Source organism: Helianthus annuus, chromosome 5, assembly GCF_002127325.2.
Source record: "Helianthus annuus cultivar XRQ/B chromosome 5, HanXRQr2.0-SUNRISE, whole genome shotgun sequence".
Lineage (NCBI taxonomy): Eukaryota > Viridiplantae > Streptophyta > Magnoliopsida > Asterales > Asteraceae > Helianthus > Helianthus annuus.
In genome coordinates, this window is record NC_035437.2 from 109,042,435 (window position 1) to 109,114,523 (window position 72,089).

General features: G+C 37.6%; 2 protein-coding genes across 3 annotated transcripts; both read right to left on the reverse strand.

The window, feature by feature from the left end:
- Positions 1–21,933: 21,933 nt before the first annotated feature.
- On the reverse strand, positions 21,934–22,815 carry LOC110941030 (plastocyanin). The gene has a single exon (XM_022182634.2). It carries the CDS (start codon positions 22,543–22,545, stop codon positions 22,045–22,047), a length of 501 nt encoding a protein of 166 aa, XP_022038326.1. The 5' UTR covers positions 22,546–22,815; the 3' UTR covers positions 21,934–22,044.
- A 1,113-nt stretch (positions 22,816–23,928) lies between these two features.
- LOC110941031 (hippocampus abundant transcript-like protein 1) lies at positions 23,929–36,342 on the reverse strand. 2 transcript variants are annotated; one of them, XM_022182635.2, is made up of 14 exons: positions 36,097–36,342; positions 35,384–35,495; positions 28,006–28,118; positions 27,080–27,205; positions 26,802–26,989; positions 26,114–26,189; positions 25,884–25,970; positions 25,708–25,788; positions 25,582–25,614; positions 25,396–25,449; positions 24,743–24,784; positions 24,562–24,640; positions 24,408–24,478; positions 23,929–24,280 (listed from the first exon to the last, which is right to left on the reverse strand). In XM_022182635.2, the coding sequence occupies exons 1-14, from the start codon at positions 36,271–36,273 to the stop codon at positions 24,176–24,178; spliced, it is 1,344 nt and encodes a 447-aa protein (XP_022038327.1). In that variant the 5' UTR covers positions 36,274–36,342; the 3' UTR covers positions 23,929–24,175. The 2 variants fall into 2 exon arrangements, with proteins under 2 accessions (XP_022038327.1, XP_022038328.1); XM_022182636.2 differs by lacking the exons at positions 28,006–28,118; positions 35,384–35,495 and having other exon boundaries at positions 36,097–36,341.
- Positions 36,343–72,089: the final 35,747 nt, after the last annotated feature.

Below are 72,089 nucleotides of genomic sequence, written 5' to 3' on the forward strand. Positions count from 1 at the left end.
ACCAAGTTCAATGTATCTGCCAGAAATTTCAAAAATGCTCCCTACACTTGTAAAACTTGATTTTTGGCACTTTTAAGCTTCGTTAACCCCATTTCTGTGACACCTCGGATTTTCCCGGATAACCTTTCGATGTAACTTACGTGTATATGTGTTTATTAAATGAAAATTTGAACTATTGTGTTACATGGTACGTGTACTTATGTATATGTGTGTGTTATTGTGAGCCGAAACCATGACCCATCTCGAGACCCCTTGGTCTCGAGTGAACAGTGACAGTTGGGCCGGTTAGGGCCTTGTGACCGAGAGGCCCAAAGTCGGAACCCCTAAGCCCACTCGGAACACTATATAACCCAACCCTCACACCCCTTTTGCCTCTTTTACTACACTCATCTCACTCACCCTCATCATTCTTCTCCAAAACCCTTACAAACACCAACATCCACCATCACCTTCTTCCTTCTACTCGGAACCAAGCTCTCGGATCAACCGACAACAAGAACACCTCGGCTCTAGCTCGGAATCACCACCCGGAAGCTCACTCATCGATCCATCATACCCACACACCTTGAATCTCTATTGGTTAGTGTTTTTATGATGTTTGTGTGTATGCTTATTGATGCTTCATTGTGTGAATCAAAAAGGTGTAATATGGGTAAACGATTAGTGTTGCTTCGATATCTTGTTTGTGTGCTTTAAATGCAAGAATGGTTGTGATGTTGAATGGTTTGGTTATCCGGGTAATGATAAGGGTTTGGTTAGAGGACTTATGCATGATTTAGGGTAGAATGTTCATGAATTGTGTGTTCACCGGCCTGTTATGATTGATTGGTTAAGCCCTCATGATAATGTTGTAAAATATATGTTTCGGATGTTTGAATAAATGAAGAACATGTATGAAGATTTTATGAACATTCAAATATGCTAAGTTTGATCCAAATTGTGCACAAAATAGACAAGAAAACATGTTTAGTGGGGATAGTACACTGTTACATGAAAATGCAATTCTATTGGTCAGTACATTGCAGGTTCTAGAAGAATTGTTGTGCACGTAATCACGGTTGCGAGTCGTAACCTTTGGTTGCGACTCGAGACCACATCAAGTCTTGTCGAGATCTCCCGGTTGCGAGTCGCAATCAACGCGTGTCGAATCCGGTTGCGAGTCGTAACCACTGCTGCTAAGTCGGAACCGCTAGTTGCGAGTCGTAACCTCTGGTTGCGAGTCGTAACCAAAACGTGATGAACCGAGACCTCGGTTGCGAGTCGTAACCTCGGTTGCGAGTCGCAACCACCCTTATCTCGACTGGGCTATTTTGGTGTTATTGGGCTTTGACTGTTGGGCTTACTGTTGACTGGGCTGCATGGTTGTCACTGCTGATTATATGTTAGGGCTGACCCAATAACCCAACTGTTTGTGTTTACGCATGTTATACGTGTTTGCTATATGTATTGCCATACGTGTTCGCTATGTGTTTACTTGTACCCGACTTGACCCATATTTGGTAACCATGTTAGGACGTGGTGACCAACATACTTGACCGGGTAAAAATATCTACCGAGCAACCCAAGGTGAGTTCACAACTTAAAAGCATGCGTCCCGGTGGTTTGGGACACGAGACTAAAACAACCCTATCCCCTTGTAAAGGGGATACCATTTACAATCCTTCCCTAGTTATTGGGAACAAACTTACTTTTCCTTCCCTTGTCATTGGGAAACCTTTTAGTTAATTACTGTTTATACGGAATGCAACCAAACGGCACTAAACGCAACTCTATCACTCAAGTCCCTACTACATAATACCGATTAGTCGCCGGGGCCAGGCGAACGGGTTATTAGTTGATAGCGCTATTTAGGTTTTACCAACCTCACACCGTGCCATGGTATGGGATCGGTCGTGAACTAATGTACTCAGGCATCCGTCAATGATGATAGAACATTGACATCGGGGCATCCTGCGGAAACGCAAACGGTTACCTAGTGTTCGGTATTGGAAAAACAGTTTAGTCGATAACTTTTGGGGTAGCTCCCCATGGCATGTATAAACGGATAAATTAACTGGTGAAACAAGTTTTTGGTAATTAAAACTGGACAACTAGTGAACTCACTCAGCATTATTGTTGACCCCCCCCCCTTACTGCATGCTTTGCAGGTGGCCAGTGACTGGAGCAGCTGCTTGGGATGTGTAGTGGTCGTCTGCCCGTGTGTTGGGCATTTATCATGCTTACCTTATGAACATTGTTTAAAACTATTTATTTATGCTTCCGCTACTTATTACTGTTTGAACTTGAAACCTTAAACTCTGAACTTGATATTTGCTAATCTTATGGTTAGTAAGTATTACTTTTTATTATCAACTTAATTAGTCAGTATAATTGGTGGCTGGATCCTGGTCAGTCACGCCCTCGAAGCGGGTGTTATCCGCAGGTGGATTTTGGGGGTGTGACAGATTGGTATCAGAGCCATTGGTTATAGTGAACTTGGTTTTAAAAAGGGGAAAAATCTTTTTGAGAAAAACCAGACTATAACCCGTGACTCGTGACGACACTACACTCCAAGTGCAAGGCTCGACTTATCTAACCTCATAGCTCGGACCCATATTTGCTTGCTTGTTTGTCTTATGCTTTCTGCCTTACTATACGTACTAGTTTGCCTGATTAGATAGATACGCCTCCTCTCTTCTATCTTATTCTCGCTATGTTACGACACCACACTCATACTATGTTTTCTGGTTATGAAGACAATGAGTGGACGCGGACGAGGAAACGTCAACATGACTCAGGCTCAGTTCACTAACCTGCTCAACACAGTGGCTGCAGCTTTCGCAGCTCACCCTATAGGTCAGCCTACGCCTGTGCAACCACGTGTCTGTACCTTCAAGACCTTCATGGATTGCAAGCCTCTTCCGTTCAGTGGCACTGAGGGTGCCATAGGTCTTCTACACTGGATCGAGAAGGTCGAAGCTGTCTTCGCTGTCTGCGAGTGTCCCCCTGCTAATTGGGTGAAGTTTGCTACTGGTACTCTTGAGGGGAGCGCACTTTCATGGTGGAAGGCGCAAATTCAAATGCTTGGTTTGGAGACTGCAAATGCTACTGCATGGGAAGATTTTAAGGATATGATCAAGGAAGAGTACTGTCACAGGGATGACATCCACAAACTTGAGGACGAGTACTATGAACTCAAGATGGTTGGGTCAGAGATTGAGACCTACACCAAGCTGTCCAACGACTATGCTGCTCTTTGTCCAAACATGTCCCGACCCATGTACCGAAGGATTGAATTGTACATCAAGGGTTTAGTCCCGGAAATCAGGAGCCACGTAACCTCGGCCAACCTCACTGCCATACAGCCCGTGGTTCGTCTTGCCCACAAACTCACTAACCAGGCTGTGGAGGAGGGCAGATTGCCCAAAAGGATCAGTGCTGCGGAAGGAACTTCTAGTGATGGTAAGCGAAAGTGGGATGGAAATCAGGGCAAGGATGCTAACTCTACTCAAGCCCCAGCTCAGCAAAGGAAAACTGACAACAACAAAGGCACTCAGCAACAGGGTGGCTACCGGGGAAGCTACCCTAAGTGCAACAAGTGTAACAGGCACCACAATGGGGCATGTAACAAGGGTCAGTGTCAGCGATTCCACAAGATGGGGCACGAAGCCAAGGATTGCAGAAGTCAGTTCCCAGCAAGGCAGAATCAGCAACAACCCCAACAGCAACAGCAGCAGGGAAACAATCGAGCATGTTTTAAGTGTGGGGCGACAGGGCACATGCGAAAGGATTGCCCTGAACTGAATCAGAATCACAACAACAATCAGGGAGCTGGGAACAATGAGCCAAACAACAATGCTGGGAATGCAAGGGGAAGAGCTTTTGTGATTGGAGTTGGAGAAGCGAGGAACGACCCCAACGTCGTGGCGGGTAAGTTCCTACTTGATGATCGTTATGTTTCTGTGTTATTTGATTCTGGTGCCGATGCCAGTTATGTATCCCTTCGCATTAGTAAGAAACTTAAGCACTCGCCTGCATTATTAAGTTCTAAGCACATCGTCGAGATAGCTAATGGTAAGAACATCGAGGCCACGCACATGATCCACGACTGCACACTAGAATTGTCTGGCCACACGTTTAGTATCGATCTTTTCCCTGTCAAACTTGGAAGCTTCGATGTCGTCATTGGTATGGATTGGTTATCCAAACATCGCGCTGAGATCCTCTGTCAAGAGAAAGCAGTTCGTATACCTCGTCGTTCTGGACAACCCCTCATCGTTCAAGGCAACAAAGGTGGAGAAGTCACAGGCATTATCTCGCTTTTAAAAGCCCAGAAGTGTTTGCAGAAAGGGCACACCGCAATCCTAGCACTTGTCACCAACACCCACGAAAAGGAGAAGAGGATTGAAGATTTTCCTGTAGTACGTGACTACCCCGAGGTATTTCCTGAGGAACTACCTGGACTCCCTCCCCACCGTCAGGTCGAATTCCAAATCGAGCTAGCTCCTGGAGCAGCACCCATAGCTCGTGCACCGTACCGTCTAGCCCCTGCAGAACTGAAGGAACTCTCTACGCAACTGCAGGAACTTTTGGATAAAGGATTTATCCGTCCTAGTTCATCACCCTGGGGAGCACCAGTACTCTTTGTCAAGAAGAAGGATGGCACATTCCGAATGTGCATCGACTATCGTGAGCTGAACAAGGTTACCATCAAGAATCGTTACCCTCTCCCGCGCATCGACGACCTATTCGATCAGCTGCAAGGATCGAGCTACTATTCTAAGATTGACCTGCGGTCAGGTTATCATCAGTTGAGAGTACGTAACGAAGATATTTCCAAGACTGCGTTCAGGACTCGTTATGGTCACTATGAATTTCTCGTTATGCCTTTCGGAATGACCAACGCGCCAGCAGTGTTCATGGATCTTATGAACCGCGTATGTAAGCCTTACCTCGACAAATTCGTGATTGTGTTTATCGACGACATCTTGATTTATTCGAAAAGTCAAGAAGAGCATGAACAACACCTACGCCTTATTCTGGAACTCCTTCGCAACGAGCAGCTGTACGCCAAATTCTCTAAATGTGACTTCTGGCTTCGAGAAGTCCACTTCCTCGGCCATGTTGTTAATAAGAACGGAATTCACGTCGACCCCGCTAAGATCGACTCAATAAAGAACTGGCCTACACCTAAGACTCCCACTGAAGTTCGCCAATTCTTGGGATTGGCAGGCTACTACCGCAGATTCATTCAGGGATTCTCGAAGATTGCACAACCCCTCACTATACTCACTCAGAAAGGCATCGCCTACAAGTGGAATGAAGCACAGGAATCTGCCTTTCAAAGGCTAAAGGATAACCTCTGTAGCGCTCCTATTCTCTCGTTACCTGAAGGCACTGACGACTTTGTGGTTTACTGCGATGCGTCTATCCATGGGCTCGGTTGCGTGTTAATGCAACGCGAGAAAGTTATTGCCTACGCCTCACGACAACTCAAGACGCATGACTTGGAACTGGGAGCAGTGGTTTTTGCTCTTAAGATATGGAGACATTACCTGTACGGTACCAAGTGCACTATTAACACCGATCACAGGAGTCTCGAGCATATCTTTAGGCAAAAGGAATTGAACATGCGACAACGTCGATGGGTCGAACTCTTGAATGACTACGAATGCGCCATCAAATACCATCCGGGCAAGGCCAATGTCGTGGCAGACGCCCTCAGCCGAAAGGACACTATACCAAAACGCGTGCGAGCATTGCAACTTACCATCCAGTCTAACCTCCCTACCCAGATCCGAAATGCTCAAGTTGAAGCATTGAGACCGGAAAACATCAGGGCTGAGTCTCTGCGAGGGTCGAGACAGCGACTAGAACAGAAAGAAGATGGTGCTTACTATGTAACAGGGCGCATTTGGGTCCCTCTCTATGGAGATTTACGTGAACTCGTGATGGACGAAGCCCACAAGTCCCGCTACTCAGTACATCCTGGTTCGACAAGATGTACCACGACTTGAAGACTACATATTGGTGGCCTGGCATGAAGGCCCACATAGCAGCATACGTCAGCAAATGTTTGACTTGCGCCAGAGTCAAGACAGAGTACCAGAAGCCAGCAGGTCTACTCCAACAACCAGAAATCCCGAAATGGAAATGGGAGCAAATTTCCATGGATTTTGTTACAGGGCTACCTAGGTCTCAACGCGGAAATGATACTATTTGGGTAATAGTAGATCGATTGACCAAGTCCGCGCACTTTCTGGCTATTAAGGAAACAGACAAGTTTTCTACCTTGGCGGAGATTTACTTAAAGGAAGTAGTTTCGAGGCACGGGGTGCCAACCTCAATTATTTCCGACCGAGACGCTCGTTTTACTTCGGAATTGTGGCAAGCTATGCACAAATCCTTTGGCTCACGTTTGGACATGAGCACCGCTTATCACCCGCAAACGGATGGACAGTCCGAACGCACCATCCAAACCCTAGAAGACATGCTTAGAGTGTGTGTGATCGATTTTGGCAAGAACTGGGAGAAGCATCTACCGCTAGTAGAGTTCTCCTACAACAACAGCTACCACACTAGTATTCAGGCAGCACCTTTTGAGGCATTGTACGGTCGTAAATGCCGGCCACCTCTCTGCTGGGCGGAAATCGGTGATAGTCAAATCACGGGCCCAGAGATGGTGGTAGATACAACGGAAAAGATTGCCCAGATCAGACAACGCATGGCGGCAGCTCGTGACCGTCAGAAGAGTTACGCTGATAAGCGTAGGAAACCATTGGAATTCCAGGTCGGTGACCGGGTTCTACTTAAAGTCTCACCCTGGAAGGGTGTGGTTCGCTTTGGTAAACGGGGCAAGCTTAATCCGCGTTATATCGGACCATTCGAAATTACCGAGAAGATCGGTAAGGTCGCTTATAGATTGAACCTGCCTGAAGAACTGAGTGCGGTACACAACGTTTTCCACGTATCTAACCTGAAGAAGTGTTTGTCGGATGAAACACTTGTGATTCCTTTTAAGGAATTGACTATTGACGAACAGCTACACTTTACTGAGGAACCGATTGAAATCACTGATCGAGAGATCAAAATCCTCAAACGTAGCCAGATACCTCTTGTACGAGTCCGTTGGAACTCGCGACGTGGCCCAGAGTATACCTGGGAGCGGGAAGACCAGATGAAGCACAAGTATCCCCAGTTGTTCCCAAACGAAAACCCCAGCACTGAAGCTACAGCCGAATTTCGGGACGAAATTCCAAACTAACGGGGGGATGATGTGACACCCCGTTGAAACGCTTTCACTTACGCTAGCTTGACAGTGGCTGCCTTAACTTTCGGGACGAAAGTTCCTAAAACTTGGGGATAATGTGACACCTCGGATTTTCCCGGATAACCTTTCGATGTAACTTACGTGTATATGTGTTTATTAAATGAAAATTTGAACTATTGTGTTACATGGTACGTGTACTTATGTATATGTGTGTGTTATTGTGAGCCGAAACCATGACCCATCTCGAGACCCCTTGGTCTCGAGTGAACAGTGACAGTTGGGCCGGTTAGGGCCTTGTGACCGAGAGGCCCAAAGTCGGAACCCCTAAGCCCACTCGGAACACTATATAACCCAACCCTCACACCCCTTTTGCCTCTTTTACTACACTCATCTCACTCACCCTCATCATTCTTCTCCAAAACCCTTACAAACACCAACATCCACCATCACCTTCTTCCTTCTACTCGGAACCAAGCTCTCGGATCAACCGACAACAAGAACACCTCGGCTCTAGCTCGGAATCACCACCCGGAAGCTCACTCATCGATCCATCATACCCACACACCTTGAATCTCTATTGGTTAGTGTTTTTATGATGTTTGTGTGTATGCTTATTGATGCTTCATTGTGTGAATCAAAAAGGTGTAATATGGGTAAACGATTAGTGTTGCTTCGATATCTTGTTTGTGTGCTTTAAATGCAAGAATGGTTGTGATGTTGAATGGTTTGGTTATCCGGGTAATGATAAGGGTTTGGTTAGAGGACTTATGCATGATTTAGGGTAGAATGTTCATGAATTGTGTGTTCACCGGCCTGTTATGATTGATTGGTTAAGCCCTCATGATAATGTTGTAAAATATATGTTTCGGATGTTTGAATAAATGAAGAACATGTATGAAGATTTTATGAACATTCAAATATGCTAAGTTTGATCCAAATTGTGCACAAAATAGACAAGAAAACATGTTTAGTGGGGATAGTACACTGTTACATGAAAATGCAATTCTATTGGTCAGTACATTGCAGGTTCTAGAAGAATTGTTGTGCACGTAATCACGGTTGCGAGTCGTAACCTTTGGTTGCGACTCGAGACCACATCAAGTCTTGTCGAGATCTCCCGGTTGCGAGTCGCAATCAACGCGTGTCGAATCCGGTTGCGAGTCGTAACCACTGCTGCTAAGTCGGAACCGCTAGTTGCGAGTCGTAACCTCTGGTTGCGAGTCGTAACCAAAACGTGATGAACCGAGACCTCGGTTGCGAGTCGTAACCTCGGTTGCGAGTCGCAACCACCCTTATCTCGACTGGGCTATTTTGGTGTTATTGGGCTTTGACTGTTGGGCTTACTGTTGACTGGGCTGCATGGTTGTCACTGCTGATTATATGTTAGGGCTGACCCAATAACCCAACTGTTTGTGTTTACGCATGTTATACGTGTTTGCTATATGTATTGCCATACGTGTTCGCTATGTGTTTACTTGTACCCGACTTGACCCATATTTGGTAACCATGTTAGGACGTGGTGACCAACATACTTGACCGGGTAAAAATATCTACCGAGCAACCCAAGGTGAGTTCACAACTTAAAAGCATGCGTCCCGGTGGTTTGGGACACGAGACTAAAACAACCCTATCCCCTTGTAAAGGGGATACCATTTACAATCCTTCCCTAGTTATTGGGAACAAACTTACTTTTCCTTCCCTTGTCATTGGGAAACCTTTTAGTTAATTACTGTTTATACGGAATGCAACCAAACGGCACTAAACGCAACTCTATCACTCAAGTCCCTACTACATAATACCGATTAGTCGCCGGGGCCAGGCGAACGGGTTATTAGTTGATAGCGCTATTTAGGTTTTACCAACCTCACACCGTGCCATGGTATGGGATCGGTCGTGAACTAATGTACTCAGGCATCCGTCAATGATGATAGAACATTGACATCGGGGCATCCTGCGGAAACGCAAACGGTTACCTAGTGTTCGGTATTGGAAAAACAGTTTAGTCGCTAACTTTTGGGGTAGCTCCCCATGGCATGTATAAACGGATAAATTAACTGGTGAAACAAGTTTTTGGTAATTAAAACTGGACAACTAGTGAACTCACTCAGCATTATTGTTGACCCCCCCCCCTACTGCATGCTTTGCAGGTGGCCAGTGACTGGAGCAGCTGCTTGGGATGTGTAGTGGTCGTCTGCCCGTGTGTTGGGCATTTATCATGCTTACCTTATGAACATTGTTTAAAACTATTTATTTATGCTTCCGCTACTTATTACTGTTTGAACTTGAAACCTTAAACTCTGAACTTGATATTTGCTAATCTTATGGTTAGTAAGTATTACTTTTTATTATCAACTTAATTAGTCAGTATAATTGGTGGCTGGATCCTGGTCAGTCACGCCCTCGAAGCGGGTGTTATCCGCAGGTGGATTTTGGGGGTGTGACAATTTCAAAGCTCTAAAATAAAGTTAAAATATAGGGAACTTAATATATGCTCAAAAATATCTCGGATGTCGGTTCGTTTGGTCGTACGGTTGCGTTATTTGGTTAATTACGACGGAAGTCGTAACGAACGCAAAAACGATCCAAATTAAGCGACAAATGGAATTTTATCATGCCAATCACTAAAATAAAATATTTTAATGATTACATAAATTTTTAGAAGTCTGGATATATTCAGAACGTAAGATATGCGCGAAAATGCAAACTTATGCACTTTTTGACGCCTTTAGTCCCTATTGATCAAGAAAGTTTATTTTTGCGCACCAAACACCTCAAAGCCTATTTCTAAGCTATGTAAAGGATATTTAAGGCATATTTAACTTATGATCAAGTTCCGGAATGTGTGATACTATGTGAAGCAGTAGACTTTCGCAGTTTGACGTAAATAGTCCCTGAGTGTGAATAAACTTGTTTTGACACACCAAAGCTTTCAAAACTTATTTCTAAGTTATATAAAAGTTTTTTAAGGTATGTTATGTCACAGTTCCAGAGTGTTTGCCGCATTAAACTGATTACGTTTACGCATCAGTTCGCGTTTAACTTTCCAGAAAGTGATTTAAAGCTTGAAAATGAACTAGAATCAAAATGTGAATTTGTAAAACCAAAATAAATAAATTTTTGTGACCAAAACACATTGTTTCTTTGATAAAAGATAGTGTCCTACATTGTGTGTGTTTACGGAGCATAAGTGTCACACCAAAACTCCGTCAGAGCAGGAGATTGGTTGCAAGGACTGAAGATACAAGATACAAGCATATTCAAGCAAATCAGATCCAAATCAGAGAAAAAATGATCTGATTTCATCATTTCTTACTCATTCTTCTTCTACACTTCTTTTTCAAGCTTAAAACACAGATTTAACGTCGAATCTACAGATAAAATTGACTAATTTTTGAATATGTTGTGCGAAATCATAACATAATCAAACCTTGTCTTTACTTCCACTGCTAGAACCAACCTTAACCTAATCACTAACTTTTTCACTTTGGTTCTTTGCCTTTCCTCCCACTACTAGAACAAGCATTAAGTTAGCTTTGAGTTGAGTGTGGGCTCCACTTTTACTAACATCAAATGTTGGTATACCACCCCAACACACGACCTTGATCCTCTTTTGATCATCCTTCATAATTCTAAGTTGCCTTGTTGTTTCCAAAACATGTGCATAGTAATTAGCACAAAACATTTGCATCACTATCAAAAGATTGAAAACCAAAATCTAAACTAACATTTGGTACGAGATAGTGGTAATGCACAATCATTTCCATTTAATAACCTTGGTTTCTCATAACACAATCTAACTTATGTACAGAGAACATTTCAACATTAAGCAAATCAATGTAGTTTTTCTTATCTTCAACATACTTACGGTCTAGAAATCTAATAAAAATACCCCAATGATGTAACTTATTTAGAAAAAAAAATGCGGACTATCCACTGCTTTTTGAAAAAAAAATACAAAATATTATTCGAATGAAGAAACTATTCCAATTAAAATCAAACCTTTTAATCATACAAAATTAACAATCATGAAATATTACCGAAAAACTTATCCCCTACGTCTTGATCAAGGTGCTCTCGAAAGCAAAATAGACATGCTAGTGTAGTATCCTTGCGTGAAATTGGGGTTTTGAGGTGAGATAATGAAAGGGGTAGAGAGGGTATAAGTCTGGGAAAAAAACAAAGGTAAACCGACAGTAATTCACCTCACGTGATAAGCACATGACCTAACTACACGTCTCAATTGGATGACGTTAATAAATATGACAGAAAACATGTGTAACAAGTTTTCAAATTAATAATACTCAATATCTATACTATATTATAATGCATGAGGGAGGGGTATTTTATGATACCCAAAAAATAAGAACTTTTCCCCCACTTTATTTATAGAAAGACCCCTAAAATGAGGGTAGTTTAGTCTTTTAAACACTATTTTACTTTTTAGCCCCTAAACTTAGTACACTTAAATCCCTAAGTTTTTAACAAAATTATAGATAATTAGTTGCAATTCACCCATCCACAACAAACTTATAATTTTTTTACGTATTCTTGACATATTTTATAAACTATACTGTTTAAAAAAAAATCCAAAGATAGCATGACGACCTACACATTTTTGTCAACGGTTCGGTAGTTGTCTTGTTCAATATCGACGCACAGATTAAAGGGTACAAGTCGATAATGTTTTAATGTACAAGTAATTAATACTTATGATCTAATGCGCATAATCTACAAAGATGGGTTCCATCTATGCAAACAAAAACAAAAAGAATTAAAAGTACCGTAACATAAAATGAAGATATTATGTGTCACATTTTATTTTATTAAAACTGCCTAATATCTATACTTAGATATATATATATCTTATAAAAACTTAAAACTAACTACAACTAACTTCCTAAATAAAGGATTGTCAAATCTAAAATTAAACCCTAATGCACTTCTATAGTTACTACTATAAATACGTAGCAGGACACCCCTATATCTATTGCTAAACAAAGTTAAAATATGGATCCAATTCTGAATTCAATTTTTGCGAAAAACCAAGCATGCGAGATTCAAAATTCTATGGTCAGTTCTGTTATATCGCAACAGTGACTAATTGTTTTCTTTTATTTACTTTTATATGAATGTTAACTTATTTGATTTTTCAGATTCAGTTCCATGATGAACATGCCAATTTAAACAACCCATTTGTCGAATATCTTTCATATTAACATATTCGTTATGGTATTATATGTGTGTTTTATTACAGAACGATGGTGATAAAAGTGTTTCTATTATTTTCTTATGTTACAATGTTTAGTCCATACAAGGCTAATCTTTAACTTACTATGATATAAAGTTAATAAAGATATAAACTCTTAACATCCTATTTTTTACAAAAACTGTTTTTAAAATTTTATAAAAATATAATTTTTTATATATAAAAAAAAGAAATTTAACAATTAAAGGTAAATGTGTAAAACGTACTTACGAGTCAACTATTATTTTATTTTTTTAAACAAAAAATTTTAAACTTAAAGTTTATTGGATGAGTACCATGTGGATATTTAAAAGAAGTTATGAACTTTAAAGAATTAAATTATAAACTTTAACATTTAACCAACAAAATAAACTTACTTTACAATTATAAAAACTTATCTTTTATTTTTTTGTCAGTTGATTATCATCTTTTAAAAAAAACGAAACTTTACATGTGTAAAACAATTTGTTTACTTTATTTATAGACAAAACATTTTGTTTTTATAAAAAAATAATTCTTTTATAAACATTTTTTTGTAACAAGTAATATAAACAAAATATTTCAGAAATTTACAATCTTTACTTGATAAATACTAAATTGTGTTGCAAATTTTTAGGAATTATAAGTTCAACTATATTTTTCTAGATAATATTAGTTAGATTCAAAAAAATTCTTTACTAGCTTGACTAGATATTGTGTTGCATATTTTTAGGGATTATAAGTTAAAAGTGGACTCATATAGATAAGACTACTTAGGAACTAAAAATCTGAACTTAGTATGATATAAAGTAAATAAATATAAACTCTTAACATCCTATTTTTTATAAAAATAGTTCTTGAAATTTTATAAAAATATAATTTTTTTATATCTATTAAAAACTGAAATTTAACAATTTAAGTTAAAGCTCTAAAACGTAGTTACGAGTCAAATACTATTTTTTACTTTTATAAAAACGAAAATTTTAAACTTAAAGTTTATTGGATGAGTACTATGTGGATATTTAAAAAAAGTTATGAACTTTAAAGAATAAAATTATACTTTATAATTTAACCAATAAAATAAACATATTTTACAATTATAACAACTTATCTTTTATTTTTTGTCTTTTGATTATTAATTTTTATGAAAAAACAATATTTTTTGTCTTTTGATTATTACTTTTATAAAAAAACAAAACTTTACATATGTGTAACACTAATGACATATATCTACCCCAATAATGTTACCATAAATATTATACGAATAAAAAAATTACCAGAAACAAGTGTCGCAATCTAAAGTGTCGCCTCCGTCGCATCGCGCGGACACCCAACTAGTAATTATTACATATATAATTGAACAACTTCATAGCGTTAAAAAAACTCTTTATGATTCTTACTTTTACTAGAAAATTCTTTTGCTTCATTAAAAAAAAAACACCACACATGTTATAAAAGATGAAGTTGATGGCTACAGTGACACCGACGAAAGTACAATATTTTCGTTCAGAGGGAGTGAAAACCAAATAATTTGATTAAAGTTAACTTAAGGTAGTACATTTTTAATTTCTACTCAAGAAATATTAGAATTTGAAATTAGATGGTAAATAACTAAATATGCAATCCATCTTGCAATTTTTTTTCCTAAAAACTATTATCATGTTTTCACTAATTTAATATAACTTCTAATAAAACATTAATCAACGATTGATTTTAAATTGTCATAACAAATAGAAAAAAATCAAAACTATTTTCACTCTCTTTAAATTGATTAGAGTAAATTACAAGTTTTGTCCTTTATGTTTACATCAAATTTTAGGCGCTGTCCTTTTCACCAAAAGTTTACAGGCGGTGTCCTTTACCTTTCAAAATCTTGCACGTTCTGATTAGAAATCTCAGTTAAAAAATGACATGTGCAATGCAAATGAGGATAAAATGGTAATTTACTCTTTTAAATATTTGTGTATTGCTTCCTCTTCACTTCCAACCCAATCTTATTCCAACTTTCTTCCCCTCTTTTTCTCTCTGCTTTTCTGTTATTTACCCAACCCAACTCCTCTACAACTCAAACACTTGATCACATTTCAAGAACCAACAAAATTGTCATATTTATCTTCAAAGTTCCAATCTTTCTTTCATAATTCCCCAAAACACACACATCCATTTGGGAATACTGATCAAAAAGATCAAATACCCATCACACCCAGTTCAAATCAGTTGTTTCAAGATTCAAGAATGGAAAAAGATGCTTTCTTTAACAATGGAACCCATCGTCCCAGGCCACCACTGACCACCACCCTCAACCACCACCACTCTTCATCATCTACAAACTTTTTGATCTCAGACCTGCAACAACTACCCCGCCGCCGTACATTCCGCCGTCTCCGATCTCAGATCTGGTATGTCGTCTCCAATCTCAGCCATATCAAATTCCGAACCATCGCCACCGGTGTAGCAGCCTAGGGGCTGCCGTGAAACCATCACCACCGCCGTAACTGTTGGTCGCCGTGTCTGAGATGCAACTAAGATGATAGTGGTCAACCCAATCTCGGTTAACAAGTACAGATCTGAGGTGTGGGTTGGTGCGGTGGTGGTGTGGGGGTGGTGTTGGCGTTGTGCGGTAGTAGTGCTGGTGTAAGGGTGGTGGTGGCAGGTAGTGGTGCTAGTGAGAGAGTAGAGAGGGAAAGAGTGTGTCACTCTCGCTGAGAAAGAGAATGTGTTCAGAGATTTATAATTCATTTTTGTTTAGTTTATTAAAATTTAAATTCATTAAAATGGTTTTCTTAAGTAAAAAAGACCAAATTACCCTCATGTGCATTGCACATGACATTTTTAACTGAGATTTCTAACCAAGTTTAGCCTAAAGGACAAAACGTGCAAGATTTTGAAAGGTAAATGACACCGCCTGTAAACTTTTGGCCAAAAGGACAGCGCCTGAAATTTGATGTAAACATAAAGGACAAAACTTGTAATTTTACTCGATAAGTCTATCTTTAGTGAATAAAGAAAGTAGTTAACTCTACGTCTTGTTACGGTGCGTATTTTAATCTACGTCGCTAACGTGACGAACTGAGATGATACCGTCCCAACAATATCGACACCACATCAATTTAGATCGAACAACATTAGTGCCAATAATGGTATTATCAAAACCGTTATTAATATTTATCTCACACGTGTCGGTATCTTTTGGTAATATAATGACTTTATTTATTGGGTTCTATGTTTCGTTATTACAACAAGTATCGAAATTATACCAATAGCGTAATGATTCAGATCGATAACTACTGTGTTTCCGCTGCAACACACGGATAAAAAACTAGTTATTATTATTATTATTATTATTTTATTATTAAAATTAAAGGACAACTTATACCTATAGTTGAAGTAGGCAAAGTAAAATGTACACGAAAGATAAATTAAAAAAATTGTTAAGATAATACTTTCCTTCACCTATAGTAGTGGGTCACGATTATCACGATGCTATGTATAAATTTAATTAAATACCAAATTGGCTTCTTTTTCTAGTATTATATATTTAACATCTTTTTCATGTGACCATGGTAAGCTAGAAAATAGGTGAACCAATGCATATATTATTCGTACTACCAGGTGATACATGAGTTGTTTTTTAATTCCAAAAATGTAATATTCAAGAATACTGAAAATAATAATTTTTCAAGTAAGATGTTAACTACTAACGGATAAGGTTATAAGTCAAAATGTCAAGTTAAGTATATCCTTAAATCATCATTTATCTCACATATAATAATAATAATAATAATAATAATAATAATAATCATTTATCATCATTTATAATAATAATAATAATAATAATAATAATAATAATAATAATAATAATAATAATAATCTTTGTGTCCTAATAAATGAAAAACTTTTTTGGACATGTGTTATTTTCTGATGCTTTCTCACCTTATTTTCTAATTATCTCTCATATTAAATAATAATAATAATAATAATAATAATAATAATAATAATAATAATAATTTAAAAAAAAAGTTAGATAAGAATAAATATTTGTTTTCCTATAAATAATTTTAAACAAAATTTAGATAAGGATAAACATTTATTTTTTTATATAATCATATAGTTATATCCCGAGTATTATGAGTAGATATGTATACTTTGAAGTTTGGTGATTGAAATTATGGTAAATTAGGAATTAAAGGTTCCTGTTTGATATATACTTAATAATTGTATTATTGTTCTAGGACCGGGGCATATGCTTCTATCAAATTATAACGGTTTTGACTCACCATTATAGTCACACAATTCTTTCAAATGCAAAATTTAGACAACTTAGTTTCACCTTTGTAATATTAGACGTAATATTATAATTGGTTCAAACCCATTATTTATCGCATACTGCATCAACATCTAGAAAGAATACCATTTAAATATAACAATTCTATACTCTATTGAAAGAGAATTTAATTCTTGATTTTACGATATAATTCATAAAAAATAATAAAATATATAAAAAAGTGGGGATCAATCTCCACTAGAAATTTAAAATTATATTCTCAAACTGGATATCATTTATTGTATTCATAATTTATTATTTATTTAATATTTATTTTCTTAACTAAATATATATATATATATATATATATATAATATTTCTTTTTTGCGCTTATTGATAACCATTTAATATTTCATTTATTCAACCTCGTGTAATACAAAGGTTTCTAACCCTATATAGTGGAGGGTTCAAATGAGATGAAATTTTTTGAAAGATTAAAAAATAAGAAATTTCAACTAATAAAAATACTCAATTTTACTTCATTTAATTTTTGTATTTAATATTAGTGTAAGGGTATATTGGTAAACTTAGATAGATCATTAATTGATAGTCTTCCTTTTTAGTAGCTAACTACATTAAATTTATAATTGTTTTTTATTAAAAAAACTACATTAAATTTGTATGTTATTTTCAAAAAATTATATTTTTTCATAAAAAAAAAATTAAAAGTGTAGGATAAATTATGAGGTTTGTAGTATAAATTTCAATATGTATAGGATAAATTTCAAAACTTGTAGCATAAATTTTGATGTGTGTATGAAAAAAAAACTTTAGTGGGGAGGATGATAGCTTTTATCACTAATTAATTAGTCAAATATAATAATAAACGAGGTAAGAGAGAAACAATTTAATGTTTTACAATTGTGCCCTTTGTTCTTTTTCTTCTCAAATGAACCTCTCCCATAATAAATAATATATGAAAAACAAAGTAAAATGTACAACCTGTGTAACATACAAGTTTCTAACCTAATAGGAAATAAATAATCTGTACATCAAAGTTTATTTTTTCAAAAACATATCTTGATGACCGTTTGTGTTAACCGATTATATTATATTTATTCAACACATGTAATACACGTGTTTATTCAACCCATGCAATACACAGATTTTTTAAAAGGTTTAACTTTTTTATTACTTAGAATACAAAATTATATTTATTCAACTCGTTTAATACACGAGGTTATAACCTAGTAATAATAATAAAGTAAAAATATAAATAACAATCTTGCGATGAATCTAGAAGTGGGTTATAAGGTTAGGGTCCGGTGACTTTTGGTGGGGCTTTCTTATTTGAGTTAATTACATAGATGGACCCTGTGGTTTATAGCTAGTTTCACCTTTGGGTACTAACTTTTTTTTAACAGGTTTAGGTTTTATGGTTTCAATTTTGTAACACATTTGGGTACTAACATCTAAATTATCAATATAATGACTAAAATACCCTTCCATTTTTTTTAAGTTTTATCAATGTAACACTTTTGGGTACTAATAGCTAATTTTATTTAAGTTTAAATCAATTTTACAAAATCAATTTTTCTATTTTCATCTTTTTATTATATCTCTTAATTAACATAAATCTATTTATTTTTTTATAAGTAAATATTTATATAGATAAATAATTTAGCACGATAGAAGTTGCTCAAAATCTTAAAGACGTGTAATACACGGAGTTTTAACCTAATATCTTAATAATAATTTATTTGCACATTACCAAATATTATTATACCTATTATTTTTAATTATTTAAGATTTTGAGCAACTTCTATCGTGCTAATCATTTCTTAATATATATATATATATATATTTACTTATAAAAAATAAAAAAATAAATAGATTTTATGTTAATGAAGAGATATAATAAAAAGATGAAAATAAAAAAATAGATTTTGTAAAATTGATTTAAACTTAAATAAAATTATGTATTAGTACCCAAAGGTGTTACATTGATAAATGAAAGGGTATTTTAGTCATTATATTGATAATTTTGGTGTTAGTACCCAAATGTGTTACAAAATTGAAACCATAAAACTTAAAACTGTTAATAAGAGTGAGTACCCAAAGGTAAAATTGCCTATAAACCACAGACTTCATTTATCTAATTAACTCTTCTTATTTATAAGATTAGAAAAGATAATAATATTATTAAGGATTAAGAGCTTTTTAACAATGTTTAGTGGGACTTTCTTTACTTGGGTCCGGCCATGATTAGATGGCAAACTAACTTTTCTAACCGAAGACACATCAAACAAATACTCGGAATATGATTATAGCTGTAGACCAGTGGCGGATCTAAGAACTTTTTGTACTGGGTTTCTTTTGGTAGATTCTCACTAATTCTAATTTTTTTTCCTAAATCATACACGGTTCTTACTATTTTTTTTTTTTTACTTTTTTTTCCAACCGAATAGGTTCCTCGGAACCCACAACAGTGGTCTAGATCCGCCCTCGGTTCAGACGCGTAAACTATATGTGCAATTTATCACTGACATCCTAAAGAGTGGGTTAAGTTATTCTACAAAGACTCCTAATTGTAAGAAGTGTAAGAAGGATTTATAGAGTGACAAGTGTCCAATAACCTAAAACCTAAATTCACTACACTACCACCCAAAACCTAAATCCCACCACCACGCAAAAACCTAAACCCACCAACCCCCCCCCCCACCACCCCTAAAAACCTAAAAAACCCTAACCCCCTCCCCCCCCCCCCCCCTCCCAAAAAAAAAAATAATAAAATAAAATAAACCTAAAAAAATTCCTAAACACCAACCACCACCCAAAAACCTAAAACCCCCCACCCCCCTCTCGATAATTTTTTTTTTTTGGGTGGGTGGGTGATGGGGTGTGTGGGGGGTAGGTTTTTGGGTGGTGGTGAGTGTTTAGGTTTTTTTTGTAGTGGGTTTTTTTAGAACCCTTTGTAGTAGGGATGATAAAAATACCCGAGCCCGATGGGTATACCCGAAACCCGACACAAATGGGACGGGTATACCCGATACCCGACGGGTATTGGGCCGGGTATGAGATTAGTTTTAGAAATTTTCGTGGGTATGGGATTAGGAGATACCCGACCCGATTACCCGAAACGACATACCCGTTTACCCAAACTATATATCCGATCATATACCCAAGTTTTTTAATTTTTATTTTTATTTTCCATTGACCATTGTATATTAATGACTTATTTTAGTATGTTCACAATGTAAAAGAGTAAAATTTGTTTTACTATATATGTATTTGATAATAGTAGTTATATATTGTATGTTGTGAAGTGTATAAATATAAATGTATAAGTATTATAAAGTTATTATTAATTTATAATAAAACTTATAAGTATGTAATGTACATTTTTAATTTATAATAATGAGTTAATTACTGTTTTCGTCCCCGTGGTTTGTCAAAAATCACTATTTCAGTCCATTAGTTTAAAAATTGTGATTTCAGTCCCTGTGGTTTCACTTTCGTAACAATTTCAGTCCCTGTGGTTTCACTTTTGTAACCATTTCAGTCCATTATTCTGTTAAGTACAGGGACTGAAATGGTTACAAGGTGGACTGAAATAGTTACGAAAGTGAAACCACAGGGACTGAAATCGCAATTTTTAAACTAATGGACTGAAATAGTGATTTTTGACAAACCACAGGGACGAAAACAGTAATTAACTCTATAATAATTGTTGCATAAATAAAATTATATAAAAATTATAACAGTTAAAAATGTATTTGGAAATCCCAACTTATATCTTTAACAAACTAATGGGTATGCCCCATACCTGCGGGTATACCCAAAACCCGACAGGTAATTACCCGATAAATACCTGACGGGTATTGGGTTGCGTATGGAACACAATTTTACAACCGGGTATGAGTATGAGATTACCAATACCCACCCCAAACCCGACCCATTGACATCCCTATTTTTTACCATTCTCACAATTAGAGCCTATTTTATATAGCCAATGGTTTCTTGTTTTTCTCATATTAGTTTATCACTACTATATGTATGAATTAATCAGCTTGACATAACTACACTATTTATGATGTTTTCATGTCTCATAATGTCTTTTTACCACTACCAAACGAAGACAACAGTTAAGTTTGGAATGGTGGCTAGACATACGCTTAAAATAACCAGCAACTCACTTCAACCAACACAAACTATGGTTTATATATATTTATTATGTCGTCAATGATATGTTACCGTCTCATATTTTGTTGGATATTGGTTTTATTTTATTCTCGTTAATATAGCGACCGATGTTAACAACATAATGCAAACTTATTTTGCTATATCAATAGCTAAATTAACACTATATATAGCATGTCTGGCTTTAAAAAAAAGTCATGTAATGTGTTGTGTTGTTACGACCTACTTAGAAAGTCAAAGGTGTAACTACAACAAGCTTAGCTTACGATGAAAATAGCATGTTACATAATGTTAAATAGTTCTCATAACGTTGTAGCACCGTTATATTGTGTAGTTCTCATACTTCAGTGGCGGACTTACAATGTTAGTAGCGGTAGCACGGGCTACCCCTCAACCCCGTCTCCGTAGTGTAAAAATACCCTTTAACTCCGTTTCCGTAGTGTAAAAATACCCCGCAACATCGTCTCCATTATACAAAAATACCCCTGGTCTAAAAAATAAAAAAATTGGGATACCCCTAAATTTTTGGGCTAGTTCCGCCATTGTCATACTTCATACATTATGTATGATATAGTATCAACCAAAATACCTTAAACAATATTTTATCTTCATTCGACTTCAAATGTTTAAGTAGACTAAATATACAACTGCTATACAAAATAAAAGATTATTAACACTTCTGACTTCTAACACGACTACGTAGGATGATTTTCATCGTCACCAAAGATCTATATCGCTTTAGCCATAGTTGATGTGCCAATACGGCTTTGCGTAATAACTAGACTTTGTTACCATGTAAATCGCTACATGTGAAAAATACTTGTTTCGTGATTTTCGCAGACAGCCTAATCATCTCAAGTGGCATAGGATTTCACATCTTTATTTACATCACCAGTTCTTGTAGCTATAAATTACCACTAAACTAAAAATAACTGAAGTTATGGATTATAAATATCACGAGTATATTGTTCCTAAATGCTAACATGCACCAACCACAAAACAAGTGAAATAATATAGATTAAATAAATCTTAGGATATTAAACTCTTTACAAAACCATTTTTATTAACATAATTTTAATATGGAAAATTAAATAAATAATTAAAAGCTTAATTAACGGTCACTTTGCCAACCATACCAGCACCTTGGTGAGGCGCACAATAGAAACTGTAAGTCCCCTTTTCAGTTAATGTCACTGAGTACTCCTCACCACCTGCATTCAAATAATCATCTTCACCCATTGAGATCTTTGAAGCATCCACACCAGCCGGAATCTCGTCTTCATCGAAAACAACGTTGTGTGGGAACCCGCGGTTGTTCTTGAACACAATCTTCTCACCAGAGGCGACACTGAAGGTGGATGGCTCGAATGCCAATCCACCGTCATTGTCTCCTAGCAAGACTTCAATTGCAAGCGCGTTGCTGGCAAGTAACGCGCTGGCTGAGACAGCGACTGCTGCAATCGCTGCATCTTTCAGTGAAGCTTTCACTGAAAGGTTAGGGCCGACGGTCGCTGCCTTGACAGTAGCGGCCGGGGCGGCCCTTGTAGGGGCGGCCTTGAGGCCGGTGAATGATGGGATGGAAACAGCTGATGAGATCACACTAGCCATTGGGAATGAAGTTTGAGGTTTTGGTGTGGTAGGAGAAGGGTGTGGGATTATAAACTATAAAGTGATCAAGTGGTTGATTCTTTTTGGTTAAATTTGTGTGGATTGTGTTTGTTGAGAGGACAAATAATTTGGATAATGTGGATATGGGGAGCGATCGTTGGCACGTGAGTGGATGTTATTCGTCCATGTGGACAATGCTATCTTATCAGCTAGTCTGTTGTGGAGGTCTTTGATTGGTTGAAAATTTGATGAAACTTCCACCACTTTGAGTTATAGGTCTTAAATGATTGATGTACAACATATAAAAGAGTAAACTGGCATCCATTAGGTTTGGTCATTTTTACAACTTTAGACTATCCACTATCACAATCCAACCCAATCTTTCATTAAAATACTAATTTCTTTCTCTTCCACCTATACAACCCAACCCAATTCAATTTTTCACCCACAATCACAACCCAACCTAAACTAATATTTTATTAAATAAAAATGATTTATAGTTATTGTTTACAAGGAAAAAGACAAAAAAAAAACAATTAAATATTAATATAAGTGGTTGCAACCTTGGGTTGTATACACAACCTGGTTGTGAGAAATAATGAATTATTAAATTAAAAAATTGCTTGTTTTTTTTTTGTCTTATTATCCACATGGCAACCGTTTGGGAAGTTTGGTCACCATAGTGGATAGTCTTAGTCCAAAACTCAAACCTTTTGTAACTGAATTCCTGTGGTTTCAGTTTTATTGCCATTTTGGTCCAAAAATGAAATCAGGTCATATTTGTCTTATAAAATCCTGCTATTTTATCCTTTCCCTGAGCATTTTGCCCCTGAGGAAAATGACCATTTTTCATAACCATCCTGCTATCTTATCAAAATGACCATTTTGCCCATGAGGAAAATGACAAAATAGGAGGATTTTATAAGACAAATATGACATGATTTCACTTTTGGACCAAAATGGCAATAAAACTGAAACCACAGGGATCCAGATGCAAAAAGTTTGAGTTTTGAACTAAAATGACAGTTTACTCTATATAAAATGAAAATAACCTTTAACACCAAACTAGAGTATACAAATTTAGGTTTTAATATTGAGTCTATGAAATCTAAATATTATATAATTTGAGTTTGTGATCACTTTTAAAAAGAGCAAAGTGTATGATAATTTTTCTATTTTGCTCAACTATACGTATACACACATATATTATTATTATTATTATTATTATTATTATTATTATTATTATTATTATTAATATATAATTATGATGTATGTTATATAAAGCTAGCTCGATGTAGAATTACTAGTCGAGCTCGAGACTTAAACATGTAACTTGAAACGAAACGTATAACTTGAAACAAACAGAGATCGTTTACACCCGTATATGAAACTATATACTTGTTATTGGATTACTAACTACACGATTCACCTTCACAAGGTTATGACAAGAAGCATCATAACACATCATGTTGTATATATACAATATAGACTTACAAGATTGACTAGAAATATGTACTTTTCAAATATATATACTTTCATGTATCTATATCTTCTATGGATTTCCATGCATATTTCTACAATAAATTAGTGCAACTAACTAATTTGCACAGGCCTTTAATACTTACAAAATCTAAGGCTGACATGGGTAGCTAGGGTTCTGCAACGGATCATATTCGTCGGTTTTTGAATTTGAAATTGGAGCCTTGATCATGATGCTCTGGATGAATGCTATCATCTGCAAATGAGCAAACTTCAAAATCTTGAACTTTAACGAGGCAAACTTCCACTCATATATAATTACTAATCCCGACATGATATGCTAGTTAAATTCGTAAGAAAATAATTAAGAAACGACACCGTACCACAGTGAAGGCAGCACACATAAGACTAAAACCAGGAAAGTGAAATGGAGCATGATCCGATAGGAATAAAGCTGAAGGAAAAAAAATGTTTAGTAGATATGATCAAATATAAATATTTAATCATGAGAAAGTGTAAGCTTGAATGCTTATTTACCTGTAAGAGGACTGAAAATTAATGGGGAGATGATACCGGCAAATGAGCATAGGCCTGTAATGCACCCTTGTGCCTTGCCCTACAAGATAGATAAAAGAACCCATCAAGAAATGATGCTAGAAACCATTTTGTAATTTGATTATTTTTTACATTATTGTAAACACTTAATGTTATGAATTACCTGTTCGGTAGGGCCAACTTGTTTGGATACAATGCTCCGTAACTGAAACAGAGTAGAAATAATGAAAACGAAAGATAAATTGTCAAGTAAAGAGGGTATGCAATGATACAAAATCAGACCGAATCAAGATCAAATAAAACTGAAAATACCGGAACCAAGAACTAGACCTATGCAGTTAAATCGCCAATATATCAGTGATATCCGTTATCGGTCCCCTGGTGAGATATCGGTGCACTATATTGGTACCAATATTATCGCGATATTAACCGATATTTGACCGCTATATCACCGATTTTCCCGATATCAATACCTTTCTTCTTAGTTCTACCATTCGTCTGTCTTCTTATTGCTGCTATTAGTGGTTTTAAGTCTTAATTGTCAAATGTTAGTGTTTTAAGTCTTAATCAGTTCCTACTTGCTACATTTGTTAGTGTTTTGCAAGTTGCAAAGGGATAATTTGTTAATGGTAGGAGAGTATACTGAATTGTTAGTGTTAAATTGCTATATATATAAGTTCTACATGATATTAAAATTCCCATATCCCACCGCGATTACCGATATCTCAAATATCGGTCCTTGACCGATATCCAATTTTTTACCGCATTAACTGCATAGAACTAGACTGTATAGAAATAAAGAAGACATGAACTCACACTTGGTCCTGCAAAAACGGACAGAATCTGCAACGTTGATGCAAGATAGACAACCTATTTTCACACAAACTGATTAGCAAAACCGGGGAATATTAGAGAGGATTTTATGTGCACATAGCACATATACCGTCCATTTTTATTAAAGGTGTTATTGCTTGCTATTTTAGCATAAATGTAAGTGTGTACCCATGAGCTCCAAGCTACAGAATAAAGAAAAATCTGCATTTCATTCAAATATCATGTTAGAACTGAATACTGAGGGCGTAGTTTCTTGAAGGCTTATGGATATTCAATATGTCAATAGTTGCTTACATATATACAGCTGAAAGCAAGCCCGATTGCAAGAAGGTGTACTTCATTGATAACCCGAGTCAACACAGGCATGAGAATCAACTGCATGTTTTGAATATAATGTATGTTACATTTACAGATTACAACTTTAAGAAGATTTGATAAAATAATAATTAGAAACCTAGTGGAAGGCATACTTGAGATATGATTCCAGCAATCCCATGTATGATCATTAGGTCAGCAAACTGGTCTTTGTCAAAATGGAATTCAGCTTTCAAATAGTACTACAAAATGCAAACAAATTCAAAAAACGAATAAATCTTGATCTCACTGAGTGATAGAAATCATCATCTAATTGTGTTCATCTAAATCCGCAGTTTATTATTATCATAAATTCATTATACGAGTGAAAGAGTGTACAAATTACCAATAATGCAGACATCAGGCCAAGTTCACCAAGCATGTTGAAAAATGCCACAATAGCTGCTTGTGAAAAAGTCCAGCTGAAAGTAATATTCAAACAACAAAAACTTCAATACCCCCAATTAGCCCAAATTATAGGCCATGCTTATACACACAAGCAATCATCCACATGGATTTAGGTTAAACACACAGTTACTTATTATTGATCAACTATTTAGGTATACAATGAGCAAAGTTACAAAAGGAAACCTAATCGAATCATATCTCTTAACTACATCCCTAACTAATATATTATCTCTGATATGCTAAAACATATCTTGTTCTATACAGGATGAATGTTTTAGGTAAATTATGGATCCACACACAATAGATGTTAAAACTTACACAAATTTCAGGTCATTCTTATACACATGACCAATCATCCAAATCGATTTAGGTTAAACACACATCTGCACATTTACTTATTATTGATCAACTATTTAGTTATACAATGAGCATAGTTACAAAAGAAAACCTAATCGAATCATTTCTCCTAATTACAGTAAAAAAATTATACAATAAACCTAACTAATAGAATGAATGTTTTAGGTAAAATATGGATCAATAGGCACTAGATCCTAAATTCAAGTTCTCTTATCCTAATTTCTACAATAGATCATGACTCCTAACTAACAAACTGTTAAACAATATACCTGCTTTTCAACAACGAAAACGAATCACGCAACGAAGGAACCGCACGTGAAACTCGCCGATTATCGAGTAAACATTCATCCGTCGTTTCTTTTTCCGGCGCAACAGCAATCACCGCAGCTGTCATGTTCGATTCCGGCAGAAAAATCCTCATGTAGACTACAGAAACCATTGCGGTAGCTGCAGATACCTAAAATCATCGAATAAACGCATTCAGAAACACAATTTTTGGATTAAATATTAATTGAACCGTAAACTGAGAGATTTGTTGTGTGATTACTTGGAAGACGGAGGCGACGGATGGGAGGAAGCGAGTGAGGAGGTTTCCGGTGACGAATGAGCATGATGAGATGCCGGAGAGGATTCCGAACGCCGATGCCCGTCGTTCCTCCGCCACGTTATCCGCCTAACGGTTATCGTATTGAACGGTTGTAGAAAGTCAAATATTATTATGTTGAAGTCAACAAGTGATTGTATTTTATGCATTTAAACTTGTACATTTTGTGTTATGGGACAATTTTTTGTTAGATTAATTTTCTAGTAGTAAAATAATTTTTATACCGTTAAAACATTTATATTGGAGCTCTATTATAATTTAGAAAAAGAAATAAAGAAAACAACAAAAACACCATATTAATCTTTATAATAAAGAAAATTTAATAGATACTAAAGTAAGTAAACTTTTAAGTTTTGTGAGTCATATTCGATCCTTTAAGTTTTTATTGTGAGTGTGTAGAAAAAAAAAGTTTGTGAATAAAATAAAAGGTTGATATGAATAAAAATATTATTAGCAAACTGTATTAATTTATTGTTATTATTATAACTAATATTAATTCACACATTTTTGGTTTGGTAGATCTAGGGGTTTGGGCAAGCCGATATGAGTCGAACTAAACCAAGCCTAAGCTCGGCTCATTTAATTTATGGAGCTTGACCTTGACTCATTTCTTCAAGTTTAATTCTAAAGCTTGAGCAAGGTGTGTTTTGACTTCTATGAATAAAGGTCTAGCTCGACTCGTTTCGAGCTCTAAGTCTCAAGCTCAAGCTAAACTTTTGAGTAATTTTTCAAGCTCGGAATCGACTCGGCTCGGCTCATTTATTATTCATTTATTAATTTTTATACATCTATTAATAGTGTTTTATATATTTTTATTATGATAGATTTTATTATAACATAATATAAAATATATTTAGTTTAAAACATACCACATAAGCAAGTGCAAGAAAGATGACACTCCCTTCACACAACATGGAGGTGAGAGTTTTGAGCACAAAGTATGCATAGAAGAAACCCTCCTCCCTGCTATATGCCAAGATCACTATTTCCAATCAAAATGTTAGCATGTACACCATGATTTACCTACTTTCTACCTATGGATATGCTAATGTTTTATTATCATGACTACAAATAACACTATCTAAGTGTGATGTACCAAATTTTTGGAATTAAGTGTAAGATTAAATATATTATGTTTAATATTTAATCTATAGCCATCTTAATCATTTACATTATAGAGATCAAAATATATTAGAACCTATTATTAATTAGTTGGTAATTGTTGATGGACCATATTACCCTTAGTAACTAATTAGGTTTCCTCCTGGGTGCTTATATAAGGAGAATAAGGTGGAGGTTTAAGGGTTACTCAGTTTCACAATTCACACCCCATTAGATCATAACATCATTAGTTTCGGCCTCCTCTCCAAAGCCGATATCCCTTTTCGGTTTCTTAGCACCATCATCAGTTAGCATCCTAAGGAGGAACCAAATCAAGATGACAGGCATGTCGAACTCCCTCACTGGATTCTCCTCTGCACTATCTGCTGTGACAGGTATGATTTATTTGTTTTCCTTCATGCATAAACAGAACTGAACCAACATGTGGTATCAGAGCATATGTTGATTAGTCAGTTCTGTTTTCATATCCATAATTCTGGGATTGAAACTTGGAAAACGGAATTTTTTTTGAAACCATATGAACTTGACAGCCGGTTTCGAGTCATAAGAATCGACTCGAAATCATGATTTTCGATGAAAGGATTAATTGTTTGTTCACCGAATTAACTGGATCATGTTTTAGCCGAAATCTGTTTAGTAAAATTATTAAAAATTCAAGTTTTGGGTTCCAGAATTTTATTTTTTATGATTAGGGTTCATCATGTTCATGTGAAAATTCGAATATTCTGTTATGTTTTGGAATATGATTTGGATTATTAAGTGTTTTTCCTGATTTTGATCTAATTTTATCCTCTAAATTTTTTAGAAAACTGTTAAAAGATAAAGAGATTGAAATTTCGAAATCTGTTGACAAAATTAGATCAGCTTAAACAGGAAAGGATATCTTTTAATCCCTTAGATTTCGAATTTTCGGTTATGATATCACAATTACAGCTGTTAACGAGGTTGCTACTCGCAACCATGAGGTTGCTACTCGCAACCACGAGGTTGCTACTCGAGACCACGAGGTTGCTACTCGCAACCATAACGTCATTAGTCGAGACCATGAGGTTGCTACTCGCAACCATAACGTCATGACTCGCAACCATGAGGTTGCTACTCGCAACCATAACGTCATTAGTCGCAATCATGAGGTTGCTACTCGCAACCAGAATGTCATCACTCGCAACCATGAGGTTGCGACTCGCAACCATAACGTGATTAGTCGAAACCATAGTTACGACTCGCAACCATAACGTGAGTAGTCGAAACCGTAGTTGCGACTCGCAACCATAACGTGACTAGTCGAAACCGTAGTTGCGACTCGCAACCATAATGTCATTAGTCGAAATCGTGGTTGCGACTCGCAATCTCATTATTTTAAGCTGTTTAAATGTGAACTAAAGAAAAATTTTTTCGGGGCCCCGCCCCGAACCCCGGGCGGGGGCACGCTGTCCCCCGCAACCCCCAGCGAACTCACCGCGGAGTTCGATCCGCGCTAACGGGTGGTTTGCTATTAAATAAATGGTTTTTGTAATTTACTTAGTTAATTAATCAGAATCAGATAATGTTTTACAAAACCAGAAATAGCTTAACTTGAATGAGCTTTTGATATATCATTTCTGGCCAAAGCTGACTTGATACATCTACTTATCATTCAAGTATTACGAAAGCTATGCTAAGTGTGCATCATAAGCATGAATGTTTTAATATCTGGCCAAAGCTGATTTAATTCTTTCATAGATGGCATACTTAGCAAGTGCATAACTAAAGTGATTGTTTCAATTTCTGGCCAAAGCTGATTTGTTACAACCACTTTGCACATATGCTTAAATGATTACACTTCTGGCCAAAGCTGTTTTGTTTTCGTTTAAGTAGAATTTTTTAGTTAAGTCTATTATTTTGATGTTAGTAATAGACATTATCACAGCTTCATTATGTAAAATGGTCATTATTTTGCCTGCCTTAGTTTAACGTGCCCATAGATCACATTAGTTTTCTTCCTTAGTATCATAACTTGCTCATCTTATTTCCACTATCAGCACCCAACTGCGGGATTCCACCTTTAACTGGTGATAACTTTGCTGCATGGAAGGATGCTCTCATGCTTACTCTCGGATTGCTTGATTTCGATTATGCTCTAAGAGAGAAAAAGCCAGCGGACCTTACCACTCAAAGCACTGCTGCTGAGCAGTTAACTCATGAAAAGTGGACTAGGTGTAACCGCATGTCTCTCATGTTTATGAAGCAATCCATAAGCAATGCAATCAGGGGAGCTATTCCTGATTCTGAAGATGCTAAAACCTACTTGGAACATGTGGAGGCTCAGTTCAAAGGGACGTCTAAGGCGCACGCTAGTACTCTTATTCTCAAGCTGGTGACAACTAAGTATGATGGGAGGAGCGGCATTCGCGAGCACATCATGATGATGAATGACATGGCCAATAAGCTGAAGGGGCTGGAAATGGAAATCAGTGATGGTTTCCTTGTTCATTTCATCATTACTTCGCTTCCTTCTTCTTTTGAAGCATTCAAGATCAACTACAACACTCAGAAGGAAAAATGGACGATGAGTGAGCTGGTCGCCATGTGCGTACAGGAGGAGGAGCGTATGAGGATGGATCGCCATACTGATGTTGCCAATTTCACTACCTCCAATCCTAAGAAAAGGAAGCACAATTATCAGAGGAAGTATGCTTCTAAAGTCCATAAGTCTACTCCTAACTCTAATGCAAGTGCACCTTCCAGCTCTAAGAACTCCTTAGGCAGTATCCGCTGCAAGTTCTGTAAAAAGACAGGACACATGCAGAAGGAATGCCCTGACTTTAAGGAGTGGCTGGCTAAGAAAGGTAACGATTATTTTATGATACTTGAGTCCTATAATTTAAGTGTTCCTGCTAATTCTTGGTGGTTTGATTCTGGTTCTATGGTTCATGTTACCAATTCTACTCAGGGATCCTTTCAATCCGGAAGCTGGAAAGAAACCAAAGAACGCTTAAGGTTGGGGATGATCGAGAATTAGAAGTGAAGGCCATTGGAACATTACAATTAGTTATGAAAACTGGTTTATGTATTAAACTTTATGATACCTTATATGTTCCTGAGGTAACTCGGAACCTTGTATCAGGACCAAAGTTAGACATGGACGGTTTTATTGTTTCCCATGGTCATCGCCAACTCTCTATCCATTATGATTCTGTTCTTTATGGTACTGGTGTTCTGGATGGAGGTCTCTATAGATTAGAACTAGATGATGGCTTTTCCAAATCTTTGTTGTCATATAACATTAATGAATCACTCACAAAGATGGAAGAGAAACGAGACTTAGAGACTTCATCCATGTTGTGGCATCAGCGTTTAGGCCACATTTCAAAAGAGCGATTAAATCGTCTCGTGAAGGATGAAGTCTTACCTCCTCTCGATTTCTCTGACTTTGGAACATGTGTCAAATGTCTTAAAGGTAAAATGACATTAGCGAATAAGAAAGGTGCCACTAGGAGTTCTAATTTATTAGAACTCATTCACACTGACATTAGTGGCCCCTACCAAATCGCTGGCATAACAGGACATACTTCATTTATCACTTTTATTGATGATTATTCTCGTTACATGTACTTGTATCTCATTAAGGAGAAATCTGAATCTCTAACAACTTTTAAAGATTATAAGGCTGAAGTTGAAAAGCAATTAGATCGTCAGATTAAAGTTGTGAGATCAGATAGAGGCGGTGAGTATTATGGAAGACATACTGATGTGGGTCAAGCTCCTGGTCCATTTTATGAGTTTTGTAAGGGCCAGGGGATTGTGAACCAGTACACCATGCCTGGTACACCTCAGCAGAACGGTGTCGCTGAAAGAAGAAACCGTACCCTTATGAACATGGTGCGCAGTATGTTAGCCAACACTAACTTACCATTATTCCTCTGGACTGAAGCGTTAAAAGCAGCTGTTCATATACTCAATAGAGTTCCTTCTAAGTCTGTCCCTAAAACTCCTTATGAACTTTGGACAGGAAGGAAACCGAGTCTTAAATATATGAAAGTATGGGGCTGCATTGCTGAAGCAAAACTTTACAATCCTTTCCTAAGGAAACTTGACCCTAAAACAGTTACCTGTTTCTTTATCGGGTATCCTGAGAACTCTAAGGGTTATCGTTTCTATTGTCCTTCCCATGTCACCCGTATTGTTGAAACCAAGCGTGCCGCGTTCCTGGAGAATTTCAAGGTCAGTGGGAGCAGTACCAACCCTTACGAAGAATTGCAAGAAGTACAAGACGCGGGGGGGAGAGACTCGTCGCTTACCATTACTCCGATTACTCCTCTTGTACCCAATGCAACTATTGTTCCTGAAGCTACTGCACCAACTCCAAATTCATCTCTACAATCAGAACCCATTATACCTCATGACGAAGGCACATCAAACGCTCAAAACCAAGACAACGCTGAACCCGATAATCTACTCAGGAGGTCATCCAGGCAAAGAAGGCCTCCTAATTGGGATGATTATGTTACCTACCTGACTGAAATGGATCCCGGAAAGCTCAATGATCCTATCTCTTACAATGAAGCCATTAGCAGTGATCAGTCTTCTGAATGGAATAAAGCAATGATTGATGAGCTTGATTCCATGAAGAAAAATGACGTTTGGGATTTGGTAGAATTACCCAACGGAGTCAAACCCGTAGGATGCAAATGGGTGTTCAAAACAAAACTGGATCCGAATGGAAACGTTGAACGCTACAAAGCGAGATTGGTTGCAAAGGGCTACACTCAAAAAGAGGGAATTGATTATCAAGAGACGTTTTCACCTGTCTCTCGTAAAGATTCATTAAGGATCGTCATGGCCCTAGTAGCTCATTTCGATTTAGAGCTGCATCAGATGGACGTTAAAACCGCTTTCCTTAACGGAGACTTGGACGAAGATGTTTACATGAAGCAACCTGAAGGCTTTGAGCCTGAAGGTCAGGAGCATCTAGTCTGTAAGCTGAAGAAATCCATTTACGGGTTAAAACAAGCATCACGTCAGTGGTACCTCAAGTTTGATGAAGTCATGAAGAAGCAAGGTTTTATGAAGAATCAAGTGGATCAATGCACCTACCTCAAGATGAGTGGGAGCAACTTTACTATACTTGTCCTTTACGTTGACGACATTCTATTGGCAAGTAATAGTTTAGACATGTTGCATGAGTCGAAGCGGTTACTCTCGCATAACTTCGACATGAAGGATCTCGGAGATGCGTCTTACGTCATTGGCATCGAAATTCACCGAGATAGAAACAAAGGGATCTTAGGATTGTCCCAAAGGGCCTACATAGATCGTGTCCTTACACGGTATAACATGCAACAGTGCAAACCCTCCGTCGCTCCAGTAGTTAAGGGAGATGTTTTCGGTTCGTTTCAGTGTCCGACAACAGAGGTTGAGAAGGAGCAAATGAGCCAGATACCTTATGCATCAGTAGTCGGGAGCTTGATGTATGCTCAAGTCTGTACTCGTCCAGATATCGCTTATATTGCTGGAATGCTAGGCCGTTATCAGACTAATCCTGGCCTAGATCACTGGAAAGCAGCTAAGAAGGTACTTCGATATCTGCAAGGGACGAAAGACTATAAGCTGACTTATAGAAGAAGTGATCATTTAGAAGTGGTGGGCTATTCTGATTCTGACTTTGCCAAATGCAAAGATGACAAGAAATCCACTTCGGGCTATATCTTTATGTTAGCAGGCGGCCCTATCTCTTGGAAGAGTCATAAACAACAGTTGACCACAACTTCCACAATGATGGCAGAGTACATTGCTGTCTATAACGCAACCTGTCATGGAATGTTGATTAGAAACCTGGTCACTGGACTCAAAATCGTTAATTCCATTTCTAGACCATTGAAGCTTTACTGTGATAATTCAGCTGCCGTTAGTTTCTCGAACAGTAACAGTTCGACTGGAGCTGGTTTATATCTCGATACGAAATATCTTTTTGTACGTGAACGTGTTGAGGAAAATAATCTTTGTATCGAGTATATTAGTACTAAGGATATGCTTGCGGATCCGATGACTAAAGGTCTCCCTCCTAAGGTTTATGAAGAACATGTTCGTAATATGGGATTATGTAAAGACCTTATTTGAGCATATTGTACTAGCTTATGTTTTATGTTTAATGAAATTTCCTCAAGTTTGATTTTGTATGTCTGTTAGAATATGTTCAACCGGTATAATGGCATATAGACAAATAAAAGTTACAAATCAAACAAAGGGCTTACGCGTATTTTGATCATGACGACTAGGTTTTAAATTAAGGCTATAGTATGATTAATGGGGGTCCTGAGTCGCATAATGATTCAACGGCTGTATTTCTCTGCTATAGTACTTGTTTAAGGCTAAAATGAGTGTTAACTCCTGATCAGGCTTATCTAATACTCATAGTAAATGATTACTCGGCTAAGTGGGAGAATGTAAGATTAAATATATTATGTTTAATATTTAATCTATAGCCATCTTAATCATTTACATTATAGAGATCAAAATATATTAGAACCTATTATTAATTAGTTGGTAATTGTTGATGGACCATATTACCCTTAGTAACTAATTAGGTTTCCTCCTGGGTGCTTATATAAGGAGAATAAGGTGGAGGTTTAAGGGTTACTCAGTTTCACAATTCACACCCCATTAGATCATAACATCATTAGTTTCGGCCTCCTCTCCAAAGCCGATATCCCTTTTCGGTTTCTTAGCACCATCATCAGTTAGCATCCTAAGGAGGAACCAAATCAAGATGACAGGCATGTCGAACTCCCTCACTGGATTCTCCTCTGCACTATCTGCTGTGACAGGTATGATTTATTTGTTTTCCTTCATGCATAAACAGAACTGAACCAACATTAAGTCTACATGAAATGTGTTTAAATGAAATGTATTTAAATCATGGGTTTCTATTCATTTTTACATATTCGTTGAGAGCGTTCCAACCATTAAGGAAATGTGTATGTCAGAAGTGTACATCTCTTGACAGTTTATACTCTACTAGTTGGGATACGGGAGTTTATGACACTCCCTCGCTTACAAGAGGGATTCAAGAATGTCAAATGGCACTCGCAAAATGAGTCTAACATAAATATATACGATAATCTTTGAAAATAAATCAATATATACCTATAGGTAAAATTGCTAGCGTCATTGGGCAAGTGAGAAGTAGTTTCCGTCCATACTGATCGGATAAATTTCCAATTAGGGGCATCATCAGCAGATTTCCAATCCCAGTGATCTGATTATTATACAGTTAATATTGAAATTCTTACTATTTTGAATATTATCATCAAATTAACCTTCTTTTACATGACTATAAGCATCAACATCAAATCATACACCATAAAGCATGTAGAGTATTTCATAAGTGATTTATTAGTGAAAATTATTCTCAATCTAAACCTTCTCCAAAAGTTTTGACATTTTGTCATGAATTATGGTTTTTTAACACTTTCGAAAGTTAATACAATAACGTTTAAATTATAAATTTTGTGTCCATTTTTTCTTTTAAATTTTAGATCTTGATATAAATATTTAACCATGCCGTCATAAAACAAACTTTAGAAAGAAAAAAAATAATAATAAACATGTTAACTGGGTCAATTTACAAACATGATGACCCGAATACGGCCCGCACAGTTAAAACGTCAAACCCACAAATTTCGTGTTAATGTCATAATCCATCAGAAATTCATCAACTTCAAAAGTTTATTCTAAATTCTTTTGGGTAGAAAAGAAATATATAAAAAAAACAGAATTTAGCCTTTTGTTTTTATATGAGTTTTTTTGTATAAAATAACATATCTAACTTCTTAAAGAGAATAATGATGTAAAGATACCGCTTGTTGAACTCCGGTGAGGTAAATGGCGAAGGAGCATTCATCTTCTCCGGGACAAAGTGCGGCCATGCTGACGTCGGTTATCGCCGGAATCACCATGAAATGGGAGAAGTTGAACAAGAAAACCGTCAAGAAAAGGTGGCTGAGCCCCCACGACGTCGTATTTGTCTCCGGCATGATCAAAGTGGTAGTGGTTTATGGTGGTGGTTGTAGTGATTTTAATGACAAAGCAAAGAATGAATGCTTTGTGTGGAAGTTGGAATTATATCTATATATACTTGGACGTGGTGAGAAAATCAGGCTTCATTAAATGTTTTATATTATAAATAATAATATTAATTTAAAAAAAAAAATTAAAACTTCATTAAGAACGTACCTCCGACCCAATCGGGCAAAAGGTCAATACAAAACAAAACCCCCGACCCAAACGGGTAATTGTTCATTTTGTATCTCGCTATCAAAAAAGAACTAAATGCACAACATGATTCTTGTAATCCAAGTAATACTATATTCCCTTAAAGCAATTATATGATAAGGGACAAGTTTAACATAAAACTAGGTTAAGTAGATAAGTGTAAAAAGCCAAAAACCATAAAATAGCGTTTTGCTGATTTAGCAGGCAAATTGGGAAGACAGTGGGTATGCGGTTACATAATTGTTTATCTATATTAAAGTTAAAAATAAAAATACAAGTATTTATGTGATTTCATGGTTTTCTATTTAAAATTGATAAAACAAGTAATACTATATCAGTTGTAGTTATACGCTTGTATGATCAGACCCATTGCCGTTTATTACAATTAACGACATACAAAGGGTTTAAACACTGTTGCATCGGGTTGTAAATCATGTTTAATCAACTTTTATATCGTTTATATAATGTAAATGTTAAATTTTATTATTCCGCTATAGTCGTGTTAAAGTAGTTTCAGATTTTATTAAGCAGTTACAAGAAAATTATTTTGACGTTCGTTAATAAGTTTTAAAAGCTCGCGTGTTGTACGTAGTTTACATACATTTTTTTTTTTTTTTTTGATGTATCTTCTTAAAGTGATGTTGGGGGACCCTTAAATCCTTAATAATGAGATGATGCGTAAGTTTTTAGTTTACGGTTTAATGCGTACAAGCATTCTTAACTAAAATATCGTCGTTTTCACAAGTTTGTTGTGGGACAAATGTGGAGCCCAATCTGCAAATGTGTAAGTGTAAGTTTTGTATTACTTTTTAATTTAATGGGGAATTTCGTAAAATAGGATTGTTCATGGTTCGTGGATTGAAAACTGTGAAATTATTCAAATGGATCATTAGTTTGGTTTTACGATTGACTTTTTATTACTTTAGCTTTTGTTTGGTCGGTTGGTTTCATAATCTTCAAACCGTAGAAAATGGTTTGCTTTACGGTTATTGTCAAAAACCAGCCTCATAAAACCGGACAGAACCGTAAGATTTAGTTATATATGTTTTATATTGGATATAGTTAAATGTTTGTATTAGAAAGATAAATTAAAGAGTAAACTTCCGTTTTGCTCCCTGTGGTTTGGTCACTTTAACGGTTTTGCCCCAAACCTTTAAAAATAGTCATTTTACTCCCTGATGTTTTGGTTTTGTTGCCAGTTTGCTCCCTTCGGGGAGCACAATGGAAAAACAAACAATTTGGATGGAGTTAGAGGCGGGGAGCAAACTGGCAAAAAAATCGAAACATCAGGGAGTAAAATGGCTATTTTTAAAGGTTTGGAGTAAAACCGTTAAAGTGACCAAACCACAGGGAGCAAAACGGAAGTTTACTCTAAATTAAAACTAGGTTGACTCTAGCATCATTCAACTAAACTGTCTTATTAGGACCTAGGAGTGTTCATCGAATCGAATATCGAATTTTCGAATTATTCTAATCGAATTATTCCAATAATTTTTATTTTTCCTTGAATTCGAATTCTATTAAAACATATCAAATTCTATTCGAATTTGTATTCGAATAAAAACCCAATTCGTATTCGATTAAATATTCGAATTCGAATAAATTCGATTTGATTCAAATTCTTTTAAAACATGTAAAAAACTATTAAGATTAAACATAAATTTTAAAGCAACCAAAAAGCACGATATCACATTAAAAAGTTCCAAATAAAGTACCATAAGAATTAGATTCAAAACAAGAAGTCGGGACTAACCACTCCTTAATTACAAGTTTATATTTTTAGGGTTAAAAATCTATTGATAGATTTGTTACTTACGTTTTAGTTATGACCATGTAGTGGGTTTGGTAATATGTAATTTTAATACTTGGAATAAATTTTGAAAATAATTTATAGTATAGCCCAATAAAAGTTATATATGTATTATATATATATATATAATAAATAAAAATGTATCATTTTTATTCGAATTTCGAATCGAATCGAATTTGAAATTATAAATTCGTATTCGATTGGCATTCGATTTACTTGACTCGAATTGAATTGAATCGAATTCGAATTCTTATCATCGAAACGAATTCTTGATAATCGAATTTCGAATTTTTCGAATTCGAAACGAATTCTGAACACCCCTATTAGGACCATCTGTTATGCCATCTAAGGGGCATGTTCCACCACATCACATCATAACGCCCATTCAAAAATGTGTAATGGTTAACGCCTCTTAATGCCCTTTCAATTTGTAATTGTGTCTCATTTTGTCTAATCTTGTATTCCGTTTAAGGATTATTTTCCTCGATCTGGTTGTAATTGTGTCTCATTTTGTCAAGTTTCTTACTGGATCGATATTTTTAGTATACGTTTGGCCGTTCAAAAAAAAAGTTACCAATCGATATGACTTAAGCCCAATGAGTTTATCTGTGAAACCAAACCATTAGCAACAGTAGGGTTTGATTCAGTTTAAATTTCAATAGTTCGATTTTGGTTTTCGATAATAAAAAATCTATACTAACGATGCAACTAAGCAAATCACTAAACATCCAAAGACATTACTTTTATTACATTTGTATATTTGAATGTATAGTGTGCTTTGTATATTTAAATGTCTAGTTTGCAAAAAAAAAGGAGGACTAACACTCATAATATTTTAAATTTTGTATGTTTTATTATTATATTTTATTTTTAGGGTCACACTCCAACCGATGACGAAAACATCGGAGTGAGACGAACGAGATTGCTCAAAGATGTCATAACATTATGCGACAATAATTAAGTTCAAAACCGATTTCATTAATAATCATAAATTGTCAAATACATTGAAGAAATTCAAATACAACAATTAAAAAGACAAGTACAACAAGTCTATCATAACAAAATATCCAAATCTAGTAATTCATGTGCGTTTCTATGTCGTCCCTACTAGATTCGTCATAAGCATCATCATCAACCTGTAACATGTTAAAAATAATGGTTCAACGTAAAAGCATTGGCGAGTACATAAGTTTGTAAATACATAGCATAAGTATAAAAGAATTTACTTGAATCCACGTGGCAAATTGTATACAAGGTCATCTAGCATGCAATACTAAGTCTTAAACCCGAGTGTCCACAAGAATTATGTGCATCCCTCGCCACAAAAGTGACGAGACCGTTTATGAATAATAAGCTTAACAATACCCCGACGGGCGGCGTGCTACTCCTATAGCGCTATATATGTTAAGTTGGGCTAGCTAAGTTAATGACAAGTAGCAAAGTATGGATTCTAACATGAACCTGAGCATAACAAAAGCATGTATAAAGGATTTAGAATAAAATATGTTTGTGTGTGTTCGTGTATTTTGTAAGGTAACATGTTACAACCCAAATTGTGTAAAAAGAAATGGGTCGAGTGTACTCACGGTTTTGCAAGCTTCCACTTGGTAATTCCGTGAATAGTTGATTGTTTGATGATGGGACACCGAGTTCTCCTACACGAGGAAACATAGGTGTGTGAGTATTCGGATGATAACGGAGGATTCGGATTCGGAATTTAAAGTACACAAAACTATGTATACGAGAAAGTAATCATCTAGACTTAAACACTCGTTTTTGACACTATGAGTCCCGTATGGGTTGATGTGATTTCATGGGTTAAGATACCCATTAGAATCGTAACGAGAGGTTTAAGTCCTTAGATAATATAACTTATTACCATGACAAATAATCACTTGATTATTATCAAGGGTTCGGTTATGTATATATTTAATATATTTTATATAGTATGTAGTATATGTTTATCATGGCATTTCATAGAAGTCATGCATGGAGGTAGGAGGATAACCGTTCTTTAACCTCTTTCGTAAGATTCACCAATGCACAAGTTGTCACAAGAACAACTCGGATGGTCATGAATGAAGTGGAAAGGAAACGTACATACTTGTCAAGGGGAAATCATCAAGTGAGGTGGTGGATTGAAAGTAGGATAGCCAAGGCTTCCAAGTAATCACACTCATACCAAGCACAAGTCTTGTTACAAGAACAAGTTTGGATGGTTCAAAACTTGTGGGTTAAAAACCCTTACAAAACAGAAAGTTTGGAGGCAATTAACACCTCCGAATTTGTGTGAAACAACCTTGTTTAGGATCACTAATCATGGACTTTGATTAATGGCATAAGAACACAAATTTGTTTGAGGAAAACACAAGTTTGAAGAAAGTTTATAAAGATTTCTTCCAAAACAGAAAGTTTGGACCATAAAATGGTGATGTTCCACCTTGGTTTTCTATGGAAAACCTGTGGAAACACTCCTAGAGGTGTTCCAAGCTTTGTAGAGGAAGAAGTAGTGAAGAAAATGGAAGAAAAGTAAGTATGAACTCACTTATGTAGCTTGTATGACTCCGCCTTGAATCTGATTATAATCTGAGAATTGTTGCTTATTTGAGAGTGTTTTAATGAGGATTGAAGTGTTTGTAAAGTGGTAAAAGAGTGGGGAAGAGGTGGGTTTTATAGTTGAGGTTTAGGGTTACTTAGGTGAGTAATTATGAGAGAAAACACAATTAGAAAACACACAAGTGACCAATACATGACCAACTAGCAACTTTCTGTGGATTTGGGGGCCTAGCGGGCCGCGTACCGAATGGGCTGGGATGGTCGCGCGGCGCAACGGCTTTATGTCATGGAAATTGTTTGATTTTTGTCATATTCAGCCCCTATACTTCATATATGTTATGTTTTAATGTGTGAAGGTGTGTTATGATGTGAATAAACATATAATTAAGCATCATATAAGTATGTGAACCATGAATAAGTATCGTGAATGTTCAATGATGTAAAAACATGCGTGAAAAGCGTATAAGTCATGTATGTATGTCACGTATTTGCAAGTTTATCACACGTTTTCAAGAATTATGAACAAGGTAACACTTGTATAATGAATTTAAAGGTATAAGCATGTACAAATAAGTAAAGTATAAATTGTAAGAAATAATGAATTTTATTACGATCATAGTCTCGGATTTACAACGATACAATGAAAGACGATTACAAGGAATACAAGTTTCCAAAAATAGAAATACAAGACAACCTTTCTAATTAAGGAAAGTTACGAAAAAGCAGGGCGTTACATTTAGCATATTGTATTTCACTTATAACTTTAAAATATAATATTTTATAAAATTATGAGTATGTTAGCATATCGTTTTTCACTTGTAACTTTAAAATACAATATTTTATAAAATTATGAGCATGTCGTTGCAACGTACTTTCTTGTTAGGATTATGAGTTTTAATTGTTGTGAATGTTTAAGATGAACAATGAAAGAAGATAAAGAAATATGGAAATAATGCAGCGGAAGAATAAACTTTAAGTCACAACAATGGAAGATTTGCTTTCATCATCATACTTTTCATTGAAAGATTGTAATTACAATAATTCACGTATGCATGAGAATTACAAACTCCCCCTAAGCCTAAGATCACTCCTATTTGTTCGTACAAAATGTCAAGAAGGAAAGTGATAAATAAAACAGTACATGCACTGTTCTATTTATAGTACAATACAAACATCTGAAGCATCTTGGCTGACGTCACCTAGACAGTGACATCTAACAACCTCTAACATCTGCCAAATGCCTAAGTACTGTTACATTAAAAACTCTGATGAGCAGCATCTGTTGAGTAATCCGTTGTGGAGCTTTAACCTCTGTTGAGCCTCAACAGACCTTGCTTCTTCAAACTTTGTCTCCATCAGCAGAGGGTGATCAGACCTTTGCTAGAAGCAGACTTTGTCTTCAAGCAGATGTTAACTTTGGCAGACATTCGTTATCAACAAACTTTCTCTTTGGCAGACCTTTGAGTGTATGTAACACCCCAAAAATATTAAACTATATATGTGTATACATGTATAATTAATTATATTGATAATAAATTTGCGAAAATAAAACAAGGGATATTTAACCTAGTTAATTATGTGTTATAAAATGATAAAGAATGAAGAGATTCTAACCCATTTTACAAATCTTAAAACTAGAGGGACTAAAAAGGGGCAAACTTGAAACAGATTTAATAAATTGAAATTTAAACATAAAACACACACTTGTGTGTGTTCTGTTGTTCGACCAAAACCTAGAGCAAACAGAGAGCTCACTTCTAAAACCCTAAATTCATCAAAATCTCTCAAAATCAAAGAAGGAAACTGATTTGGAATCAATTCTAAGCTAAAATCATGATCACCCAAGTTAGGAGATCACAAGGTATGTCTAATTTTGATATTTGGTGATGATATGATTAGTGATGAACCCTCAAAGATCCAATTCTTGAATGAATGTTTGTTGTTATGGCACAATTGATATGATTACAAGTCTAGGAACAAACCCTAGATGAGAATTTAATGATTTCATGTCATAACCTAGTGAATTAAAGATTTATCACATATGTGTTATATGGGTTTTGTGATGAACACTTGAATTATAGTGATAATTGTTGTTACTTGATTGTTATGATGCAAGTTCAAGTGTCGTTTATTGCATACTAGACATATGAGTATGAAAATAATAACTTAACAAGGTTAACTTATTAGTCATGAATATGATAATGATAGTATAATAATCTCGCCCATAAAATGTTCGACAAAATGTTTAAGTGATCTTGAAATATTAAGAAATACGAAAGAATCACTTAATTGATTATTTAGACGCGTTGTGTGTTAAATATTGTAAATTGAGTTCTAAGCGATAAATTCGAATTGAACTCTATAGGCAAATTGGGCGAATCGTCGAGTGGTCAAGGCGGAACGGATACCCGCTTAAAGGGAAAGCTTTAAAGGTACGCGACTATATGCTTCGTAAATTTTCGTTAGTATTTTTATGTCTATTTACGTTGAATAACAAATGAAATGTTATGAAGTTCGGTTGATACTAAAAGCAAGTAATAAACCAAGTTTGTTGTTTAAAAATCTGAACGGGTCAAATAAATTGGAAAAAAGCTTAAGTCGAGAGTTTAAAGTTATGAATTTTGTTAATCCATATATCGGATTTTTACTCCACACTATGGATGAACGAAATATGATCACATAGGAAGAAACGGAATGTAAATCGGATCAAAACTTAGAGAGTTATGTCCGTTTAGGCGGAAATTGAGTTTGCTGAAAAATCTGCAGCTGAAATTCGAAACTTTCTATACATTTCAGGGTCTTGCGTCACGCGACGGGGATGACCCTCTATGGTCGCAGCCTGCCACGGCTGTCGCGTCAGGCGATGGTTAAGCCCAATCCCGTCGCGGCACGCGACGGGTCTCAAAACCTGCAAAAGCTGCTGTGATGTTTATTTTGCGTTGCGGACTCGTTTTAATATGTTATAAACTTTCATAACTGACGTTTATGACCATTTTGATTATAGGTAACTACGAAAATCTTTTGGATGGCGATCAAGCTTGCACGAGAACTGAACACACATTCAATTGAAGCTTCCACATCTATATTTAGTTTCTTTTGTTACTAAACACTTGTGTAATACTTTTGTAAAACATAGTTTGAATGTTTTGTACTTTATATAAACGTCGTTACAGTGATGTTTTTTTTAAATGGCATTTTTATATAAATGCACTCTTTGAAATATAAATTATTCAGTGTTATTGTAAGGGTCTTACAGTGTAGCAGTTGTTGATGCCTTTGTCATTGGGGAGAGCAGTTCTTCTAAGCACTGTTATTGTTAATCAGACGATTATAGATTATTTTGGCTTTCTAATAATATGTTCTTTTGGCGGGGTCCACATGATCCAACATTTCTTTTAGACAAATTACATAAAACAAAATTTGTGTATGCTTAAAATTTTCAGTTTTCATCCTTTAGGTTTAACAAGCACGCAAACCAACATTTCTGTTTATTTAATGTTGCACGTTACAACCTTTAACACAAACCCAATTTATTTTCCTTGTTAAGTCCCCTCACATGCAAAACATGTGAAGGTATTTTGGTCTTTTTAACACATTCCTAAATATTTATTTATTTCTCATTAAAATACAAAAATCCCCACAAATAAGGTTTCATCAGAACCCTCATTCCAACTGTTTGACTAGTATACAAGGGATGGGTTTGAACAGGTGGGTGGAGATTGTGGTTGGTCAGTTGTATGACGAAGAGGTGTGTGGAGTATGTGAAGTGGATACAGTGGTTGCAAATGCGGGTTTGAACAATGGATGAGTGATTGATTTACTACAAAGGTTAGGGTGTGGGTAGTACATGGACCGTGAGAGGTTTATGGTTGTGGGTTGGAAAGCGGTGGTGGTGATGGCGACTAGGAAAGTGGGGGTGAACGGTGAAGAGAAAGGGTTGAAGGTTGGTTGTAGACCGACAATGATTGAAGTGGATGACATATTTGGTGGTTGGGATGAGGTTATGCGTAGTTGGAAAAATGAGTGAATGAGTTGAGGGAAGAACTAGGGTGGTGGTTGTTGACCAAGAAGTTAGGGTTTTCGAGTGACGAATATTTGTTGTGCAGCATGGTGGGGCGGCGGTGGGTGGTCCGATTGAGGCACGCAACAAGGGTTTTAGGGCGGTGAATCGATAGCGATGAAGGATGATAGTAGGTGGAACACGATGATTAGGGGTGGATGGCGATGATCAGAGGTGGCGAAGGTAGGGTACGGTAGATGTTGAGCGTGGGATGCACGTGGGGTTTGGTGCGGAGGTGGTTCACCGGAGGTTTATGGTTGAGGTTGATGGTGGCGGTGGTGCCCTCACATGACTAACTTGCACATGACATGAATTAACAACACAAATGAATTAGGTTTGTGTTAAAGGCTGTAACCTCCAACAAAAAATAAACCTAGAGGACCTAAAGGTTGAAACCTGTAATTTTAAAAATACATAAAGATTGTTTTCTGCAATTTTGTCATTATTTTTATCTACGTCTAACTCAAACTGAGTTATGAATAACAATATACAAGTAATGGAAGCACAAACGCACGTGTCATCAAAGTTGTCTCGATTTAGTCTTTTTATGTGTTAGCAAAGCTACCTTAGTTTAGTTTTTATTATATAAATTGTTGTCGTTTACCTTTTCATTATTTTAATAATATAACATAACGCTGTATAAAATTCTGAAGATATTGTTGTGACATACTTATTTTTATCTACAATTCAACAAAGTTTTATTTGGACGAATCATATGTATTTGGTTTTTTTCTTTACCATGGGGAATTGAACCAATAGTGTATGAACGCCATCGGTACCAGCACCATATTCATTTTATGGTTTTTTTCAACGATGGTATAACATTCGCTGTAAATGGAGTTGTATACTCAATGGAGTATTTTTTTTGTTCTATATAAAACATGTGTCGATATCCTATTAGGCATATCTCTTTTGTTGCTATATAGAGTATGGATTTAATACCATACCACACCGCACCGTACCAAACCAAATCGAACCAATATCAATCAAAAGCCTGATACGGAATATGTAATCCCACTAGTATATAGTGGTGATATAGATGTGGATCGTAGAAGGTAACATCGATCTTGGGTCTGTTCTCTAGGCTTAGGCCCAATAGGTTTCCTTCTCTCACTAGTCAGTACTTTCCAACAAACTCTCTCATCTAGGAATAGGATGCTTACACATATGGTCTAACTTAATAATCGAAAGGTACCTTCTAATGGTCCCTTTCGTAATCCATATTAATATAAGTTCACATATATTCTAAGTCATAATGAGAAACATAAATATTGTACACATATTCATTGTATTTGTTATATTAAACGTATAAATTGTGATTGATGCTAATAATGTTTTGAAAACCAGAAAAATCATCCAACCAGCTAATTCAGTGTTGTACTATCCAATCTAAAAGTCGCATAATATCATAATCAAATTTAAATTTAAGAAAGAAATAAAAAAGTAGAACTTCAAAATCAATTAATGAAGCATGAAATAAGTTCAACGGTTGGCCGGTTTGAGTAGAAAAAGTGAAAAACAAATGGCTCAACCGTTGACAGTGTATATCGTGTGAATCAAACTGCCGAGGCGACTGGTTATTTGCCTGACGAAAAACTAGAGCAGCCGATTTTACCGATTGGCAATTTAAACTTAGGTATTTTTAATTATTAGTTTATATAAAAAATCAATTGATAAAGATGGTTTGTTATTATTACAAACACACACACGTTATGTAAACTAGAAGGGAGTCCATATGATGCCGTGGAAAACACATACACCGTAAGGATGTGCATGGTTCGATTGGTTTGATTTCTCAATCGAACCTGAAACTGAAGTAATCGGTTAGCCTATTTTATTAACCAATATGTTTTTAGTTAACTAGTTTGGTTTTTTATGTTTGATTGATGGTTTTTTGTTCCGTTTGTTTAATTTCGGTTAATAGCCAAAACAAAACTTGTGCTAAAACTTTTGTTTAGAAATAAATAAAATTGAGGCATAAATTCATGAAATATATGTGTAAATAAATGAAATGGAAGTATAAATATACGAAATATATGTATAAAATATGAAACAAATGAATTGGAGGTATAAAAACTAGAACTATATAGAAATATGAATTGTTCGGTTCAGTTCAGTAAATTTTTGTTAAACACGGGTACGAAAAAATTGATAACCGGTTTTTGGTTAATTAGGTTTTCGGTTAATCGGTTTTCAATTAGTTCAGTTTTGTGGTTGATTTTGGATCGGTTTCATCTGTTTTTTTGTTGACGATTCACTTATTGCTCACCATAGACACTACTAATCACATAATATATAAATGTTTTTTGATTAAAACAATTATAACAATGCTATATTCAAATTAAAGAGAATAAAATCCTCGTTTTATGGTGTAATTTTAAAAAAATTATTAACGTATGTAAAAGTTATGGTCATTTAGAAAAACGTGGGGGTAGTTAGTATTTTATAAAGGGGATAAAGTGTAACTACTAATTAATTATCTATAATTTGGTTAGAGATGACGGAATTAAAGTGTAATTAAGATAAGAGGATTAAATATTAATTAGTGTTTGAAAAACTAAGTTACCTTCATTTTAGGGTTGCAACTAATGCAATAAACTACAAAAAGTTCTTAACTTTTTGGTATCTTAAAATGTCCTTCATCCATACAATATAATATAGTATGTATTTTGTTTTTGATCTATGTGGTTTGGTCGGTTTAACTCTTTTCTGTCTAAAAAGCAATCTTTTGTCATATTAATCCTTAAGGTTCATATTTTGTAACCATTCTTATCTCTAGCACTAACTTTGTCAACTTCTTTTAGTTAAGTCTAGGAGAATTTTCGTTATTTTACACCTAAAAAAATTACATTACAATTTATTTTCAACTAGTGAGATTACCCGCGCTACGTTGTTGGATTTCGTTCGATATCTATTCTGGTTCAATAGAACAACCAACCGAAAGAAATAAACTCAAAAGAATATTGACACATTTTTTTACATCGATCGAAAACCATTTAAATTGGAGAACGAGATGGGATGATTTTAAAATAATTGTAAATGAAAAGTTAAACGTTACCTTAAATATAACTTCAATAGAAAAGGAACATTAAACATAAAGAAAAGTGTAGAAATAGAAAAAATAAAGTCTAGAAAAAAAATCAAGAAAGAAAAAAATTACATAAAAATAAACATAGAAACATGTTATATTTGACTCAACATATTATGAAAAAAAATTACATCAAAACGTAAACCAACTTAAATTTATGCAGACACTTGCAATAAAATAAGCACATAAGAAAATAGTTACGACGTGTTGCGGCGATGTCAAATTGCAAAGTGATTCGAATTTATACCGTCTAATGAAAACGTATTTACTCTACTCGTTTCTGAACAAAATTTACGTCAAAATGTAGAGAAATTGAAGACGTAAATAAAAATAAGCACGAAAGTGTATTATATTTGACCCGACTCATTTTCCAAAAAATTACGTTAAAATATAGACTAACTCAAAACGTAGATAATTATACGGATGGGAACATATTATATTTGACCCAACTCATTTCCGCGAAAAATTTACGTCTAAATGCAAAATAACGCAAATCAATTGTAATTTATACCAACACGTAAAACTTGACTACAAATTTTTTATAAAGTTAAAGGGATGTAAGTGTAACTCTAAAAGTTAAGAGGTAAAAGAATACAAAACTATAAATAAAAAACGGTTTCGTAATTAATTATTTATAACCTATAAATAAGGGGGAAAGACAAAAAAAAGTTAAAAGCAACCAATAGCCAACAAAGAGAAAAAAAAAAAAAAACTAAAAGGAACCAATAGCCTCCAGGTGGCAACCACTATTCATGCAACTTCACAATTGTTATAGATATAATATAATGTTATAGATATAATATAATATAATATAATTTGAAAGACAACTTCAATACACTAATCACGAAATGTTTTTTTTATAATTTAATATTGATTCTATCTGATATTTTGTAAAACCCGGTTAATTATGGATCGAATCTTAGCATGACACGTATCTAGAAACTTTTCACATAATTCACAATGTTGAAAGAAAGGGTTAAATTAGTTCATAAAATATTATAGAATTGAAGTTGAGGGGCTAAATCTACCTAAAAGGCAAATATATTGATTCTAATGGTTCCTTACGGATCGCAAGGCTTAACCTCTTGCGGTCCGCGAGAGGGTCCAAATATTTGTTGCATGCCAGGTCTTTGCGGAACGTAAGGCGCTGATGACTGTCGTAAGGGTCAATCAAAAACCTAATTAAACTACGTAGATAGCGTAAGTAGGGTATCGTATCCACAGGGAATTTGTGGTCAGTGTACAAGAATCTAATTAAAAACTAAACTATCTAATTGGGGGTTTGTTTGTTTGATTTTAAAGAAAACACAATTTGTCACGAAAAGTGTTATTAGAATGAGAAGAAGTGTTTGTTTGATTTTAAAGAAACCACCCTTCTAATCTCCCTTTCGGGTTAATTAACATGCTTTATATAGACCGTAAAGACATGAACATGTTGAGTAAACGAACATATGAAGAATAGTTTGAATAATTCGCCTTCAATATAAAAAAGTAAATATTAAAGTCATTAATACATACCCAATTAAAAAGTAGCCAAAGTTTGGAAATCATAAAAGAAATACATAAAAGATATGTCTTCACCAAGTGATGTAAGAATTTAGCCAAGCATGGCCTTTGTTTGACAAAGATTCTTACGATCAATCTTGGATTCCGAGACTACACACACACTCTAAAGATGGAAAAATGGATGATGGTGGTGGTGGATGATGGTGTTGTAGTGGTGGTGGAGTGGTGGCAAGTGAGAGAGAAGTGGTTTGGCAATGGATGAGTTGAAGTGAAACCAAGCATCCCTATTTATAGCTGAAAAAAGAACATCCAACACGGCCCGTGCCCGCCTGGCACGACTCTGTGGCCACCAGTCTCTCTCTTCTACATTAACGGTAGTGTCAGACTTGTACTAACACGGCCCCGTGTGTCAACGGCACAGACAGTGGCCAATGTACTTGTTGTACTTCATCAGATTCTGGAAATCCAAGAGTTGACCACGCCACGTGTTGCTTTAGCACGACCCCATGTTGAGCTTGAAATTTGTCTTTTGCTGTTGTCTCTTCCTGCTGCAGTGAATTCCCACCGGGCACGACCCGTGCTAGATGAGCACGGCCCCGTGCCAGAGCTTCTGTCTTTGTTATTTCTTGGGTTTGGATGTGGACGGGGGCTCGACAAGTTGGTCAATCCTTCTTTATAGCCTTTTATGTTGGTTTTTGCTGTCTTTTTGCTTCTTTCGTTCTTTGAAGCTCATTGAACCCTGTTTATTCAAAAGGAACCAAAACGAAAGCTTCTTCCAACATTAGTACTAGAAAGGGTTGATTTTAGGCCTCATTTGATGTAATTTATATGTTGTATTTTGAACACATCAGCGGTCAAACTAGGTGAAAATCTGTCAAAATAAGTCAAAATTTGCCCAAAATCGGAGTTAGTCGGTCAAAATTGAATTAAAATGGTCACCAAGTCGGTCAACTGGAACGAGCTATTACCTGAATTCGAACCAAAATTTCACCAAGTTCGAGCCTCCCTAGTGTTGCATGTGATGATATTCCATAATTTCAAACCTCCATTGAAGAACTGATCAATTACAGGAAGTGAATTTGGGACTAGGGTTTCTAGTCGTCATATAATACGAGAAATAATAGGGACAAAGTTGCTTATAATGTACATGGGGTGATATTAGGTTAAAATAAGTTTAGGTTTTTTTAAACATTTAACCCCCTCCATCTTACTTTGTTTACATTTGGTCTTGAAATTTACAATTTTCTCCATAGAAGGTATAAAATTAATTCTATATATATTTGTAAAATTATACATAAAAAGTCTAATCCGACTGACGTGTGCGCGACTACACATATTTGTACAATGAAATTACACACGATTTGGTTTTAAATTTATAAAAGTGACTATTACTTTTACATCAAAACACACACGAAAGAGGCAAGTGTACCCCGTCATATATGTAGTAAAGTATCGGTAAGAACCAAGTATCGATCCAAGGAAATGGACGGAGAAATAATACTAGACCTTTGTCACTAAACCACCGGTAAAAATATAAGTTTGATTTTTAATAAACTAAAGTAAGCATAAACAAATACTTATAAAACATAGTAGAAAATAGATAACTAGCCTTGCTTAATACACAACCAAAGTATGTTAACTAAGTCGGTTTTGGCACTAGAAGCATTCGGTCAATTTTCCATTTTTAAGACAATTAGTATCCCTTTCGGGAATCCTAACATGACAATCATTCAGAAAGCTAAAACGATAAACACACTTTAACCACCTAAAATTGTTCTTTAACGTGCAATTGATAAATGTCTATGAAAATCTCTTAAAAATAAGTTAGTCATCCGTTAGGAGTTTTCTAACCTCACTTAAACAAGGAAAGCGACACCGACAAAACACAATGCAACCACCGAGACAAGCATAAACTAGATTAAATCACAACTGAGTTCATTTTACAAATCTTGCACATAAATTCACCAAGATAGCAATTTTGGCCTAAACTACTAACTAAGCTAACAAGTCATGGCAAGAATTTATAACGACACCATTTAACCCGTTAAGGTCCTTACGTGACGGCAAGCTTTCTTGATTAACAATAATTACATTTTATTAAACCACTAACCATTTATAGTATCATGGTGCCCACATTTTAACCAAGCTAAACTAGTTAACCAAGTTTAAAGTTTATTAATACATGATTAATTAAGCTTCATTTTTCAACTATCTCAACTGACCAAGTACCAATCATCCAACACAATTACTTATAATCAAGAAATCAATATCAATAACAAGGTTGCAAACTAATCATCAAAGATAATCATAGAAAATACTTCCAAATGTCATTACAAACAAAGATTAACATACTAATGGCTATAATCAAGCAAGGGATTGTTGTGTTTTTGCCCAAAGGCTACAATAATACATAAACATTAATCTAAATGCTTGAAAGGTTAACAAAATCATGGAAAGATTAGAAAACCAAACCATAAACAAGCATAAGATTAAGAATCTGGAAGATAACGAAGCTAATCGGCACAATGTGGCTTGAATCCGGGTGAAAGCAGAAGCCTCCGGAGCCTGAAAATCGCCAGAATCGCTCCCAAAAATGTCCAGAGTTACGAACAGAATGTTTCTGCAAGTTTTTATATCATTTTACGATCGCACGGTCGTGCCAATAAAGTGCATGACCGTTCACTTTTTCATTACGTTGCACCATAGTTTTATGACATCAGCAGAGTTGATTGGTCTTCGATCTCGCACGGGGGTGCCAATCGTTGCACGAGCGTGCATATCCAGGCTGGTGCTGGTCATCGCATCCGCACGGAGGTGCCACCATTCGCACGGGGGTGCGTTCCCGAGATTTCGTTGCACTCCTGATCGCACTAGGTGTGCAACGCCGAGCTGAGCCTTGTTGTCGCATCCACACGGGGGTGCCACCAACCGCACGGGGGTGCAACTTGCCCAGATCAGATTTATTCACAGAATCTTCGCAGTTCAGCTGTTTCACCTGAAAAATCATCGTTTTCATCATTTTCTTGTTTGGTACGCTGTTTTAGGCCTGTAAACCAAAATATACCTGATTAAGTTGTGACAATTCGAGTTTCCGAGATTCCACTTTCGCATTTATTGCACGTTGACTGTTTGGTTGTTTACTTAATTGACTTGTTTGCTTTGTAACTATATACGCTGTGTTATGACAAAACGTATTATGATTATTACATGGTTATTGTGCTTAGTGATATCATATGGAATTTGTTGAAAGACCCAACTGTTTAAACTATAAATGGCCCGACGAAACAAGATGTGTTTCGCCAATAACCACTCGACGAAACAGGCTGTTTCGCCGGCCCGCCGACTTGTCGAGGCCCAGTTACGGCCCAGTACATTAAAACGCGTATAAGTTACACGGAACAGTTTACTTCGTCACACTTTTACCAAGAACCGAAACCCTAGAGCATTTTCTGTGTGACGGCAGCTCTGTGCACTCCCGAGTCTCTTTAACGATCAAACCTTCGTACCCTCTATGGCGGTTAGTGCGTACTTGTTAAATCGAATTCGTGATCCTGTGATTTCTCTAAACATGTTTGTATATGCTTGATTTCTGAACGGAGGTGAGTATATGTGTATGATGATTTTTGATTCGTTATGCATGATTAGTTGATTATATAATTTTATGCGAAACATGATGTTGAATTAGGGATCCTAATAAACAGGTCCGGATTTATGTGTATAAGTGGTTGGTGGAACTGGATTTAATGATGTTCATGTTGGTTTGATGTTTGTTAACTATGTTGATTGGATACCGATCAATACGTGTTACTGTCATGAATCTGCCTACGTATTGATAACTTGCGAATCATGTGGTGATTAGATGATGATTCTGTGCTAAATGATTTCTGTATGATTGCTGTTTGATGATGACGAAAATTAGGGTTCCTGAGTTAAACGTTAGATCGACGTAACTGACTTAGTGACGAAACGGTACACTCGGCGAAACAGACATGACGTAACAGATGTGTTTCGCCGAGACCACTTAACGACGAAACAAACACGGCGAATCAAAGTATGTTTCGCCGAGACCTTTAGCGACGAAGCAGAGGTGACGAAACGGTAGTGTTTCTTCGGGAGGGATTCACGGCGAAACAGGGGTGTTTCGCCGAAAGGGTAAATTGCACAGTAACTTAGTTTAATTCTGTTAAAGTTAACTGAGTTAGTTAACTGCTGTTAAGTGATACGCACGACTTGTATGATTTTGAATATGTGGTTTGTACTACCTTGTGATCATTAACTGTGCTTATACGTGAACTTCGTGAATATAAACTGATTATGTATACATGCGTACTTTAGGACGTGATTGATTAACTGTGAGCACATACTTAGCATACCAAGCAAACCAAGGTGAGTTCACACTCTTACCAAGGCATGGGATTCCCGGTGGGTAGGGAATGGGATTGAAGGAATGGGATTGAACAATTACTTGGACCTTTACTATTACTAGACTATCTACCATCGTCCTCGGATGCGAAGGACCCATACATAAAACCTACGTATACTTGTACTTATCACTGTCCTCAGGTTGCGAAGGACACTTACGTAAAACCTACGTAAACTTATGCTCACTACTGCCTCGGGTTGTGAAGGGCACCTACGTAAAACCTACGTAAACCCCCGCGTACCACTGTCCTCGGGTTAAGAAGGACACTTACGTAAAACCTACGTAAACCCCGTACGTACTACCGTTCTCGGATTAAGAAGAACGCTTATGGTTACCTCTAGTCTAGTACATACATACATGGGAAGCCCCCACTAAATGAACATACAATTGACTTAGTTAGTAACGCATGGCGATGCAACAAGCTTACTATTACGAACTTTCTTACTGTGAACTCGCTCAACTAGTTGCTGATCTTCTATTACATGCCTTGCAGGACCATAGGTACTCATGGAGCTTGCACGGGAGGCACGGTCGTTGTGGGCACGGATTGTGGATGTTATGATAAACACTTTAATGACATTTCAACTTAATACTTATGTGGGGTTTTTACATTATTGCTTCCGCTACACATTTGATTATGTTTGGTTTTGAAAACGCCTTTCGTATTAATGAATGACATTTACTATTTACTTATATGTTCAATATGATTGGTGGCTTGATCCTGGTCATGTCACCCCTCCAAGCGGTGGTACTCCGTGTGTGGATTTTGGGGGTGTGAAAGATTGGTATCAGAGCCATTGGTTATAGAGAACTTGGTTTTAATAAGGGGAAAACGTTTTTTTGTTAAAACCAGACTATAACCAGTACAGTGCTCAACGATCCACAACGACGCCTCGCTCCACGTGCAAGACTCAACATTCTAGGTAATATGGTTATGTATTATTGCCTACTTGTTAGATTACATAGAACTTTGCTTATGGTATGCTTAGATACACATAACCCCTATTGCTTGAGAATACTTGTGTGCTCACTCTCTTCTGTCATCGCACTATTCGCGAACCTCTCTCACTTATGTTACCTTTGCTATGAAGATCATGGCTGGACACATTAACATGACACAAGCCCAGTTGACGGCACTGATTAACTAACAAGTTGCTGCGGCGCTTGCAGCTGCACAAGCAGGAGGTATACCCTGCAGTCGTAACTCACACTAGGATCTTTTAGATCCTACACTCCTAGAACAACTTTTGTATTTAATCTTGTCCTGTTCCTACACACAACAGGTCAACACGTTCAGCAACCTGTTTGCACTTTCAAGAATTTCATGGACTGTCGTCCAAGCACGTTCAGTGGCACTGAAGGAGCAGTCGGACTCCTCCATTGGTTCGAAAAGCTCGAGTCGGTATTTGAAATAGGTGAATGCCCTGAGGCTCGCAGGGTGAAGTACGCCACTGGTACTCTAGAAGGAATTGCGCTGACTTGGTGGAACGCGCAAGTTCAGATATTAGGGCTGGCAGCTGCTAACGCCACCCCTTGGAATGATTTCAAGGAACTGATCAAACGAGAATACTGCACACGTGATGACATCCACAAGTTGGAAGTGGAGCTCTTTCATCTGAAAATGACAAGGTCGGAAATTGAAGCTTATACTAAACGGTCGAACGAGCTGGCCATCTTGTGTCTAACTATGGTGGACCCTCCAATCATGCGCATTGAGTTGTATCTCAAGGGGCTAGCGCCAGAAATTCAGAGCCATGTGACATCGGCTAACCTTGATATTATCCAGGATATTCAGCGTCTTGCTCATCGCCTCACAGATCAGGCAGTGGATCAGAACAGACTGCCTAAACGTATCAGCGCTACTACTACCGCTACCACTTCTGCCACTCCTACTACTCCCAGTGACAACAAGCGGAAATGGGATGGGGATTCCAGCAAGGGTTCAGCTACAGCTCAGTCACAAGTGCAGCAGCGAAAGACTGACAACTACCAGAGTCCTGGTCAGCAGTCTTCTGGTAGTCACGGGCAGAAAAGATATCAAGGTAATCACCCAAGGTGCAACAATTGTAACAGACACCACAGTGGCCAGTGCAACAAGGGTCGTTGTCAGAGGTGTCTCAAGATGGGTCATGAGGCCAAGGATTGTAGGAGCCCACGGCCTGTAACTCAGGATCGCCAGCAGCAGCAGCAGCATCAGGCACAGCAGAATCAACAACAGGGCAACAAGGGATGTTTTCATTGTGGTGCTGAAGGTCACTTCAAAAGACACTGCCCCCAGTTAAACCGAAACCAAAACAACAACAACAACAACAATAACCCAGGCAATGGAAACAACAATGGGGGAAATAACAATGATGGGAACAACGGCGCTAGGGGTCGTGCTTTTGTGCTAGGGCAGGGTGATGCCAGGATGATCCCAACGTGGTTATGGGTAAGTTTCTTCTCGACGACTTTTATGTTACTGTCTTGTTTGATTCGGGTGCGGATACTAGTTATATGTCTTTGAAAGTTAGTCAAATGCTCAAGCGCACACCCACACTTTTGAACACTAAGCATGCCGTAGAGTTAGCTAATGGTAAAAGTCTAGAGGCCACACACATAGTTCAGGGTTGTAATCTTATCCTCGCTGGTCAGACTTTCTCTATCGATCTCATTCCTATAACTCTGGGTAGTTTCGACATCGTCATTGGTATGGATTGGTTATCCCAGCAGCAAGCAGAGATTTTATGCAAGGAGAAGATAGTTCGTATTCCTCGTTCTGGTCAAGAACCTCTTGAAGTTCAAGGCGACAAGAGTGGTGCAGTGGTTGGCATCATCTCCTTCTTGGAGGCACAGAAATGTTTGCGCAAGGGCCACACTGCCATTTTGGCACTTGTTACTGATGCATCAACGAAAGAGAAGAGATTAGAGGATATCCCAGTTGCACGCGATTTTCCTCAAGTGTTTCCAGAAGATTTACCTGGGCTACCGCCTCATCGCCAGGTCGAATTCCAGATTGAACTAGCTCCTGGAGCAGCACCAATAGCTCGCGCACCGTATCGATTAGCTCCAATAGAACTGGAAGAACTGTCTAAGCAACTACAAGAGCTCTTGGATAAGGGCTTTATTCGTCCTAGCTCTTCGCCCTGGGGAGCTCCAGTACTATTTGTGAAAAAGAAAGACGGTACCTTCAGGATGTGCATAGATTACCGTGAACTTAACAAGGTGACTGTGAAGAATCGCTATCCTCTTCCACGTATTGATGATTTGTTCGACCAGCTGCAAGGGTCGAGCTACTACTCGAAGATTGATCTGAGGTCAGGTTACCATCAGCTGAGAGTCCGAGATGAGGATGTCTCCAAAACAGCATTCAGAACTCGTTACGGCCACTACGAGTTTCTTGTCATGCCATTTGGGTTAACGAACGCACCTGCAGTCTTCATGGATCTAATGAACAGAGTGTGCAAGCCTTACCTAGACAAGTTTGTGTTTGTCTTCATCGACGACATACTGATCTACTCTAAGAGTCAGGAGGAGCACGAGCAACATTTACGACTTATTTTGAAGCTTCTTCGAACAGAACAACTGTACGCCAAGTTTTCAAAATGCGACTTCTGGCTTCGGGAAGTCCACTTTTTGGGCCATGTGGTAAACAAGGATGGGATTCATGTTGATCCATACAAGGTAGACTCGATCAGGAACTGGCCTGCACCGCGTACACCAATGGAAATACGCAATTCTTGGGTTTGGCGGGTTATTACAGACGGTTCATCAAAGACTTCTCAAAGATTGCACAGCCGCTCACACTACTGACACAGAAAGGTGTTACCTATCGTTGAGGTAATACCCGGGAGACAGCTTTTCAATACTTAAAGGATAGACTCTGCAGCGCACCTATTCTCTCACTGCCAGAGGGCACATACGATTTTGTGGTTTATTGCGACGCATTCATCCAGGGTCTTGGATGTGTGTTAATGCAGCGTGACAAGGTTATTGCTTATGCTTCGCGCCAACTCAAAGTTCACGAACGGAACTACACTACACACGATTTAGAGCTGGGAGCTGTTGTTTTCGCGCTCAAGATATGGCGACACTACCAAGTGCACTATCTACACCGATCACAGGAGTCTCGAGCATATCTTCAAGCAGAAGGAATTGAACATGCGTCAACATCGATGGGTTGAGCTACTCAATGATTATGAATGTGCCATCAAGTACCATCCAGGCAAAGCCAATGTTGTGGCTGACGCTCTCAGTCGAAAGGATACTGTACCTAGACGCGTGCGAGCATTACAGCTTGCTATTCAGTCTAGTCTTCCTGCACAGATACGAGATGCTCAGGTAGAAGCATTGAAACCAGAAAACGTCAGGGCTGAAGCCTTACGCAGCTCAAGGAAACGATTAGAACAAAGAGAAGACGGCGCTTATTATGTAACGGGGCGCATTTGGGTCCCACTTTATGGCGACTTACGCGAGCTTGTGATGGATGAAGCTCATAGGTCCCGCTACTCGGTACACCCAGGTTCGGACAAAATGTACCACGATCTCAGAACTACCTATTGGTGGCCTAGTATGAAGGCCCACATTGCAACTTACGTCGGCAAATGTTTGACTTGTACGAGAGTTAAGGCGGAATATCAGAAACCATCAGGCCTACTTCAGCAACCCAAGATACCACAATGGAAATGGGAGGAAATTTCCATGGATTTAGTTACGGGCCTACCTAGATCCCAACGCGGGAACGGTACTATTTGGGTGATCGTGGATCGACTCACAAAGTCTGCTCACTTCTTGGCCATTAAGGAAACGGATAAGTTCTCCACTCTAGCAGACATATATCTCAAGGAAGTTGTCTCAAGGCACGGAGTGCCAACCTCGATTATTTCGGACCGTGATGCACGATTCACTTCAGAACTGTGGCAAGCGATGCACAAATCTTTGGGCTCACGATTAGACATGAGCACAGCTTATCACCCTCAGACGGATGGGCAGTCCGAGCGTACTATCCAGACTCTAGAAGACATGCTTCGGGCATGTGTTATCGACTTCGGCAATAGCTGGGAAAAGCATCTCCCGTTAGTGGAGTTCTCGTATAATAACAGTTACCACACCAGCATCCAAGCCGCTCCATTCGAGGCATTGTACGGACTTAAATGCCGGTCACCTCTCTGTTGGGCAGAGGTGGGGGATAGTCAAATCACAGGTCCAGAAATGGTAGTTGATGCTACTAAATGGATTGCACAGGTACGGCAACGCATAGCGGCGGCACGTGACCGTCAAAAAAGCTACGCTGATAAGCGTAGGAAACCACTCAAGTTTCAAGTTGGGGATCGAGTGCTACTCAAAGTCTCGCCCTGGAAGGGTGTAGTTCGTTTTGGTAAACGAGGAAAACTCAATCCGCGATATGTCGGACCGTTCGAAATCGTAGAAAGAATAGGCAAAGTGGCCTACAGACTGAACTTACCAGCAGAACTCGGTGCAGTTCACAACGTTTTCCACGTGTAGAATCTGAAGAAGTGTCTGTTAGATGAGACCCTCATAGTTCCTTTGAAGGAACTCACTATCGACGAGCAGTTGCGATTCGTCGAGGAACCAGTTGAAATCACGGAACGGGATGTTAAGGTCCTCAAGAACACCAGGATACCTCTTGTTCGAGTTCGTTGGAACTCCCGTCGTGGCCCAGATTTCACCTGGGAACGAGAAGATCAAATGAAACTCAAGTATCCCCGGTTGTTTGAGAACAATGCAACTACTACTGAGGCTGAAGCTACTACAGAATTTCGGGACGAAATTCCAAATCAACGGGGGGATGATGTGACACCCCAGGGAAACCAGTAAACGATATAACTTACCTAGCTTCCTCGGTAACCGCATGCTAAATTTCGGGACGAAATTTCTTTCAAGTTGGGGATAATGTGACAACTCGAGTTTCCGAGATTCCACTTTCGCATTTATTGCACGTTGACTGTTTGGTTGTTTACTTAATTGACTTGTTTGCTTTGTAACTATACACGTTGTGTTATGACAAAACGTATTATGATTATTACATGGTTATTGTGCTTAGTGATATAATATGGAATTTGTTGAAAGACCCAACTGTTTAAACTATAAATGGCCCGACGAAACAAGATGTGTTTCGCCAATAACCACTCGACGAAACAGGCTGTGTTTCGTCATTTGCCTCTCGACGAAACAGGCTGTTTCGCCGGCCCACCGACTTGTCGAGGCCCAGTTACGGCCCAGTACATTAAAACACGTATATGTTATACGGAACAGTTTACTTCGTCACACTTTTACCAAGAACCGAAACCATAGAGCATTTTCTGTGTGACGGCAGCTCTGTGCACTCCCGAGTCTCTTTAACGATCAAACCTTCGTACCCTCTATCACGGTTAGTGCGTACTTGTTAATTCGAATTCGTGATCCTGTGATTTCTCTAAACATGTTTGTATATGCTTGATTTCTGAACGGAGGTGAGTATATGTGTATGATGATTTTTGATTCGTTATGCATGATTAGTTGATTATATAATTTTATGCGAAACATGATGTTGAATTAGGGATCCTAATAAACAGGTCCGGATTTATGTGTATAAGTGGTTGGTGGAACTGGATTTAATGATGTTCATGTTGGTTTGATGTTTGTTAACCATGTTGATTGGATACCGATCCATACGTGTTACTGTCATGAATCTGCCTACGTATTGATAACTTGCGAATCATGTGGTGATTAGATGATGATTCTGTGCTAAATGATTTCTGTATGATTGCTGTTTGATGATGACGACAATTAGGGTTCCAGAGTTAAATGTTAGATCGACGTAACTGACTTAGTGACGAAACGGTACACTCGGCGAAATAGACATGACGTAACAGATGTGTTTCGCCGAGACCACTTAACGACGAAACGAACACGGCGAATCAAAGTATGTTTCGCCGAGACCTTTAGCGACGAAGCATAGGTGACGAAACGGTAGTGTTTCGTCGGGAGGGATTCACGGCGAAACAGGGGTGTTTCGCCGAAAGGGTAAATTGCACAGTAACTTAGTTTAATTCTGTTAAAGTTAACTGAGTTAGTTAACTGCTGTTAAGTGATACGCACGACTTGTATGATTTTGAATATGTGGTTTGTACTACCTTGTGATCATTAACTGTGCTTATACGTGAACTTCGTGAATACAAACTGATTATGTATACATGCGTACTTTAGGACATGATTGATTAACTGTGAGCACATACTTAGCATACCGAGCAAACCAAGGTGTGTTCACACTCTTACCAAGGCATGGGATTCCCGGTGGGTAGGGAATGGGATTGAAGGAATGGGATTGAACAATTACTTGGACCTTTACTATTACTAGACTATCTACCATCGTCCTCGGATGCGAAGGACCCATACGTAAAACCTACGTATACTTGTACTTATCACTGTCCTCAGGTTGCGAAGGACACTTACGTAAAACCTACGTAAACTTATGCTCACTACTGCCTCGGGTTGTGAAGGGCACCTACGTAAAACCTACGTAAACCCCCGCGTACCACTGTCCTCGGGTTAAGAAGGACACTTACGTAAAACCTACGTAAACCCCGTACGTACTACCGTTCTCGGGTTAAGAAGAACGCTTATGGTTACCTCTAGTCTAGTATATACATACATGGGAAGCCCCCACTAAATGAACATACAATTGACTTAGTTAATAACGCATGGCAATGCAACAAGCTTACTATTACGAACTTTCTTACTGTGAACTCGCTCAACTAGTTTTAAAAACAGTTAAATCTATAACAATTCATTTTAATTAGTAACACGTGAACTCAGATTTAGCTAACCCCCAATAGCATCTTAAATTGTTATCCCCGTAACCACTCATACCAAGAGTTTCCCTCAACTCGACCTGTTAACGGATTCTCTACTTCTAAATAACCTCCTATCCATACCCCCCCAATTAAACATTTAGTCGACGCAGACCACGACATGACCAATACCTAAACTCGCATCTCACTTGTCTTCGAGAATGACAGGACATAAAGAACTCAAAATAATGTCAATAACAGTTACATACCATACCCATTGGTTCGTCTAGCCGAAACAAGTAAGTCACGCAAGGTGGGAATCCTACACGCAAGTTTTAAGTCACATCACCAAGACGTGACTGATTCGTCTATATCCGAACAAATCGATATCGTCTACTAATCGATGGCTTGCATCTCAAATGTCACGTAAATGCGACTCGTCTATATATACCCATCACCAATAAAATGTAATGACTACTATGACAGATTGATTTCATCTATTATCGATGGTCCACACAAACAACTCGAGGATGTTGCATAAAATAGAACACATAGACATACTTCACATGGCTAAGACCTCAACAATGACTCGTTGTCGTGATTTGCTCACATAACCCCACTATTCACCAAATAACCCGCCATGTAACCCCCGAGGGATTAATTAACATCTCACACATTCGTCACCACAAATGTAATATACCTCTAAATATCTACCTCAATATATAACTACACATAAGTAAAATCCGTCACGTCTACGTTATCTAACCTAGACGCTATCTAGGCATACAACCCTAGTCATCATCATCATCATCATACTTAGTATATCCCACCAATAGCAAAGTTAAGGCAGGGTCTGAGGAGGGTGAGATGTAGACAGCCTTACCTCTACCCGAAGGAATAGAGAGGCTGCTTCCAATGAGACCCCCGGCTCAATTGTAGTTTTGCATCAAGCCTTGGACATAAGGCTCATAACACTCAGCAATTGAAACAAACGCCGATTAGTGCATGTACCCCCTTGTTTTTCGGCTATCAACACCACCCCATGATGCATGATTAACCATCACCCTCTTTTAACGTTATTTTCATGAAATTAGTAAAATAACGTTGAAATTAGTGCACTTTCACTTTTGCCCCCCGAGCGCCCACACATATATACATTATATGAGCATACCGCAAGCGGGGCGTAAGGCATACAACCCTAGTACAGTCATCAACATAGTTTCACCCAAAACATCATATGACTATGCTTTTATGAATAATCGAAACCAACAATACCGGTTAATCTTGCTATTACTCGTTTGTGTGACTATGCACCCTAACCATAAAATTATTTGTCTAAGACCAAACCCACGAATCAACTAAAACCCCGACTCTTAACAATCCCTGACATATCAGTAAAGCGTTTTTAACTGATACCTTCATAAAACTTGTCTTTAATGGAAATAAGTACCCGCATGTATGCTAGCCTGTCGCAACCCCCGACCCCTGCCCCGGGAGGTGGGCGGTCGCGGCCTACTCAGAGATGGTGGTATCGGTATTTATCATTAATTTAGCAGCGAAAATTTCATTAGGACCGTAGTTAGGAAATATTTTATCAGAGTAAAACACCACATTTTTATAATAATAAATACATTGGGATAAACCCAAGTTTCCATTACAAACATGTTTATATGGATAAACCCTAATTTATTGAAATAAAACTTCTTCTTTATTTAGGTAACTTTTATAGTCACTTTTCCAAGCCTTCAGTGCTGTCCAGCTGGCTCATAATTGGCTTTCACATTTTGTTACCTGAAAAGCGTTTAAAAACATTTTATCAGCAAGAAATACTGGCGAGTAAATCCCAGTTTAATCAAAACATGTTTTATCATTTTACAGCATTGAGGGCAATCCGGCAATTACATTTATTTATATCTATTTTATTTACCACCCATGGTACTGTTAGTCCTGACTGGTGGTAATGTTACTACTCACAGTGTAGTAACAAATTTTGTATGCAAAACCCCAACATACCGACGATAATTGTAGAATACAAATACTCAATCATTGTTAAAATATAAGTTAAAACAATTGAGATTTTGTAAAACAGTTTACAAAAAGAAGGATTAACTCACATTGCTATTTTAGGTATTTCCCAGTGACTTCCTGGTTATAATCTAATAAATTAAACAATGTACACGTGTTAGTATAATAACCCAAAATTTACATTAGCTATACCCTCCCCGAGACAGGACTCCAACGAATGAGTCAGGCAGAGCCTCGACATGCGTTACGGAGCACTAGATCAATCGGGCAACGTATCTAATACGTAACCGGGGGTTATAGTACTTACAACGAGGCAGAGCTTCGCTAATTAGGGGGTATTATAACCGGGAATTACTTTAACTATTCAGAAATTTAGAGAGAGAATTGATTGTGAACGATTTGGACTGAATGCCGAAGCCCTCCATTTATAGGGTTGTTCGGCTGGTTTCTCGCTCCCCGCGACGGAGACAAGGGGGGCTCACGGCCCGCTAGGTGTCGTGCCACGTGGCACGCTAGGGGTGCGCCGCCTTTCACTCGCTCGCGCACCGCGACGGATCAGGGGGAGTCTGTCGCGCCCCGTGAGGACCCCCTGATTTTTGTTTTATTTGATTTTTGTATTAAATTTAAGGTATTTTGGGCCTATTTTTTCGTATACGAGGTGTATTTTAGGGCGTATAGGGATGTTATAACTATTCTAGGAGGGTTGTTATATCCTTCCCACCTTGTTTTAGAACTCGTCCTCGAGGTCTACTGGAATAGGTGTGGGTATTTCCTTTGTATCTCTAATTTGAGCTCCCAAGTGTACTCTGGTCCTTTCTTGGAATCCCATTTTACTTTGACTAGAACTAATCTCTTGTGTTTGAGGTTCCTGATCTTTCTGTCTTCAATTTGTAGAGGTCTTTCTACAAACTTAAGTTTCTCATTTACCTCTATGTCCTTAAGAGGTACTACTAACGATTCATCTGCTAAGCATTTCTTGAGATTACATATATGAAACACATCATGTATTCCTGCCATTTCCTCTAGAAGTTGTAGCTGGTAGGCTACAGGTCCTCTTCTTCTAATAATCTCAAAAGGTCCAACATACCCGAGGCTTAGCTTTCCCCTCTTGATGAATCTAACTACTCCTTTCCATGAAGAAACTTTTAATAATACCTTATCTCCTACTTGGAACTCCAACGGTTTTCGTCTGTTATTAGCATAACTCTTTTGTCGATCACGTGCTGCTTTTAGTCTTTCCTTGACTTGGATAATCTTGTCTGTTGTTTCTTGTACTATTTCTGGTCCAAACAGTTGCTTTTCTCCAATTTCTGCCCAACAGACTGGAGTTCGGCACTTTCGTCCATAAAGTGCTTCAAATGGTGTACCATTGATACTGGTATGATAGTTGTTATCGTAAGAAAATTCTATTAATGGTAGGTGATCGTCCCGATTTCCTCCGAAATCAATTACACAAGCTCTAAGCATATCTTCCATTGTTTGAATTGTCCTTTCGCTTTGTCCGTCCATTTGAGGATGATAAGCAGTGCTTAGATTTAACTTGGTTCCCATTGCTTTTTGGAAACTAGTCCAAAAATGAGAAGTAAACCGGCTATCTCTATCAGACACAATAGATAAAGAAATTCCATGTAATGAAACTATTTCATTTACATAAAGCTTGGCTAATTGTTCCATACTAAAAGTTTCCTTCATTGGTAAGAAATGAGCAGACTTGGTTAATCTATCTACAATCACCCAGATTGTATCATTACCCTTTTGTGTCTTAGGTAATTTGGTAACAAAATCGTTGTTATCACTTCCCATTTCCATATTGGCATTTCTAACTGCTGTAATAAACCTGAGGGTTTCTGATGTTCAGCTTTAACTTGTGAACAGGTTAGACACTTGGCCACATAAGCTGTTACATCCTTTTTCATTCCTATCCACCAGAAATTCTTTCTTTAGTCTTGATACATTTTATCACTTCCAGCATGTATCATATACTTAGACTTATGGGCTTCTTCTAAAATTCGGTGGCGCAAGTTTCCTTGTTTAGGTATCCAAATTCTTTTCTTATGGAATCTCCAAATTCCATCCACTCCTTGGTCTAATTCCTTAATCATTCCCTTTAATTTTTCAGTATCTTCCTTGATTACTGATTCTTGTACTTCTCTATTCTGATTATTTAAATCTATCTGCAGATTTAATTTAAGAGAACGTACTCTTTTTGACTTTTCATGATACTTTTGACTTAAAGCATCAGCTACTACATTAGCCTTTCCTGCATGATACTGAATATTACAATCATAGTCACTAAGAATTTCCATACAGCGACTTTGTCTCATATTTAACTCCTTTTGCCCAAAAACATATCTTAAACTTTTATGATCGGTGAAAATGGTAAAATTACTACCGTAAAGGTAATGTCTCCAAATTTTAAGGGCAAAAAATTATGGCTCCTAATTCTAAATCATGGGTTGTATAATTCTCTTCATGATTCTTAAGTTCTCTAGAAGCATAGGCTATAAATTTTTGATGTTGCATCAACACACATCCATAACCTAATTTAGACGCGTCACAATAGACTACAAAGTCTTCAGTTCCTTCTGGTAACGCTAGTATAGGTGCGCTGGTTAGTCTTTGCTTAAGAATTCTAAAGGCTTCTTCCTGTTTTGGTCCCCATTCAAACTTAACAGATTTACAGGTCAATTTTGTTAAAGGAATGGCTATTCTAGAAAAATCTTGGATAAACCGTCTATAATAACCGGCTAGTCCAATAAAACTTCTCACCTCCGTTGGTGATTCAGGGACTTTCCATTTAGTAATTGCCTCGATCTTTGTGGGATCCACATGAATTCCTTCATGATTAACCAAATGTCCGAGGAATTGCACTTCTTCTAACCAAAACTCACTTTTTGAAAATTTACCATAAAGCTTTTCTTTTCTCAATAATGTAAGGAGTGCATGCAGATGCGCTGCATGTTCCTCTTCACTCTTAGAGTAAATGAGAATATCATCTATAAAGACAATTATGAATTTATCCAGATTGGTTTACATATTCTATTTATCATGTCAATAAATGCAACTGGGACATTGGTTAGACCAAATGGCATGACGGTAAATTCATAATGGCCATACCTTGTTCTAAAAGCGGTTTTAAGAATGTCCTCTTCCTGTACCTTCAATTGATGATATCCTGAATGTAAATTTTGGAAAAGAATCGAGATCCTTGCAATTTGAAGGGGTAAGGTCCCAAAAACCTCATATCAAGTGCTTGGGACCATACCACAATCTCACTTCTTAGCCCTCTTTTGGCCTTGCGCGACTGCGCAACTGGTCCTACAGAGAGAACTTAAGGGAATGATAACAAGCAACACTTGCGCAATAAAAGGGAAAACATGAATCCTTGCGCCTTCATAACAAACAAAGAATGAGAATCCTAAGTTAGACATTTCCGCCTAATAATACCCAGACTTGGATATTATTTACTCAGCTGGTGCCACACGATAAGGAGTCACACCGGATTATGGCAATAACCTTCTAGAAGGCTCAATCGTGCACCACCAGACGGTTATAACCGTCTGGGACACGTGTCACCATCTCAGGCCTCCCTGAAATCACGATGATGGCATAGAATTGGAGGAAAACCTCCACTTGCCCAGTTTCCACGTGGCAGTTCCCCAGCCGTGGATCTAAAATAGCGATCCGTGTGCACTCACGTCGGATTAAGAAGATTGACGGAAGAAAATGTAACCGCTTACGGGGTTAGCATCTGCCGTTAAAATTTCATCAACGAGTTTTCCCGCCCAAACTCTCGGCTATAAATATGAGAATAATTCAGGTATGAACTTCAAGTTACACACACTTCGTCAATACTTCTTCTTCTGCATAAACACATACTTATTCTCACGCCGGAGTCGGGTCAAGGAGAGAACCTCCCTTCTCCCCTTGGCGAGGCTAACGGTGTTTTGTTTTGTAGTATTCGCCGGAGAAGAAGATTAGCCCCTTTGAATCGAGCGAGAGAGAACCACCCTTTTATGCAGAGCACAACCCCTAGATAATCTGATTCCGGTCAATTATCTAGTGTTTCTTCATTGGCGCCCACCATTCTTTCTATTTCATCTGTTTTTTCTCGTTTCGATTTGTTTCCTATCATTCTCTGTTCTCACATGGCAGAGAATTCATCCTTCCACCCATCAAGTCCTCGATCTGAATTCAAGGATATTCAGGACGATGGAATTTTGGGAATAGAAGAAAACAGCAACAGTCATCCAGGAGGAAATGACTCCGTAAGAGTTCGTAACCGTTCAGAACAACTCTTGGAAAAACCTCCAGAATACTGGTTTGGCAGGTTCCAGACCAATATAAAACAAGTTTTCAAGCAAATCAACAGATCTGGGGTATCGAATGTCAGATCTGATAAGAAATTTGACACTACAGTATTGGACCCACAGGCACCTGATCCGTGGTACATCCAAACGAATAGTCAAGACGAGATGGTTCAAAAATTAGAAGATGCCAAAACAGTCGGATCCAAGCAAGTACACACGATACAAGGAGGTCCTTCACGAAGGCTAAATAAACGAAATTATAACCAACATTGGAGGGAGCAGCAAGTTGTGTTCCCTATTATTCCTGGAGGCCCCCAGGAAGAACGACCAGTAATAATTACTGGCATCTTTGGCCACTACAGAATGGACTATATGTTCATAGATCCAGGAAGCTCAATGGATATCATATATGAATAGTGTTTCAAACAGCTTGACCCAGAAGACAAAGCACGCCTAGAGCCGGTTGATTTCCCTCTCACCGGTTTTTGCAACGAAGTTGTATTTCCATTAGGGCAAATTGCATTCCCCGTGACTCTATCAGATGGCGAGCATTCGCGTACAGTCACAGTAAACTTCATGGTCATGCCAGCAACCTCGCGCCATGATGTTTTGCTGGGATGAAGATCACAAAGGGAATTTAGCATGATCACTTCCATTCCACATGCTGCGTGCAGTTTTCCAACAGAGACTGGAGTCACAATCCTGTACTCAAGCAAGGAAGTCATGTATGTTGATGTTGAACCACCTGCAAAAATGGCCAAGCCCTCAACAGCAAATGAACCGGAGAAATGGGTTTTAAACGAAGAATACCCAGAACAAACAATCTTACTAGGGCATGCCATTTCACCGGCAATACGAGTACAATTGAAGGAATTACTGTCCAACAATAAAGACATATTTGCTTGGTGCCCAGCAGATATGACCGAAGTCCCGCAAGAAATAGCGCAACACTGTCTAAATGTCAAACCCTCAGCGGAACCTGTCGCGCAGGGAAGACGTAGTCTCAGCGCGGAGAAAGCGGAGGCAATGAACGTGCAGGTTACAGAATTACTCAACGCCGGAATTCTGCGCGAGGTACAATACCATACCTGGGTCGCTAATCCAGTCATGGTTCAAAAACACAACGGTGGGTGGAGAATGTGCGTCGACTTCAAGGACCAAAATAAAGCTTGCCCGAAAGATTGCTACGCGCTCCCAGAAATCGACAAAAAAGTCGATTCTCTGGCGTCTTTCAGATGGAAGTGTTTTCTAGACTGTTACAAAGGCTATCATCAAGTCCTAATGAAGGAGGAAGATGAAGACAAGACAGCCTTCAGAACCGATAAAGGTATCTTCTGCTATACTAAAATGCCCTTCGGGTTGCGCAATGCCGCGGCTACGTACCAGCGATTAATGGACACGGTTTTTTGAGAGGATATCGGGAAAACAGTTGAAGTATACATGGATGACCTTGTCATCATGAGCCATGAAGAAGAATCTATGCTCGAAAACATTCAACGAACGTTCAATTCGTTACGCAGCGTTAACTTAAAGCTTAACCCAACAAAATGTTCCTTTGTGATGGAAGAAGGAAAATTTTTGGGTTTCATAGTAACAAGGGACAGTTTTAAAGTTAATCCGGAGAAGGTACAAGCCATCCAGCTAATGCCGTCGCCTGCCACAGTAAAAGAAATGCAAAGACTTGCGGGACGATTAGCAGCTTTGAATAGATTCTTGGCAAATCATGCTGCAAGGTCCTACCCGTTCATTAGCACATTGCAAAATTGCGCCAAGAAAAGTCACTTTCAATGGACGTCGGAAGCAGAAACGACCTTTAAACAAATGAAAGAGTGTTTAATTCAGCTACCAACACTAACAGCTCCGCGAGAAAAAGAACCGCTAATTCTGTACTTATCCGTTGTAGAGGTAGCGGTTGGAGCAGTGTTAATGGTAGAAGGAGAAAATGTCCAGACCCCAATCTATTACATCAGCAAGATGCTCACTGGCCCAGAAACGCGCTACTCAATGATAGAAAAACTAGTACTCGCGCTAGTGCACACATCTAGACGACTTCACCGATACTTCTCAGGTCACGTCATTACAGTTCTTACTAACTATCACCTGGGGCAAATTTTATCCAAACCCGATGTCGCGGGGAGGTTAGCCAAGTGGGCCATAGAACTGGGGGGATACAATATCCTCTATAGACCACGACCAGCGATCAAGGGACAAGTTTTAGCAGATTTCGCCATCGAGGTACCCATAGATAAAGTGCAAGAATGTGAAGCAATCTAAAACCCTGTTCCCGTTTTAGACGACAGAGTCTGGACCCTACACACTGATGGGGCTTCAAATGACGATGGAGCAGGTGCAGGTCTCCGTTTAGTCAGCCCAGATGATCACGAACTTACATATGCCATACGCTTAGATTTTCGAAGCACAAACAACGAGGCAGAATATGAAGCGTTCTTAGCAGGCCTCCGTTTAGCGCTCAAGATGGGAGCAAAAAATCTTGAAGCCAACGTTGATTCGAAACTCGTAGCTGAGCAAGTTAACGGACACTATGATGCGAAAGGCGAAGCTATGGCGTTATACCTAGAATAGGAGCGAACGCTAATCAGCCAATTCCAAACGTTCAAAATAAATCACATAAACAGAAGCGAAAACAAGCATGCGGATGCACTAAGCAAATTGGCTGCCACCCGTTTCAAACACTTAGCAAAAGAAGTGTGTATCGAGGTATTGTCCAATCCTTCCGTTCCTCTCAAACAAGTAAACATCGTAGAGATCGGCAACCCATCATGGATGTCCCCGATCATCATGTATCTACAGCACAGGAAACTTCCGGAAGGAAAGGCAGAAGCCAGGAAAATCTAGAACAAGGCAATAAACTATGAAATGGCAGACGGAATTCTATACCGGAAGTCGTTCATGGGATCACTCCTGCGCTGCGTTGACAAAACAGATGCGCAATACTTAGTCAGTAGACTACTTCACAAAGTGTAGCAGTAGACTACTTCACAAAGTGGGTTGAGGCCAAAGCACTAGCTTCAACCACGACAATGGTAATCCACAAATTCATATGGGAACATATTATTTGCAGATTCGAATTGCCATTGCGCATCATTTCCGCAACGGCACCAACTTCGCCTCAGAAGACCTCCAGAAATGGTTTAAGGAAATGAAGATTGAACACAACTTCGCCTCTGTAGCGCATCCACAGGCAAAGGGGCAAGTTGAAAGTGTCAACAAATAAATAGTTGACGGTATAAAGGCAAGACTTAGGACGGCGCGCAGAGAATGGGTCGATGAGCTTCCTAGCATATTATGGGCCCATCGCACCATGCCAAAAACAAGTACGGGAGAAACCCCGTTCAGTCTTGTGTACGGATCAGAAGTGGTTATCCCAGCCGAAATTGGTCTTCCATCACCACGTATGCTCGCCATGGAGAAGCAAAACAACGAGAAAGAGCGAAGGATGGATTTAGACCTTCTTGAAGAAAGGCGCGAAAACGCTGCCATCACAGAAGCGAGATACAAATCCAAGCTGGAAAAGTACTATAACGCGCGAGTACGTGTATGTACTTTTGTTCCAGGAGACTTCGTATTACGTGACAACGAAGCATCAAATGCGGAAAAACCGGGCAAGCTTGCGCCAAAATGGGAAGGGCCATACATTATCAACGAGGTCTTAGGCAAAGGAGCATACACTTTAAAAAGAATCGATGGAACATCAGTTCCGCACACCTGGAACGCGAAACAATTGCGCAGGTGTTATATATAGCCAAGCTGTTCAGCTTTACAAATCTATACAGGCAATATGTTTTTCTTATGTTACTTTGTATAAATTGGCTTACGCCTTATTAATGCAATAGTTACCTTTATATATGTTATTGTTTGTTACAAATCGCATATAATTCTTTTGGTTTGCGCGAAAACAATATGGTAAACATTGTACGCCTCATGAGCAGTCTAAAGAAGCAAACTCATGCGCACATTTTAGACATACGTTCACAAGTACAATACCATTCTCATTCGCTTAACCTAAA

Bases quoted from the DNA above. Each gene is read 5' to 3' on its own strand.
- LOC110941030 (XM_022182634.2), bottom strand. From the start codon at position 22,545: ATGGCTAGTGTGATCTCATCAGCTGTTTCCATCCCATCATTCACCGGC.
- LOC110941031 (XM_022182635.2), bottom strand. From the start codon at position 36,273: ATGCCGGAGACAAATACGACGTCGTGGGGGCTCAGCCACCTTTTCTTG. The intron at 27,206-28,005 runs GTATGTTTTAAA...GATAACCGTTAG, and splicing joins TTCTTGCACTTGCTTATGTG to GCGGATAACGTGGCGGAGGA. The intron at 25,615-25,707 runs GTAAGCAACTAT...AATGAAATGCAG, and splicing joins TTGCTTTCAGCTGTATATAT to ATTTTTCTTTATTCTGTAGC.